The 71,694-nt window shown below is 42.9% G+C and overlaps 6 protein-coding genes across 7 annotated transcripts in view; 3 read left to right on the top strand and 3 right to left on the bottom strand.

Annotated features, from left to right (window-relative positions):
* Positions 1–13,112: 13,112 nt before the first annotated feature.
* On the top strand, positions 13,113–19,545 carry wnt7ba (wingless-type MMTV integration site family, member 7Ba; the record flags this gene model as incomplete). Its single annotated transcript, XM_079235804.1, is given in 6 exon segments — positions 13,113–13,157; positions 13,161–13,175; positions 13,177–13,403; positions 14,527–14,757; positions 17,776–18,043; positions 19,066–19,545. Coding segments are annotated over 6 exon segments (1,266 nt in total).
* Positions 19,546–21,426: 1,881 nt separating this feature from the next.
* atxn10 (ataxin 10) lies at positions 21,427–30,688 on the bottom strand (the record flags this gene model as incomplete). Its single annotated transcript, XM_079235777.1, has 11 exons — positions 21,427–23,506; positions 25,067–25,130; positions 27,434–27,615; positions 28,021–28,138; positions 28,336–28,492; positions 28,740–28,820; positions 28,973–29,137; positions 29,373–29,469; positions 29,558–29,640; positions 29,860–30,051; positions 30,558–30,688. 11 exons carry the CDS (start codon positions 30,686–30,688, stop codon positions 23,322–23,324), a joined length of 1,455 nt encoding a protein of 484 aa, XP_079091903.1. The 3' UTR covers positions 21,427–23,321.
* A 1,938-nt stretch (positions 30,689–32,626) lies between these two features.
* LOC306752323 (fibulin-1-like) lies at positions 32,627–51,459 on the bottom strand (the record flags this gene model as incomplete). The annotated part of the gene is made up of 19 exons (XM_079236073.1): positions 32,627–32,766; positions 32,867–32,920; positions 33,601–33,743; positions 35,680–36,018; positions 36,337–36,460; positions 36,557–36,688; positions 36,808–36,927; positions 37,012–37,137; positions 37,318–37,440; positions 37,545–37,688; positions 37,768–37,905; positions 38,042–38,179; positions 44,542–44,631; positions 45,966–46,032; positions 46,232–46,313; positions 47,068–47,176; positions 50,085–50,238; positions 50,452–50,533; positions 51,395–51,459. 19 exons carry the CDS (start codon positions 51,457–51,459, stop codon positions 32,627–32,629), a joined length of 2,370 nt encoding a protein of 789 aa, XP_079092199.1.
* Positions 51,460–52,854: 1,395 nt separating this feature from the next.
* Positions 52,855–63,899, bottom strand: trim24 (tripartite motif containing 24; the record flags this gene model as incomplete). Its single annotated transcript, XM_079235872.1, has 19 exons — positions 52,855–54,650; positions 54,787–54,948; positions 55,404–55,478; positions 55,645–55,756; positions 56,904–57,220; positions 57,815–57,941; positions 58,479–58,536; positions 58,642–58,789; positions 58,916–59,038; positions 59,595–59,840; positions 60,052–60,191; positions 61,322–61,436; positions 61,588–61,734; positions 61,819–61,933; positions 62,142–62,258; positions 62,539–62,671; positions 62,972–63,119; positions 63,244–63,362; positions 63,629–63,899. The coding sequence occupies 19 exons, from the start codon at positions 63,897–63,899 to the stop codon at positions 53,871–53,873; spliced, it is 3,453 nt and encodes a 1,150-aa protein (XP_079091998.1). The 3' UTR covers positions 52,855–53,870.
* Positions 63,900–64,766: 867 nt separating this feature from the next.
* On the top strand, positions 64,767–67,267 carry LOC306752162 (aldo-keto reductase family 1 member D1-like; the record flags this gene model as incomplete). Of its 2 annotated transcripts, XM_079235876.1 has the most annotated exons (9): positions 64,767–64,859; positions 64,995–65,162; positions 65,295–65,411; positions 65,530–65,607; positions 65,897–66,019; positions 66,417–66,526; positions 66,676–66,841; positions 66,961–67,043; positions 67,137–67,267. In XM_079235876.1, 9 exons carry the CDS (start codon positions 64,767–64,769, stop codon positions 67,177–67,179), a joined length of 981 nt encoding a protein of 326 aa, XP_079092002.1. In that variant the 3' UTR covers positions 67,180–67,267. The 2 variants fall into 2 exon arrangements, with proteins under 2 accessions (XP_079092002.1, XP_079092003.1); XM_079235877.1 differs by lacking the exon at positions 65,897–66,019.
* A 1,816-nt stretch (positions 67,268–69,083) lies between these two features.
* Positions 69,084–71,694, top strand: part of kdm5a (lysine demethylase 5A) — a gene marked incomplete at its 5' end in the record, with an annotated part of 12,860 nt that continues 10,249 nt past the window's right edge. Inside the window, 6 exons of the mRNA XM_079235871.1 lie at positions 69,084–69,230; positions 69,923–70,000; positions 70,504–70,626; positions 70,818–70,988; positions 71,230–71,409; positions 71,675–71,694. The exon at positions 71,675–71,694 is cut by the window's right edge and continues 59 nt beyond it. Coding sequence (XP_079091997.1) covers positions 69,084–69,230; positions 69,923–70,000; positions 70,504–70,626; positions 70,818–70,988; positions 71,230–71,409; positions 71,675–71,694 — 719 coding nt within the window. The remainder of the gene's footprint in view (positions 69,231–69,922; positions 70,001–70,503; positions 70,627–70,817; positions 70,989–71,229; positions 71,410–71,674) is intronic.

The raw sequence follows: 71,694 nt of genomic DNA, 5'->3' as shown, positions 1-71,694 counted from the left end.
GAAGCCCCGTTACACAACCGGGCTGGGTGTGCAGCAGGCTGCTGGCTCCGTGTCTCCTATCGGAGAAGAAAAAGAAAATAAGGCACATCGCATCGAAGTATCTCCAAAAACCAGGCTGAGTTGAGAGGACCATTAAGGGCTGCCTCACTCCCCACCCCCTCTCCAGCCCCCTCCGCGGATCTAAAAAGCACTATTTGTTTTAGTGAATTTACCTGATGTCAGCCTTATGAAAAAGACATTTGCATTGTGTCACTCACGTCACTTTTTGCTGAAAACAGCCAAAACTACCGGCGCTAAATTATAAACTACACTTAATTATCACGTGAGACTATTAAGAATGAAAGGCTGTTGTTTTATGGCTTTACAGTTTCACTTAAGCGCGACAATGTCACTATAAAAATTACAGTATTAGCGTCGTGCGCAGACTTCAACTCTATCTTGGGTTATTTTTAAAAACAAAATGCTTTTCCCCCTGGTTTGTATCGTCCCCCAACAACATGTTTAAAAGCAAGCTTCCCACATGCTTTAGCTATACAGTCTTATTCATAATAATATATATATATTTCAAACAAGCAACAGGCGAAATTAGAAAACTAGCAATAACCAAGTAATACTTAATACCTTAAATATGCCTGTGACGGTGTTATCTCCCTCCAACATTGCTAAAAGAGCACTGATAACAGCAAACCCCCTCAAAAAAACACATTTAAACACAGCTAAATCCATCTCTCAAGCTACCTTCAGGTTCAGCTCCACAGCTAATTATTTTCTTTTTTATGCAAGCTAACAAAAGGCAGTCATGCAAGATTTCAAGGTGCCTTTCTCACACCTGTTTGGCTGCGTTAATTAGCTGGTAGCTTAATGCAGGTCTAGTTATCCAGTCAGACGCCACAGGTGACTTGAAGACAGGTCCGGACTTGTTTCCCGATCTGCATGCAGACACTTCATTGATTAATCGGCCGTGGACACCAGGAGCTGTTAAAGGACCAGTCTGTAATTCTAAAAATTATTTAAAAAAATATCCCCAATATCAAAACCCGGCAACAGCTATTTCATTTATTATGCTACTTTATATGAGTCTTCATTTAAGTGCATGGTTGTATGAGCTTGAACTTGAACAATATTGTATTTGTTTGTAAAGGAATGAAGGCATTATAAGACATATCAGAGCAGATTATTCTCATATTCTTTATACACACACACACACACATATATATATATATATATATATATATATATATATATATATATATATATATATATATATATATATATATATATATATATATATATATATACACACACACACACATATGCTCTCTGAAAATGTATCTACTTTTGAAAACACATAAATATCAAACACACACAGACCCACAGATATACAAATATATAGATTCTCAGCAGAATAAAGACATCAAACTATAACTGATGTAGACCCCATGCAGGGTCAGTATTTAAAAATGCAGAGGCATGAATTAAAGTGCATGTTAAATAAAGTGCATACATTTTCTGATGCAGCCCTAAACAGCATTTACAACTGTGATGTAAATTAGTAAATAAGAAACTGAGTCAAGTTAATTAAAATGACTTTTTGGTGCATTTCAGTTCAATCCATTTTTTTTATCATCCCGTAAAATTAAATTGGTTTGAAGAAAATGTTTTACATAAAACAAATGCTAATAAACACCTGTAAGTGATTTGCTATTACAATGTGTGAACAAAACAGAAATGCTTTACTGAAAATTACTACTTTACAAACAAAAAGCTATTATTCATTCTCAAATCACTGCGTGTGTTTTGTTTGTTTTTGCATCAGAGTCAAAACAGCAGCACTGTGAATCTGCACAGAGACGAGTGTATCGAGTGGTGGCAAATCTGTATTGTCAAGTGATATTACAGTTACACTCTGTGACCAAACTCTGGGTACAGCACGCCTATCCATCAGCACAGAAAGGTAGCATAGGATAGGTGTGTGTGTGTGTGTGTGTGTGTGTGTGTGTGTGTGTGTGTGTGTGTGTGTGTGTGTGTGTGTGTGTGTGTGTGTGTGTGTGTGTGTCTGTGTGTGTGTGTGTGTCTGTGTGTGTGTGTTCCTCCAGCTCAGCTGCATGACTGAGCATGTCGTCTATAGCTTGGATTAGGATTAAAAAGTGACATAAATTCTTCACCTGATGTGACTCAAGAAAAACACACACACACATCAAATTCAGTGTTTAAAAGTAAAAATAATGCTGAGTCCTAACAAGTATTAAAACATGGGTGGTCCAAAAAATAGAAAGCTGTGTGTGCACTTTTATTATCATTGACTAATTCGCAGCTGATTCCTTTTAGCCAATTCTAAACAAATACTTTAACCTTAGAGTGGCATAATTAGTATGTAATTAATTTACAGAAAAAAATAAGTATTTATCACAGTGTAAAACCAATTTGATTTTTTCTCTAACATAATAATAATACATGTATAATTACTTTTTTAAACAGTAAACAAAGTAACTTTTATGCAGCTGTGTATTTGTTCCAAACAGACACACAGCCTGTTGTTGGAGCTTCTTACAGCCTTTAAATTATTACTGTATTATTTTATATGATATATCACACAGTTTTGGCCTTAAACTGTATGGACCGTATTTCTTTATTTAAATTACATAACAAAGCTATATTAATTTAAATGTTTGAATTTAACTGATTTTCTTCAACTGTGAAAGTAAAATTTCTTCCGCATCGAAGATATTTATAGTTTTTGAAGGTGTAAATTAATATACTAATGAAGAGATAATAAGGAGAGAGAAAAAATGTCATACTCAAGTGGTCTTAACAAAATGAATATCCTCAGTGAGACATTCCTGAACAGCCGCTGTCAAATGTATAATACAATAGAAAATGTAATTATTCTAAATATATATCAAGTATGATATCAAGAGATGTTTGTAATGGACACACGGTATATACATGCACTTATCATCCAAAACCTTACACCTAAATGCACTTCAGCACTCAACACTCATCAATCTTTCATTTTATACAACTTGTACATTTGTATGCCAATTAAGCATAGAGTGCTGACAAAGGGAAAGTATTGACTCCACCATTAATCATCTTTAATAAGACGTTTTCCAGAATTTCAATCAAAAACATGTTCGAGAAGGAGAGGAGAGAAGAGGAGATGAGAGGAGAGGAGAAGAGAGGAGAGGAGAGGAGAAAGGGGTATCTTGTGGAGGTGACCAGGGCGCTCTGTTTGGCGCTGCTAATTTGCAATCAGAGACTCTCTTTGAGCCCGACCATGTCTCCAGACAGTGTGGATGGCAGTTGAGACAAAGCTAGCATTCTCCGCCGACCAAGGCCCCTCTTAGTTTTATTTCAGGCCACTGCTCTCAGACACAGACCATTCTGCATGGAGCACTGAGAGGGTACGTCATCGAGAGAGAGAGAGAGAGAGAGAGGAAGGCGCAAGTTTGGAGGACGAAGAGGAAGAGAGACCGACGGGAGGTGTGGACAAAAACGTGGGAGGAGGCTTTGTTGAGGACCAAACTGCTGTCTCTGCCCTCACCGCCCACCCCACTCCTGCTGCTCCTTCCTCTCCTTGGACGGGACCCCGGCCTGTTCCCCCCGTAACGTGCTGCAGTGCAGTGCCACGCCCCACCTGGTATGAAACCATTGCAGATTTGCTCGATAGCACTGCTCAGACCCGGGGAGCTGATCGTGACCTTTTCCCCTTCGACATCGAAAGTTACTCCCTCAAAAGAAATTAGATTCTAGATAAGTACGAGGATGAAGTTCAGTAAACTCTTGAGCAGCTAACTTTGCCTGCTGCCTATGCACCAAATAAAGCCTATACAAGGTATATATCATCCACATTAAATACAGTTTCTTTGTCACAAATTTGAGGGCCACAGCAATGAAATCCAACCCTCATAATAATTTACAGACATGACTTCCACATAGAGAGGTACAGATTAACATTTTAGGAATAAAAGAACACTGGAATCAGATTGGTACAAAGTACTTAGGATAGAACACCGAAAGCTTCTGGTTGTACATCTCCTCCATTGTGATGGGCGTGCACACAATATTTTTGATTCAAGTTGTCTTAGTGTAGGTTGGCTAAGCATGCATGTTTTTACATGAAATAATGAAAATGAGTGAAGGATAATTAGCTTTTACGGGGGCACATACAAAAAAAAGCACATATGTATACCTTTGTATCTAATTTCCTCTTTTAGAAATCAATAAAGTGTGAGCACACGCGGGCGTTATAATTTTATTATCAGCCGCCCCGTGGCTGTACAGTATGTTGTGGCTTGGTTGCCACAGGTAACAGGTCAATGATTACCCAGAGGGCCTAGGGTGTCCTCAAGCTCAGGTCAGAAGCACTTCCCCATGAGAGAGCGGGACAACAGTGGGCTGCAGCTGCCATCTGTAACTCGAGGCCCGCGCAGTTATCAGAGCCTTATCTGCTTGAAAAAGCTGCATTGTTTTCACCCCGTGTGTGCGGCTGTGATATGGGCCGGGCCACGCTTCAGGAGTCTGTGCTGCATTTTGTAAAGTAATGACATGACCCTTTGTTTTTTTCTTCCTAGTGGCTACATTTCTTCACAGTATTCATGTGATTGTCATGCGTTCGCTTTAAGTACAGGGCTGCCACCTGTTCAGCAACGATTGACTCAATGACTGTCGTCTTTCATTGCACATCAATAATGTTTAAAAGCAGGCTCAGAAAAACTAAAGCTAACACAAACACAGAAGGGGGAAAAAACTGCCTCAGTCCACTTTTGGTTTGGGCCGATTCCCACAGGTTGCCTCACTTGTTAGCTGCTTTCTTACGCCGGACCGAAAAGCACAATCCCCCTCAGTCTCACTCGAACACATAACAATGCCAGGAATGGCTGCATTTGTGCAGTGCGACCATTAGGCAACATCCGACGGCCTAATTCATTCAATTTCTCCCTCCGCCATGCCAGCACAATTGGCCTGAAAGGGCGCAGGTGGGGGGCAGAGGAGGCAGAGGAGGCTGAAAATGCGAGGAAGCTAAAGTCGGTCACACGGTTGTGACCGCTTGAGAGCCGGATGGGTTAAAGAACGGGACATGGGGCAGACAGTTGAGAAAGTGGTGTCCTTCAGGCGATCCCAGCAGGACCCCCCCCCCCCACACACCCCCAGACACACACACACACACACACATACACCCCACACACACACACTCTGAGCTGGACTATATCTTTAGCAGTGAGCGGTACAAATGACCGGATCCAATGGCTCGACTTTCTCCCACTCTGCAATCCCTTTCTCTTTCTCACTTTCTTTTTCTCTGGATGACCACAAACAGTCATTGTCACTGCAGACCACGAGAACAATTGGGTTCTTATGCTGCGGGCCGGTCAGGGGATGGGAGGGTAAACTTTAAGTAAATTATAGCTCCAATGGCCTGTGTGGTTCAGAGAGGCTGCGCTTTGTGAGAGGTCCTGCAACTAAAAACCACCAGTTCAGCACTTGTGTTGCCTCTGCGAGTGCAAATGTCCACAACTCTACGGCAAATGTAGACTTTCTTTCTTTTTTTTCCTTTCTTTTTCTCGACTGCAAACACTTTCGGCTGACAGAGAGGGCTGTTGAGAAGCACAAGTAGCTCCTTTTGGAAAGCACTCACACATTCTCAACTATACTGAGTCACATCTTAGGAAAACTGAAAAGGTGCTAAATGCGTGAATGCAGGGCAAAGCAGTGCTCTCTCTCTCTCTCTCTCTCTCTCTCTCTCCCTCCTTCCCTCTCTAAGATCGAGGCCCCGCCTGTCCGCTGTCCTCCCGCGCTCCGATCACTCCACCCTCCCGCCCTATCCCCTTTCTACATGACATCATCTGCACATCTGTCGTCCCAACAGGGTGCTGGTGACACAGACAGCCCACAAAATTAGGAGAGTTCTTTCCCTCTGCCTTTGTCACCATCTCTTTCTTTGCTTCTGGCTCTCAGTCTCTTGATCTTGATCTTTCTCTCCATCTCCCTCTGAACTCCTCATTCTTTCTCCCCTTTTCTCTATAGGTTCTTTTCTTACTTCATTCTTTCTTTCTTCCCCTTCTCCCCTGCCGCATTATGTCCTGTAATACGGTTGCATTTGACCATTTCCTACAACGTGACACGCACATTTGAGCAGGAAGGAAACAGCCATTAAACTAAATGATACATTGGCCTGACCTCAGTCTTGACCCGTGTGATTGTGCGCAAACTCAATCAGCAAGGTCAGCACTAACATGATGTGACTCTTACGGAGGTTTTTTTTCTTCTTTTCTTTCTCGACTCTCTCTGATTTGAGCTATTAGAGACTGCTAAAAGAGTTAAGAGGTTGTGGTTATATCAATTTGTGTGTTTGTGTGTGAGAGAGAGTGAGAGGAAGAGAAAGAGAGGAAGAGAAAGAGAGTGGGAGCGATTTTTGTGTGTGTTTCGGCAGTAAGGCCCAACCCATAAAGGGCCAAGTATCTTCAAGGGAATAGAAACTTACAGAAGTGTAACACATGTTTGACTCCCAAAGCCCCAGTGCAATAATTCTCCACATATGAATTACTAACAGATCAAATCAAGTCGAGCTGGATCAAGCCGGCTGCAGTGGAGTCACAATCCTTGGTGATGCAAATTAACAAATACAATTAATTCTCCAATTAACAAAGTTTCCTTTAAAATAAAAAGGAACTTCATTTACTCTTTTTCTTTATCTAAAAGGGTAAAAAAGGGGAGAAATAGCAGCTCCCAACCGGTTTCAAACACTTTTTTTTCTTGAAATAATGCACGTTTACAAGTAAAAAGATAAATAAAATACATATTAAAATTAAAATAACCACAACTAAGAAAATAATTTGCTGCTGGTGGTGGACTTTACGTTTTAGTTTTGGGGTCCTGATCTGACCCGAAGCAACTCACAGAATCACAGTTTGCAGCAGATGGAATTTGAACCCAGGATTACACAGGAGGGATGGGGTCATGATGACCAACACACGCAAACACAATTACAATTATATTGTCAATTTACATTTATTTTTATCTGGATTATCACCCGTAAGTAATTCTTACTAATAGGCATTTTTGTGATGGAAACAGCATGTTGCAAAATGACAAAATGTGGCACTTTATGTTAGAAATAAGCACATTATCTAGATGTGTTATTGTGGACAATGAAGCAGCTCTGATGGCTTTTTAATCTCTTTGTCAAATACTAATTAACATCTGGCTCGCATGTATATCTGTACGTTTAGATACTTTACATTACTGTAAATGAAATTTATGTCAGTACAGGGAAGTAAACACGCTGCCTTTTTTACATGTGGATGATCAGTTTGCACTAATTCTGAGCAACAAGTTGATGGAGGAATAAAGTGTAGGAATATCTTTTTTAAACTCTGTAGTTTAAACTGATTCATGAAAAGCAATAGAGAACACTATTATCTTTGATCACTAAAAGCGTAGCGATTGTAACGCAACATCTTTGGTGTCCCGTGTTTACATGAACAAACATGGACGGTTAGGTTTCGAAATTTCGATGATAGGAACCAAGATGGTGGAACCTCTGTTGGGTGGTGGGAACGACAGGCTGCTGTACACAGCTTCTCCTGTACTTTGGAACACAGGAGTAAAGAGCCCCCTTGAGGATCTCAACATTACTCACTTCATTAACTTGGGCCTCTGAATACTCAGACGGGACAAAGCCAAAGTCACCTCAGGATTAACACTAAATATCTGAACAGAGTCTGAAATAAGTGGAAAGAGAAAGAAGCAAGAGAGATTATCTGTACTTTAAATATGACTCTGAATGAATGTGTTTCTTCCATTTGATACTAAATGATAAAAATGGAACGTGAGGATGAAACCTATAGTAACATATGGATAATGTAATGCTAGCATCTGTTGTAATAAAGCATGTAATAGCTGCTATTCTAATGTCAGAAAAGACAAAAAGCTGGCGTCAAAGGGAATCAAACCAGAGGACTGGACTGAAGGAAGACCTTCTCTGGGGCTTTGTCTCCCTCTACAGGTACAACTGAGTAAAGACAGTTTGACGACAGAAAGACTGAGCTGCAAAAAGGCTGGAAGTGGAAAGAAAATAGCAAAGCACTGCATGCATACAACATTTGAATCCAACAGTCTGCTTGTTTTGATTCCTTTTAATCACAAAGGGTGATCTTTTCCTTTGTTGGGAGCGTGTCCTGTACAATATTTATGTTTTGGGGATTTGGAATGTGCAGAGCAAATTGTGCATTAATGATTTCCTTTAGATAAATGTGAAAAATGAAAATATCACACAGACAAGCAGCAGTTTTGACCTGCTTGTCTGAGTGTGAGGACTTGTAAATTCTCCTTTTTTAGTTAGTTGCTCATGGTGTTGACTTCAAAACCCACCTCTGGTGATGCAGTGTAGCCATATTCTCAACATCTGCAACATGTTTACAACGCCAAATCTGTACTTCCACACCAAAAAGATGAATCCTGTTTACGTAATAATAAAAAAAAAGAATAATTTCTGCAGACTTTTAAATGCCTCGTGGCATTGTTCATCTGCTCTCCAAAAAGGTTCAAGATGCTTCAAAGGCAATAATTGCTCAAAAGTGGAATTGTTGTTCCTCAACATGGAAACAATTTCCCGCTGTCAGCTCTGTCGGGTCCCATGAACGCTCCAAACAGTTGGAATTAGATTTGATTACAAAGTAGTTGCTTTTAGTTGTGTCATAAATACTCTCTTGCCCGTTAACCCCCGGGGTAGTTTTGTTTTTTATCTGTCACACTCCATAATCCCCCACAGTGCAAGGGGCGATATCCAACCACACTCGCATTCCAGCATGTGTTTTATCCCATTACACATATAGGCACCATGTGTTTGTCTTGCCACATTACAGTCTAAACAATGCCTCTGACATTGCGGTACAGCTTGAAAGCCACTTGAGATGCATGTAGCTGCGTGCCCATGTGCACTTGTCTGACCTAAGCGAATGAAACCCATCAGTGTGTGTTGGGGGATCAGAGACACACGATATATGAGGCCGAGGCCTTTGATGCGAGTCCTTTCCCATCTAATTAAAACTCAAATGCCATACGTAAAGAATAACGCTGGCGTTATTTGATATTTTCCTTTTTGTCAACAGTCTCAACACTGTCAGGCAGGCACTCAGCCCCGTGCCCATCGGTTTCTATGCATGCCTTTAAAAACAGGTCGCACGCGTAGAGTTTTGTTTTTAAAAAGGTGAACTCATTTCCTGAAAAGAAACTGAGGAATTTAGCAAACATCACTGAAACAGGAGTAAACAGTCTGGTGAGCGCGTTCAGAGAATTGACAGCCGTCGTAATTAAAGGAACATGCCACCCACACAAAGTGTTTTCACAACGGTAACAACGGCAACAACGGAGCCCGATTGAGTTTAAAAATAACTTTAAGGCACAATATGATCACAATATTTCAGATCACTTGCATAACCTTGATATGTCTAGTGCTAAAGAGGTGTTCACTGACTTCCACAGGAGGGAAGTAAATGTATTTAGAGCTAATCTTGGATGATTTTATCTGTGAACAAAACCAGGATTATCTATATTTGTATATATATTTTCATGTCAGGTGTAACACCACATTGTGTTGGTTTCATTTGTCAGCTGTTGCCTTTTTTAATGTGGTGTAATTGTGTAGTGACAGCGAACAGTGTGTCCTCACACGGCCTTGTTAATATGCCGATCATATACACTACACTGTGTTCTTTAATTTATTATTCCTCTTTGACTACTGTCTCAAAACTAAATGGACATTTATCTTATCTGGTCCACAAAATGTCTACTGATTGTAATATGCTGAGTGGGATTATAATATACAACATTAGTTGATTTTGTGTATTTTTGTCGAAAACACTTTGCTAAAATCAGTTCTACTGTTTTCTTACTGAAGGCATTTTTCTTCTCAAGTAAACATCGTGGACACTTTCAAAAAGGACATTAAAGTACCGTACAGACTGACTGTGTGTGCACTACAGCAGCTTAGTCGCTTACATTAGAGGACTGACCTTTGTACGGTTAGAAGTGTCAAGTAACAAAGGCTGCTGCGCTTTATGCCTGCATGAATATGAGGGTTATCGGTCAGCTGGTAGCCAGTGATTGTGAATCAGGAATGAAGCTTTGCCTGAACTAACTCTCTGCTCCATATATTCTAAACAAGATCCATGTGCATTCCCAAGTATTTCTAGTTTTGACACACAAAATATCACATTACTACGCTGTTATTTTTCTCCCAGCCCAGTTGATGGGCGTGCGAGCGAGTGCCTTCCTCTCCACTTCCAACTGCGTGTTCATGGGATTGTTACGTTTCACACGTTCACCTATGAGCCTGGCTATTCTGCAGAAAAATGTCACTTATGATGAATTATCAGATGTTTACTATTATGTGCAACAACACCGTTTCCTCGACAACCGCTCAGGGACCCGGTTGTGGATTCTGGGCTCGAGGACAAGATAGGCCCAAAAGCCCACAGAGTCACAAGACACCATTATTAATCTGGACTTTTTTAGGCCTGCGTCCAGCTCGGGGGCCCCTCTGCGTCACCGCTCCAGTTTCTCCCCGCCCGTCTCCAGGCCCGTCACTCATCATCGTGATGTGGATACGCAATCGAAACCTTTTCTGTCAAAACTCTGACGGCTGTCCCAATGGATAAATGAAAAACCCCAAGTCGAGTTGGTTTTACAGCCACTTTCATCACTGACATTACATCTTGTTCAGTGGCAACAAGAATTCCCCACGCGGCCCACAAACGTCCCAAGTCTCCATGTTCGCCTCGCCTTCTGGGTCGAAAATATGAAAAGAAACAGATATCACGGTGCGAGCGCCAGGACAGTGAGTGCACGCTGCTTAAGTGCTGTCTTGGCTTTGGATATTGTGGTTTAGGAGGATTATTTGGAAAGAAAGAGAGAGGTAGAGGGAGTGAGAGTAAGAGGCATACAAAATATATACACACATATATACACAAAGGGTTCTACCTCCGCTGACCACCAGATATTATCTGCGAGTTGTCCACTGGAATAGCCGTCGATTGAGGCCCTGCGACGAGGTTTCAGCAGCCAAGAGGGGCCAGTAAACGACACTACTGCTCATATCTGACTGCAGCTACAGTTTGATTGGGCATAACGATCAGGCCAATCTCATAACAGCCAAAGTATGAGAAGTATTCTATTATTTTATACTTTTCATACATCACTGCAATCTCTCAAAACTGCTTGGTTGGCAGCCGGAGGGAATTTAAATAAAAAATGTTCATTTCCACATTCTGCCCTCAATCGTTTTCTAACACCAGGGTCTCACTTTTGTTCAGATTTTTATCTCACTGGGGAACGAATCTTATTAATATTATCTCCTCGTGGTTATTTGTTCTGCTCAAAGTGAAGCTCAGAATGTCTCACATTTCGGTCTCCAAAATGTCAACAACAAGCGGAGAAGACGTGTACTTTGTCCCCTGTCCACTCCGTGAAGTAGGCCTATAAAACTCCTCGTGCTTTGAAGGAGCCGTGGAACTGAACAGGATGGCCCCCTCCCGTTCTACTTAAAAGTTCCACAGCAAACAGGGCGCTGTTTGCGAGGAACATCTTTAAAAGGACGGATCGGCACACATTCCTTTTGTGCCGCCCTTGCTGGCTTTTCCCTCCGCTCACACCTCAACGCTTCACTTCAAAGACGCCGGGTTTAACAAGAAAAGTCACCATGCAGAGGAAAAGTCACGTCTATATGCCACACATGCGTAATCAAAAACTTCTCCTCCTTCCCCAAATTCTCACAACTATGCCGCCTTGTTCATTACCAAGTCGAACTTGATAAACTTAATCTTGCTGATACTCTGCTATCCGCCGGGCACTCCAGCATCAATGTCGAGCCAGATGTTTTGGGGTGATGACATTTCCTTCATGCTGCCACATGAGGGCGTATTGTTGGTGATGCACCAGCAGAACATGGGAGCTGAAAGACCACAGACTCATCAACTGACTGACTGAAGCTCTTCAGCGAGCATAACAAACTGAAACTACTAAACCCGCACTTTGAGACTTCTCAAAGTGCACGGATTTATAATGCATACCAGGTGATGCATGTCATACCAGTTTATCCATCCACACAGGCTTCTACCCACAGTTATTATTATCATCCTTCTTTGGTAACTATTTTCTCGGTTCATCAATTAATTGTTTTGCCTAATAAATGTCAGAAAAAGTCTCCACATACACATTCTACATTCCCAAAGTCCAGCAGTCCACATATATGTTTAGTTCCCTATCATACGAGACAAAGAAAAGCATCAAACGATCACAAACATTCACAATATTTCAAATAGTTGCTGAATACTGTTTTTAATCGAATGAAGGTTTCAACTTAGTTGTCCTTTCCCGTCCTCTTTGACCCACTTTCCAACATAAACACACTATTTGGTAACATCATGGTCAAGGTAAAACATGATTCCATGTTTCTTTAATACATATATAAAAAAAGAAAACAACCAGGAGCTGTGTAAGACATGATGCGATAAGTCCTGTGGGGTTATTTGGGAAAATGCCATCTCTTGTTCAGAGATAAGGATGAAGACGTGAATTTATGATGGTTGGCAATATAACAGAAAACAGTAGCGCTTTTTATCGTTACAGAAACCTAATTTCACACGTAAAATGCATTCAAGATTCATTTTGGGTGGCATGGTGGAATGATTGCACCCAGAGAGAGGGTCACCTGGTGAGAAAGAGGTTCAGAGATAGAGAGAGAGAGAGAGAGAGAGAGAGAGAGAGAGAGAGAGAGAGAGAGAGAGAGAGAGAGAGAGAGAGAGAGGAGGTGTGTTGGGGGTGGGGGATACGCTGGGATGCGGGGTGCAGACTCATCCCGGGGGTTGGTGCACCGGGAGAAGCCACTGTGTCACGCGCCCTTCCAAAGTCACAATAGTCTCACTTTTGGAGACGTGAGCAGCTCGTATACAACATCCGGAACTCAATCTGGCCCCCCACCACCCCTCACTCTGTCTCTCTCTCTCTCTCTCTCTCTCTCTCTCTCTCTCTCTCTCTCCAACCCAGTCCTCTATCGGTCCAGGTGGCAGAGCGCACTTCGGCCGTGGGATGCAGCCTCTCATCTCCAGCACATGGACAGCGGAGCTTGGAGCTGCCGCAGCGCGCCACGGCTCCACTAGCTGAAGACGGCCACCTCTCCAACAGCGGACAGAAGAGACGACGCTCCCTACGAGTTCAACTTTTGGACAGCAAATAAATAAGGATACAACTTTCTACTTTTTTTTCTCTTTCATTTTCAAACCGCGAGCGAGCAGAACCAGTTGTGTTCAATGCGCAACCATGCTCATCATCTCGTCCCGCAGTGCGCTGCTGTCCGTCTACTACCCGCAGATCTTCCTCATCCTCAGCAGCGGTAGCTACCTGTAGGTTTTCTTATCAATGCACTTCGTTACCTTCCAAACACACGTATAAGTTTGCTCGCAAGTAGTTGCGCCTTACGCGCAAAATGGCCAATTTACGCACGGGGAAATTCGATCGCACCTGGAGAGCATTAGCTAGTTGTTGCAGGTGTTTTGTTAAAATCACTTTTTGATGTTGCTAAATGTTGTTCAGCCATTGCAGAGAGATTGTTATAGAAATGGGAAAAAACGTGGTATGTTCAGTCAACCGAAATTTAGAAAACATTGTGTCTGTAATTCCACAATGGAATCACAGGCTACCACGTATTTCCCCCTCATAACATGAGCAGTTATGTCATTTTCATTCAGACATTTTGTCATAAATCGACTCGTTATTAAGAGTCAATGATGACTTGACTGAATGAAGCCAATGTTTAATCCACCTGATTCGTACATGTGCACGCGGCTGATGAGATAACCTGCTCTTATGGATTTACACATTACATCAGAATGACTTTGTCGTAGGAGCACCTCGTCAGACAAGAGCCATAATTGGAAAGCAGCATATGGAAAAGAGAGATATTGGACTACTTCATGCTCTGCCTATAGGCGCGGGCCTATGGAATGAGCTCTTTCTTATGGCATTAAAAGACCCAGGCCCTCACAAAGAGAATGATTGCTGCACCATACATGCCTCTCATTCATAACAAGGGCAGGCCCTGAAACTTAAAAATAGCTGTGGTGGTTCATGTTTTCTGTTACACGGAGAGAAAGAGAGAGGCAGACAGAAATGAAGTGGATTTGGACCCAAATTAACTATTGTTCTCTTTCATGTCTTTATGAAGGTCCATTAGATTATACAGAGACTGCTCCTATCTTGATTATTTGGTTTTGTCTTTACGATTTGTAGACTGGCAACTGTAATAAAAACTTTAGAAAAGGAAGGAAAAAAAACATACTGCTTATTGGAAACAAATCTCATAAATCTTGTCCCAAAAAGTCATGTTCAACCATGTTTGAATGTTCAACCGGTTTGAATTCAGGGCCCAGAATGCAAACAATATGCCGCGTATGTTTTCAGGTATAGTTCTGTTTCTCCGTCTCTCAATTTCCCTTCTCATTAATCCCCGTTTCTCTCCGGCTCCAGGGCGCTGTCCTCTGTGGTGGCTCTAGGTGCCAACATCATCTGCAACAAGATACCGGGACTGGCCCCCCGTCAGAGAGCCCTCTGTCAGAGTCGGCCCGACGCCATCATCATCATCGGCGAGGGCGCCCAGCTGGGCATCAACGAGTGTCAGTACCAGTTCCGCTACGGCCGGTGGAACTGCTCGGCCCTGGGACAGAGGACTGTCTTTGGACAAGAGCTGAGAGTAGGTCAGTCTGTTTGAAACGCAGCTTCTTTACGTTGTTTTAAACGTGTCTTTCTCAATGTAGTCAATGGCAAAGGAGGCTGAGTGTGGGGGGAGAACGTTTGCTCAGAAGGTTTTTGGACATTTCTCTGCTGTTATTAGAGATTTTAACGTCCTTGCCTGGACAACTTTCTAAGGAGACTAAGGTTCAAGGTCGGCGCTTTAAACCCCAGGGGCAAAACTGGTTTTACCTATGTTACACTCCAGCTAAAATAAATCCCTGCACTGTTTTCACAACAGTCACTCTAGACGCAGCAAATCTCCGCTTCGAGGCATGAGTGTGGACTGACTGAATATTAATGTTAGCTATATGTTGATTGGCCAAACCAAACCACAACTGAGCCGTGTGGTCGTGTTTTCTTTTCCGTAGAAGCAAACCAGACTGTGCTACGTGTGTGTGTGGATGAGCAAGGTTCAGCCCTGGACGTGTTCTCAGTGGCATTAGAAAAAGCTGCAGCACAGCTCAACTAAGTGGCACGAAAGCCTTAAAGATGGGCGATGAAGCTTTGACAAAAGCATTTCTGTTTGGAATACCACATGTAGCGACCGCAATACATTTTCTGCCTCTCAAAACTCTAAACACAAAAACCCGCAATTCAAAGTCCTTGCAAGTGTCCCTGAAGGACATTAAATCTGTAGCTCATGTGTGTGACATCACTGTGCTTGCAACACATATTGTCACAGCGAAGCAGTCCTAAATGGAATGTGAAGACTACCTTATAAAGCAGGGTCTAACGCCTATCTGGGTGTGCCATCTCCTGCAAGCATTCATACATCAAACCTACTCAATCTATAAACACACAAGCCAACACATCTCCCTGCTTATAGTCAACATTCCTCCCAGTTTTATTTCTCACAGAAGCCTGTTCCTGCTCCTAATGTGAACCTCTTATATAAATTGTATTTCAGTCCGAAATGTTTTGTTGCGGTCCTGCTGTGGGTTTGGATCCATGTTTAATCTAGCAGCCCTGGGAGCAATCACTTTCTTCTACATGGGACACAGGCAGACAGACGTCTGGATCCCTTTATTTCTTTTGTCAGAGGAAATGTCTCTTTTCTCTTGTGGTGCGTAAACGAGTTCGGAGAGACGCTTTGGACCCAGCTTATAGGCCCTCATGTGCTCTCCTCGCAGACACTCCAACCAAATAAGTACTTTGTGGAAGATTAAATCCTATTACATCTGTATAAAATATAATTAAAAACTGTTAATTATTTTACAAACCCATAAAAGCTGATTTCCTTTCATCTCCATGGAGTGAGATTGGTTTTCCCTTCGCCATCTCCGTATCCATTGCAACCCGGAGCCGTCCCCGCCTCTCGTGTCACTAACGTACCATCCACCACTCCATTTGATGGACCTGCCGGGCCTGTGAACTCATCTAGCATTGAGAAAGAGCAGAGAGATTTCGTGCTAACCACTAAATGAAGTCAGCTCCAGCAGCTGGATGGCAACAATGGAGCCCAGCATGCACTGCCGTACAATCAAAACAAATCACAGTGCGAGGAGATGGCTGTTTGGCTATCGCATGCGGCTGATGCCTTGAGAAATGCTCACCATACAATATATCTGAATGGGTCGCGGATCTAGCCTGATGAGAGAAGACTTCAGGGTTTGTTATGAGTTATGGACCAGGGGAACCGCAGGCGCGATGGTTTCTGCAAGTGAGTTTGTCAGGTTGGAAGGGAGCCATTAGAATCGCCTCTACCAGAGACACCATGCATTAATACTCTGGGCTGTTCGGAGGAGCGGAGGCCCAGCATTATCCTGATTGGAGAGGGAGGATATCCTATACCCACTTGTTTTGCCAATGAATTAATTTCCCCCGCCATGCAATAAATATAAATGTGTTTATTCTGAAGTTCAAATGGTGACACACAAAAGCTCAGAAATGGAGGGGCACATCTCAGTCAAGCCCGGCCACAGATTATTTCAACATGCAACACAGCGAGTATCATTTGCTATAATAATGTGGACCACTGAAGACAGGCACAGAATGACATGTAAGCCGCGTGAGAAATTCCATTGATGAATAACATTAAGACAGCAATGCTATAAGGGGCCGAACCAGAAGAAGAAAAAGCTCCTCTAGTCAACCAGTAGATGTCACTTTTGTTGTCTTCACTGTTCGGATTACTGTTCTGATACAGTGACATGAGATTTGATTTGCCATTCATTCAATGCCAAATAATTACATCTCTCGATTGTAGAAAGCTCTGTTTTATGCAAAAAATGTAAACACCGTGTAAAACAAACAGAAGCAGGAATGAGGCTGTGAGAGAAGGTTTCTATGATCCTAGAAAAAAAGTCTGCTAGAAAAATATTTGAATATATTTAAAAAACACCACACCAGAAAAAAATACAAGAATATGAATTTGATGCATTGGCGACAAGAAAGGCAAATTATTTCCATATATTTTTGGATTGTCACGAACTATGATATTGGAATGGCCTTCATGAAACATTAAGCACGGCATTTAAGGCTAAAATATCCTTGAACTCTTTATAACTTTTTATATGGGCCACGTCTTGGTTTGAAACGGGCTTCTCTCTACACCTCCCAAATGTTCGGATGGAAGATTTACACCTTCATCGATTCAGTTCAAGTTCAAGTTGAAATAACCCTGATGACATCATCAGGGTTATTTCACAGAAGACAATATACAAATGTGTTCATGGACCGAGTAGTACTTCTCATAACAAGTACGATGAAATTCATGTGTAAAATTGGTGCCGTGTTCCTTTAATTTAATATTCTTTTATAAAGGAGGAAGGTCAGACAAACCTGAATCCTCCTGCTGGTGCCACAACTGTATGGGCATGCAACTTTTGCCATTCTAGGTAAAGTACTGCAAGCACTGATTGTAGCATTACTACAAAGAAGTACACGGAAAGCCGACTCAAATCAAAGTACTTGTAGTTTGCTTGCTGAGAGTACTTCTTCTTCTTTCCATATTCACTCAGATTCTGCTTGTTTCTCTTCAGGCAGCAGGGAGGCAGCATTCACTTACGCCGTCACTGCAGCCGGAGTTGCCCACGCAGTGACCACGGCCTGCAGCCAGGGCAACCTCAGCCAGTGCGGCTGCGACCGCGAGAAGCAGGGCTACCACGACCAAGAGGAGGGCTGGAAGTGGGGCGGCTGCTCGGCCGACGTCAAGTACGGCGTGGAGTTCTCGCGCCGCTTTGTAGACGCCCGTGAGATCAAGAAAAACGCCCGTCGGCTGATGAACCTGCACAACAATGAGGCAGGGCGAAAGGTACTGAGGAGGAAACAAACTATAATCCATCTAATCTATGTTTGGGGTTCACTGATGAAAACATCATATGACACCATATTCCAGTTAAATATGTGTCAGATATGTAGACAGAAGGCAATGCCGGATTCTGAAACACGACATTAAGTTATCTGTTGTGTATTGGCATAATTAACTATAATTATATCAGCCCTAAACTCAATGCATAAGTGATTTAACTCAGCTCCTGTGCACTAGTGAGAGTGTGTATGTGTGCAAAGTGCAAAACGTGTCCGTTGTAGCTGCCAAAATGGAGTTGTGCCACAGCCTTACAGTCCATTCACTGAATTACTCCGCATTAAGTGAGGATAGAGGATATTATTGCATCTCTCTCCCCCGTTCTCTGGTGCTTCCGCTCACTAATGCTGCCAAGGTCAGAGGACAAATGACCCCCAGAATGCGAGCTCCACGAAGGGGAAGTCACTGATCTGACAAACAAGTTACTCAGCGTTCTAATGACTCGATAATCATACCGTCCTATAATGAGAAATGTGAAGGTAATCTTTTTCACATTAACATCAAGCTCAGTCACGAGGGCAAACAGTCACCTGTCAATTTTGTCATCTAAAATATTTGTCTGGTATTATAATATAAATCTGGCTCAAACCGCGATGTAATTCTATACGTGTATGGTTGCACAACAGCTCTGGTCACTTCTCTCGGGCTGTCACGCCATTATGTGGTCTGAAGAAAGGTAAAGTTAATTAGAGACTACAGTTTTGGCCTATGAGTTATTTTCCCCAGGTTTTTTGACATAAATTTGGCATACTGGTTGGAGTGCTGAAAGCTGAAGTGTCCGCAGAAAGCCCGGCTCACCAAAGGAGACGGATGTGAAGGCCATGCGATGGCTATTAACCATTTCAAAGTCAAGCTATGGACGTGTGTAAAATTACCATTTATGTATTAACCGCATAGAATATATTTTCCGCTCTTAACCATCTCTTTAAAAATTATACAGACCTAATTTCCACTCTCTGTGTGATCAGATCCTGGAGGAGAGGATGAAGCTGGAGTGTAAGTGTCACGGCGTGTCTGGTTCCTGCACCACTAAGACCTGCTGGATCACCCTGCCAAAGTTCAGAGAGATTGGTTACCTGCTGAAGGACCGCTACAGTGGAGCAGTTCAAGTGGAGCCGGTCCGGGCCTCGCGCCTCCGCCAGCCCTCCTTCCTACGACTCAAGGAGGCCCGGGGCTACCAGAAGCCCACGGACACGGACCTGGTGTACCTGGAGCGTTCGCCCAACTACTGTGAGGAGGACACGGCCACAGGAAGCACGGGAACGCGGGGGAGACTGTGCAACGGCACCTCGAGCCACACAGACGGTTGTAATTTGATGTGCTGCGGCCGCGGTTACGACACGCACCACTACACGCGCATCTGGCAGTGCAACTGCAAGTTCCACTGGTGTTGTTTCGTCAAGTGCAACACGTGCAGTGAGAAATCGGAAGTCTTCACATGCAAGTAGGGGGAACGAGGAAGTCGGGCACCGGGAGCAAGGGAGAGGCTGGTGGAAATGGACAATGGTTGAAGGTAAGAGGGTTATGGCAAAGTGGGAAATGAAATGAAGGACTTGGAAGTATTTATTCAACAATTTGCACATTTTTACATCCTATTTTGGAATTTGTTAAACAGAGAAGAAAAAAAAACAGACTTGAGGGTTAGAGAGGACTGAAAAAACACTTCCTTTGCGCGCTGGTATACTAAACTGTGACATGATGCAAACGCGTTGCAGTTGAGAGGATTTTCTCTTTTTGCCTCCAGCGAATCAATATTTGGAAGAAAACATCTTGCAAAGATGTAGGTCGCCGATGTCTCACACGAGAGGAAAAACCAACAAGGACTATTGTTGGATCTTGAGAAGACTTTCGTAACACGCCAGTTGGAAATGCTACAGCAGCAAAGCGCTTCAGACGGCCGCGACAGAAGACGGAAAATTGAAAGATGGCAGTGGAATACTTTTAACTGTACGCTCACACTGTATTCTGTTTGAACACTGAAGATAAAACACAAATTATTTATGTAAAACAAATAGCTTTCAAACTTAGTCTGATAGGATGGATAACAAACGTAATTGCTGTTTAACATTTCCCATCTCTTTTATGATCTTAAATTGCTACTGAAAGACTTCAAGCTGGGACTAACTGATTTTAGATTCACATTTACAGCCACTAAAGTAACTCTCTGCCAATTCCTTTTTATTAATTTTCAGTTGTCTGTGACGTATGTTGCTAAAGATTAGCTTTTTTCCTTTGGCGCTCACAGTCACATCTCTTTCTGTTTTTCATGGAACATCAGTACGTTGTGCGCTGTGCTGACATCTCTCTCATGGACACATTCCCCTCAGACCCCTTTGTTACGCCAAGAGCCAAAGAGGCAGAAAATACTCCCAAACTATTTTAAGCATCCAACTTGTCAGTTTGAGCGGCACAATCCATCCCGACCGTGTTCATTGTTTTGTTTTCGGAGGCCTCTCTTGACTTCTGAGAAAAGCATGTAAGCCTCGTTGGAACGCCATAGAGGTGCAATCAGGTTCAGATACATCCAACATTCCCATGAACGGCAGAGACGTGGAATTCCACATGATGGCCTCTGCTTACACAAGGCCTTCCAGTGCGGTTTAGGCCGGGCCGGTGGACGGCATGTGCCCCAACCACACAGAAGGGGGTATGAGAGGATCAAAGGCCTCAAAGCTATTTTTGGAACGCACCCTTAATGTATTCAGAAATGTTTATTTAGGCTTTATATAACTTACAAAACAATTTGAAGAGTTTATTTTTATATGAGGAACGTGGCACTTTAAGTCATTTATAGATGGAACAGAAAGTCACTATTTACAAGTGTTTTCTAATGTCATTGTATTCAGATTTGAGAGCTATAACTTATTTGGGATTTCATGTTTTTGATCAAAGTTGCTAAATTGTAAATACTCCACAGATTGTCCATCTCGATACGATCCTTCACAATTCAACGTAGCTCATAAAAGCTGAGTGACTCATCAAGTGTTGGAAAGTCCAGGATATTTTGTGGAAACCGCTGTTGAGTATCTGAGTAAATGCATAGAATTGCGAGTAGATAATACATTATCAACTAGTTGTGCATCTTTAGAACGAAGAGATTTCTGTGTTTCAGTAACTAGCAACAACTCATCGCTTCCTAAAAGCAGAGTTGTGACTTCAGATTCAGCTTGTTTAGGTTTATTTGTTCTGTGGAAAAAGCAAAGTCTGCATCACTTACAAACTTCGGACAGTTGTATTTTTTTCTTTTTTTACCAATAAAATTTCAGCATCCTTTTATTGCTTCTTGAGTTTTATATAACGAAAAGAAAAAAAACATTCCCAAAAAAATCTGTTTGTCACACACACACACACAATACTTTATTAAGCATTATATAAACATATTGTTTGACCCAAGCATCAATAATACTTAACACCCTGACAAAGTGTTTTTCGCTTCAGACGAATATCAAACCAGAAGGCGCCAATACAATATAGTAGAGGCCTGCGGTATAAAACGCTGATATGGGAAACACAAGAACTTCTGGCCTTGACTGATGTGTACTAATGTGTTCGGAGGTGAACAGGCGGCCATGCCACCTCATTCAGCCCGGCTGACTCGCACAGCCTCTTTCCTGTGGGGCTGAAAAGCATTGCAGCCAGCCAGTCGAGCGCAAGTAACAGCTGTTTTGTTAGCTGTCTGAAATCCTGGGGACCGGAACCGCATAAGCTCCCTTCACTATGCCGACGGATTGAGGGGAGAGTCCAGCCGATTGTTTCAATACATTTTGTCATTAAAAATCAGAGGCAGAGCAAACAGGGTGGAGCAGGGTGTGAGCAGGCCAGTAAAGCGCTGCATTGTTGAGGTGTCAGGACTGTTCAGCTTATCCAGCAACGGGAGGAGCAGGGAGCGATGTCATTCTGCAAACTAATGGCTCTGGTCCGATACAATCACTCACTCATTCATTCATTAATTCACTCACTGACTCACTCACTCTTTGGACGTACACTATAAGTATGATCTCATCCATTGGCTACGGAAACACTATCACGATATCTTATCAAAAGAAGAAGCACACACACAAACACAGCTACCGCTAGATAAGAAGTACAGTATTCACTACAAATAAGAAAGTCTATGGAGTCTGGTAAAACTTGAATACAGCGAGCTCAAAGCAAAGAGAAGCAGTTGAAGAAGTAAAACAAACTCAAAGTTGTGAGTCTAAAGATGGTTAATGATCTATGATGCATGCCATCAGCCCTTATGTATCTAGTACTATGGAATAGGATGGAAATAGATGATTAAGAATAAGATGATGAGGAATACAATTAAATTAACGACACTATGTTTGAGTATAAAACTCATTACCGTTATAGCCTTAATACAAGAAGCAGAGATACAGTGACAAGCTCATGTTGTATATGGAGCAGTTCTTAAATTACAAAACATGCATAGCTTTATTTATTATCAGTATTGCATTTTGCACGCAGATGTTTTAAGATTATACTATTAATGTCATGCCTGTTTAGAGAAATAGTTTTAAGCGTTGGAATGTTCCTCTGGCAACGAAACCACTATTTAAGTAGCTAAGGCAGTGAGGGGGTTGATTACATCATGTTTTGGTCATTCTCTGTTTTTGCGGTTACTGCAGAAGTCACTATGGGCCTGGGATTAAACCCCAACCCCTGCTGGTAACATCAGTGTCTGTGAGAAGTGAAAAGTCCGGACACTGTGGTGCTCTTTGTCTTTGGATTAAACCACAAAGCATCAGCCCGGCCAAAGGAACCAGCATGTGCTCGCCTCTCCCAAACTCTTCACTTCCCAGACTCTGGTCAAGACAAAACAAGAGCTCCTGATGTCTTGACCTCTGCTTTTACACCAGGGGGACCCCATGGGCCTTTTGTGTATCCAGAATACCTCAAAACCCATCTGGGCATGAGTGGAGGCATCGCTAAGGTAGTAAAGTCATGTATGCATACTTCCCTGATGAAATTAAATTCTAAAGCGTTGTTCTTCTGAAACTAAAGGCAGTGTGGCCATCAGTTATTCTGGACAGGCACAACATTATTGTGTTTAGTAGTGGAGAGGTAATTCACCCGCATATGAAGCTCAAGTATTAGGTAACATTAATGAGGCTTGTAGCATAACAAGAGTACTGTACTGTATTCCTTTCTAAACAAATACTTCACATGGAAACCTGCTTGTGGGTTGAGGGCCTCCTCGCTCCTGGCTGCTCATCTAAGGCCTTCAAGAGTCTTTCCTCACAGTTTTGAGCAGCAAGCTTCCATCTCGCTCCTCCACCAGGAAACCCAACTCCCTGAGTGCCGAGTAGTCGGCGGTGCCACGGCGTTCCAGGACGGCGACCTGCTCCTGGTTCTGCGTGTTGTGTTCTAGGAGGTTCCTGATGGTGAAGATGGCCCACTGGCTGATAACTAGAGGTCCCTGGTTAAGGACCGCAACGTCAGCAGTTGACGTACAGAATCAAACACTTTAGTTTGTTCTGGTATTTTTTTGCATTTTCTTAAAGCATGTTCATGAGCTAGTTTTCTAAATGAGGAAAACATCAATGTGAAAAATTAACAAGTAGTGTTAAAAACACACTAAAATAGCCTAATTTCATAACACTCATGAATTGGTTTCTTATGTCCCAATCGTAGATATTGGTACATGACAAAAAAATATAACATCTCAAATACATTAATAGTTAATGAGCAAGCAGATGCATTTACAGAACCAATTGCAGAAATAAATGCAGACGTGAAAAGAAAGGTAGATGTATAAAAGGTAGAATGGTGAAGAGGTTAACAATGTAACATGCAACACAGGCCAAACTCAAACTCATAAGTGCCTGGTATTCGCCGTGGGTCGCCAAGTACGCAGACAACGCCAACAAACAAAAGAGTTAAGTTTTGTGATACAAAACATTCTCAGCTCAGCCCTCTCAAGTTTCCCGCATAAATCTATAAACATTGTTTTTTCTTTGACAGTCTTTTTCTGAACAGAAACAAATGCTGACACCTAAATAAAAAAGGTGGACGAAGTGGATTGCATGTGCGTGTATGTGTGGAAGTGGGAGAGGGGCACAGGGACAAAGGATGGGCTCAAACTATTGCCGTGGTTAAATGACAGTCTGGCACGATGCCCTAGCTTCAGCCAGCTAATACCAACTAGTAGCAGGATGTCCAGCAGGAGCTGGAGATGAGAGCGACTCAGTAAAACAGAATTTGGCTTGTTGTCATCTCAAAGCCTGTCAAACTGTTGTGGAAAAGGGCACTAACAGCAGATTATATACACACTCCCTTTGCTTCAGTGTGGACCACCAAGTTACAGCACAGAAGTATCACTGTGTTAGATAGACCAGTACAATCTCATGCAAACCAATACAAACAACCTTGAAGAAAAGAAAATTAATAAATTCTATCTTTGTGAAGCTTACTGTGACAATATGTCCGTGCTGCTAGTGATGTAGTTGTATTGTATCAGACGGCCACTTGCCTCCCTCGTGTATGTAAAGGGACACTGGAGACATTTTAGAAACCCATAAAAATGCACAAAAGCAAAATCCACAAAAAGCACAAATAAAGTCTTAATGGTTACCATAGACCGACTTAAGTTTCTGATTCAGTGACAGACTTGACATGATTGCTCCTCGAAACAAATAGTAGCATTTACAAGCTTCAGTAATGAATGCAGTCAATCAGTTAATGCTGTTAACCAGTTGCTGGCAGAGATCTATTGAGCTGGTGACTGCTCTGTGACAGACTGTTGTAATCAAAGCTTTAATACAACACTTATGTTTGGTTGCAAACCCACCAGCCTGCAAGCGTGCCAAATTCAATTCTTAAAGTGACAGGATAAGATACACAAGGACTAAAGTAACTTCTGGACATAAGTATGGAACATGATTTAGATAATAAACTTGAAATATATGTACATAAACACAGATGGGTCACCATTTCCAGACCATCAACTTGTGTTAACACAAAGGATACATGGGTTGTTGCTGTCCATGTTGCAGTTGTCCAGGATGAGGGGGATGCCTTCCAGGTCTCTCACCTGAGGACACATTCAATTTCAATGTTTGGCATCAATGAACATCCTTCAAATAGTTTTCACAATTTAATACCAGTTCTGTAACAATGCTTTTTGCGGACAATTTGCATAGCTCAATAATAAATCATTTCAATACTATCTGTATATACTATTTGCTGTGATTGTATTACACTATTAAAAAAAGATACAAAACCAGAAATGACATAGATGAAAAAACAGAATGTGGGGTTTGACAGCCCCTCATAGCATTATCAAATCAATAGGTAATTTATTACCTATTGATTTGATTTCACCAATAGTTATTTTTTTCAGCTAAGCAACTCTGATGTCCAAGATTTCTATGAAGTGAAAAACAAGCATAGTAGCAGAGAAAATAAGTGTGCCTGTCCTTAGCAGAGCCTCACATCCATGAAAAGCAGCAGTGTGGTTATGGGCTAGTCTAAGGCCGTCACAACAGGGTGCTCTGCTTTGTATCATGTGTCGGATTCTATAGGCTTAATTGTTGTCTGTGCTTGCTGTTGCCTTTTCCTTGCTGTTGAATTGCCGTTGTGGTTAGCCTCCAAACACACTGGTGGGAGCTCCAGAACGAGACAAAGTGCTGAGTTTCAGAAATGTCATTTAAACTGTCAAGGAAACAAAGTCGCTGACCATTACAAGCAACCAGGTCTGATTTTCCACTCTTCAAAATGATTGTCTGAAGTTGCTTATATTATGTCCAAACCCATAAAGAGATGAATAACAAGCGACTGGGCCCCGACTTCTGTCCGGTGCATGCCGTAAAACGCTTTGCATGCATCTTAAATTACAATCTCTCCCAAAGGTGAACAGAATGACATTTGGTTTACTGGAAGAGACCTTACTGAAAACAGATATGGGGTGATTCCAGACCAATGACAGACCACAGATCAGCAACCATAAATAATTTGGAGAGGCCAACTGAGGGTGGCCATCCCACAAGCATTCCACTAATCTGTTTCTATTAAGTAGAACTGAATCATAATGTGTGACAGATAGAGGCCAACTCCTCCCCACCCGCTTTATTATCTGTCTGTGCTTTATGTTAATAGTGAGATGATGACAGATGGCGATGGAGGGAAACCGATAACATCACCAAAGCGAGGGAGGAAATGTTTCACATTTCAGTCAAAAACCCAAGTAATTGTGTTGAAAGAACTCATAAGCTTGCAGTCATTACACTGACTTTCAGTCATCAGTTGTTCTTGGTCTTCAAGAGATCGTGTGGTTTCACACAGCAGCCCATTAGTAGAACCTGTCTTTCAAATATGCCCATTTAGTGAAGATAGGTCTGCTAAAGTAATACCAGGCCTCCTAGACCTCTTACTCTCTCTTTGACCGATGACCCCATTGTGTTAAGACTGATCAAGGGTGCTCACCCAGGTCAGGGACTGTTCATCTTTCTAAACCCCTTACTCTCTCCAGACCGTAACTTCTTGAGGACCATCATTTGGTTAAATGTTACAATGTCAGTCATTTTGAAGAAGCAGATATCAATACTGTAATTATAGTATGGCATATTGTAGAACTGGGAACTGTGCATTTCAACACCAGCCTTACAGCATGTGAAAGGGCAGATGCGCTGTTTTTGTGCATGTTTGTAGACCAAAGAACTGAAAACCTGCCGACAGTGCATTTGAACTACAGTAAATAGTGGTAGTAAAATATGGTCAATGTCCAGTGTGTATATGACTGCACAAATATCTATTATTCAACCCATTCGCAGGTTGACAATTACAAGTTTTTGGTGTATTTTAAGTTGACTAATTATTTGCAAAAAAATAAAAAGTCAGCCATCACTTTATTAGATTGCTTTCAGACCTAATCGCTTTGGTTTAGTTAAAAAAACGTTTTGTTCAGTTTGTTTTAAGTTGATGGAACTCTGTTGTGCACTGAACTGCAGTCTAAATATATGAGAGTCTCGTTCTGCTTACAGACAAACTTTGGCTCGATTTGTTTCTGGTGTGAAAGCAAACGGACCATTAATTTAATTATTTTAACTGACCTACTGATTGTGAACTGTCAAGGATGCTATGTGCAATATTATTTGATAGCCACTCATGTCTGCACATTAACAGAAGTGTAGGGGTTTTCCCTGATCTGATCTGTCAGTCGCTGGGATTTTATTTCTCCATGTGACGCTCATGGTGCAGAATAACATAATCACAACTGTCCTATACAGCTACATGAGTTACCCGTTACTCCATATTACTTTGTGTTTATAGCTCTTGGTTTGTTTGTAATAAATTAGTGTGAAAGAAAATTGATCCAGAACCTTGTTCATTCCAAACCTTGTTCTGGTTGTCGGTATTGCTGTAACAGAGGTTTCCTATCAGCCTGATGAGGTGGGCCTTGAAGCTGGTGACAGGAGATTGGGAGGAAAGGTCTGCATCTGCACTGAAGGAGAAGTTCTGAGCAGGACTGAAAATGTTCTTACTGGCCTTCCCTACAGCGTGCACCTGCCGCAGGAGCTCTGCAGAGAAAACGTAAAGAGCAAAAAGAAAGACAACACATGAGAGTTCGATGTAAAAGAAAAGACATTTAATCCAACCCAATCTTAGATTCAAGCTGTTACAGTTTATTATTCAATTTATGGTTTTACATTTTTCAATAAATGTAAATAGGATGTGTTTTTTTAGTAACCAATAAAGGGGATTTGTGTCAGTCTTATTTGCTTTGTTTTTATTGCTTGTCAACATAAGGCAGAGATGCATGTTGATTTGTTTTCTGTGGGTGACTTGAGAGATCTGGATCTTTCACTATCTACGTGTCCACGTTGTACAGATGACATATTTAAACTAAGACGACCAAAATGGACTCACAAACTCATGTTGTGGATCCGATCAGGGAGGTTTTGTGTGTGTATGTTTTCATTTACCAACAGTAGTCACTAGAAGGTCAGGATGGTCCTGGAGGAACATGAACTGCCTGTGGTCTGAGGTCATCTCACACAGCACGTCCAGCAGGCTAATCACTGTCAGTGCCTCCTGCAGGACCTACAGGGGATTGCAACCAAGGTGTTGGTCACATGGGGAAAGGATATTGGATGTGAGATAACGTTAGGGTGGGGACTTGTCAGTTAGAAAACAGAAAACTAAAACTGCAAAAAGCTCTGAAATGTTACACACGTTTCAGGCACTTCATGAGGCACTTCTCTGTGTTTACATACATCAGTCAGGTTTACTATCTGTACCTCATCACTGGAAGCGGAGCCAGTAGCGAGTGTCAGCACAGCCCCACAACCTTCCTGGAAGGAAGTAGCCACGAAGCGAGCCACATTGGGAGGGATGCCACACTCCTCCGAGTCCTCCTCTTGTAGCTGGGCAGAGAGCAGCTCTAAAAGAGTAACTCTGAAAGACACACACATCTACATGAAACATCTATTTAATTTTAGTACATTAGTATTCTCTCTGTGTACTAGGTAGTATTAGCTTTTCATCAACTTTAAACAACATGTTATTCTGCAGTATCAGACAAGTCTTTTATTAGAGATTTGATGAGGTGGTGTTTATTATACAAATCTGTTTCTGTGTAATTTAAATAGGTTTATAGGTCTATTGTGACATGTATTGCCTGTCACTATATCAAGTAAAGTACCTTTCACGGTGAGACATCCCAGAGTACATGCTCTCCACCAGAGCTGAAGACTTGAGGAAATACTGGGTAGCAATGATAACCCTGTAAATGAATAAATACCAAATAAAAATGTTACCAACAAGCAGAGATAATAGTTGATACTGTATTGATATGATACATACACTGTTAACTCTTAAAACATATAAACTAACTATTGCTTTACAAACACCAACAGAAACACAACACACTCTTACGTCCAGTCCAGTTCAGGTTGCGTCCTACAGAGCTCCATCACCTTTAGTGCCAGGTGGATGTTCTGTGGATCAGAAAGTTCTTCTACCTTGGCTTCATCCAGACATGTGTGGAGTACCATAGAGGCATAGTTTACCGCCTTCTCGTCATCAACACTGAGCAGCTGCCTGTTCACACATGTTTGGGTTGACTCAATGAAAGGACAAAAATTCTGTTTACTATTTATATAATAATACAAATACTGATACAGAATGTGTATTAGTGTAAAAAGTGAAGGGCTTAATGTGGTAAAAGGATGCCCCTCAATAAACAGTGTGAATTATAACAATTGCAGTATTAGTGTTAGTGCAATAGTGTTGCTTAGTGTGGGCAATGAACATAACTGTGGCACACAAAACTTACTGGAGAAGATTTGGAAAGCTCAGCTGCCAAATTTCATCTTTACATGTTTGGTTTCCAACCGACATGTTACCGAGGAACTGGATCCCGCAACGAAGAGCTGGGGCATTGAGAATGATTAGATTGTTTTTTTAAAGTTCAGTATCAAAAGTTTTGCCGAATAAAAATCCAATAATGTTTAGACTTACGTTCAAAAATGCCATCTCTGCGCTCCACATGTGTCTGAAAGAAGCTCAGGTGTTTAAGGGATACATCAATGAAGCCAAGCTCCCTTGAGGAAAAAGATAATGATATACCCGTGTGAATTTGCTGTATATTTCGTAGTTTCCTTGCAGGTTTATTTAGTCAAAGAAGACACACATGAACACACAGTATAAACATACAATGCAGAATTATTGTTGAGCCCATGTCTCAAAGAGGTGTTGATTCATCCAAACAGTTTGCAATCTCCCCTTATATGTGTCTCTGTCCAGAATACTAATCCCATTACCTGAGCAGACTCTGGTTGCGAGTACTCTGGACACAGGCGTTCCTCTGTGCCCTGAAGCACTCAGCAGTCAACTGCAGCTGCAGGGCAACGGACTGCAGGTCCTGGTCGTCACAGCTGACCGCCAGAAGCTCATCCTGCAGCCGGGACAAGACCTTCAGGAGGCTGGAGAACGCCTCCTCCTCCACAGCATCCCTGGGATGCAGAAAGTTGACCAACAGAAACAGGAGGGACAGTTACTTTATTGAAGTGGTACCCAAGTCTGGGGGCCAATAGGGGTGGGGGGAGTGAAACTTAGGAGGAATAGTTCTTCTTCGTTGGTCTAACACAGTTCTAAGTAATAATAACGTTATAATTGGATGTTGCTGGTTGCATTGTAACACTTGCACGTATTGCGCCATCACCAGTAATTAGTTGCACCTGTGCTTTTTCTGTGATGACAACTCGAAAGTTGCAAGTCACAGCTGAAGTGAATACGTCAGTACAGTGACCAAAGCTATATTGCAGGATTGGTAGCTTAATGCATTTCCATCTTTCTGTTTATTACCACAGGGAGGACAAGAACCAGGCAAGTAATAGTAGCCATTGGACCCGCAAAGTGACGCCCGACGACCGTATTAACTGCACGTCAGGCTAGTTTAGCCGGTAAGCTAACGCCTCAGTTTCCTTTCGAAGAAGGCATAACATGGCTTTGTCCGCACCTGTATTCCTTGTCCCGTAACGCAGCCGTGAATTTTTTTAAAACCTGCAAGTGCTCGGGGCAGTGCTCTTCACTCAAAATGCCAGCGATAGACGCCAAGATGTCCAAGTTTCTGTCGGTGGTAGCTGCCATGTTTCCCCGTCTGCTTAATTCAGTTGGGGAAGACTTCCGGGTTAATATCGACACGCTATTGGTTCAATCCAGGAAGGGGGCGGAGTCAGAGCATGTGCTGCTGTTTGCACACACAAGCCGCTTCTATCACGGTGACACATGTCATGTGTCTGTCAAAAGTACATAAACAGACTAAAGAGACTCTGATAGTGACATTAAAATCTTGGTCAGTATTGGAGATATAGTAATTTATTAAGAGAAACTAGGGTGATCAGAAGCGTATTGCTTCCTCTATGTATCTAGCAGTACACTTTTTTTAGTTATTACCCTTAATAAATGAAATGGTGTAAATTAATAATGAAATATGCTCTATTGCCTTCTGGTGTTACTGGCAACTTCAACTTTAATTTCCTCAAATTAGATTATTTATTAGCTGGGTCAAAAATGAAAACAGGACAACTTTCTATGAGATTTATCCTCATGCACAGACTACATCCAAGATAAAGTGTTTGATAGTGTTATTTGGGCAAGTGGGCAGCACCCGTTACATGTATTAGTGTGCACCTATACTTAGACATACCCACAATATAACATCCAATCATTTCTGAGATAGAAGTTCTGTACAGGCTGTAAGCTGCAGCTGCACTCTCATATGAAATCTATCCACGGAAAGCAATGATTAAATGATTAAAGGTCAGAAGATCAATTCATTGAGACCAGACAAGTTATGGGACAAAGGTTGCAGCTGTAACAGCAAAGCCACAGTACAAGCCTTTGGGATTTTCATGTAAAGTGGCAAATTTTAGATTACAGGATTTACCTCCGTGTGGTTGTGCCCTGTGTTTTCACTGGCCAGGCACAGCTCAGCAGTGGTGAAAGGCAGATCAATGTGGAAAGAGGGTTGATTGTGGATAGTGATAGCTATCCACCTCAAGCAATTTGTCAGCTTTAAGATGATGTATTCGAAGATCCAAACATTCCCAGTAAAGGTTTCCCATAATTTAGTTGAATAATTGTAAATATCCTCGCAAACTGCATGGGAATGGTATGTTGTGATGGGAAATCAGACCATACCAGAGTTGAATTACAGGAAAAACAGGACATACTATCATTTTTTTGTTATTCTGGGAACCTCAGTTATGCTAAGTAACTAGAGGACAGTTGGATTAGTCTGCAGTGGGAGAGGATCCAGCTCTTTTCAGTGAAAAACATGAACACAATTAACCGCACAGAGTATTATTATCCACAGATGGTCGGATAGTCTGATGGTACACAATCAATGTTGAAAACAAGTTCATAGATGAAGCTTTTTATTATCAAATGAAGCAGGTCACATCTGGTCTCTCAATGCAGATGAAGTGCAACAAAATTTAAACAGTGCCATACAGGTCAGCCAATGGTGTGTCATAATGGCACTCGTGACAACAACGTCTGAATGCAAGTTATACTGGAACAGTGGTGACGGAGATGAAAGCACTGTGTTTATCTATAACATCAATTTATTGCACTCTTATAAAAGGCATGTGACTTTCAACACATATGGGATAGAGGTATTAAGTGAGAGACATGTTTGTTTTATTGCATAAATATCCTAATGCTTTGGAGGCATTTTATTTAATGCCACCATCGGGTAAAATTTTCTTTTTGTCCACTACTTTGGTTTGTAAACCAAACACTGATGATAATTATGTTTGCAGTCCTGCAGACATTTAGTCCAGTTTCATTTGATAACGTGTTTGTGTTTCATCTGTATATTATTGTGTTGAAATTATAAATACCTGAAATTACTTGAATGGGTTGCAAACTGAATATGTAACTTTTTTCAATAACTTTATCACTAAAAATCTACTGATTTGTCTAATCTTGCACACAGAGTGGTTTTAAATGTCCAGCTCCAGATATTCAAAACGTTTGCCAATTGTGCTGTATAGCTAACGCTGTATCGTTCAATTCCTTCACTCAGAACCAGAACTCTGGGATGAAGACACTGATGACGGCGATGTCTCGATGGGAAACATGCCTTGACTTGACATAGTTCATCGCCACCTCCAACATAAGGTCCTTGGGGCCATAGATATATTTTACCTGACGAACCAGTCCTGAGGGATGACAAAGAGGAGACATATTACATTTTTGGAAAATTATGAGTAAATGCAATGGCTGCTTGGTTCCAAGTACTAGTCTACTTTCTCCACTTACCCACAACCTTGCCCTGTTCGTAACGCTTAACCACATCAAAAGAGAACTGGTCATCTGCAAGCAGGATGTCAAAGAAAACGTCGGTGGCATGGTAAGTCGCTGCAACTGTCTGCAGGGAAACTATTTCTGTTGGAAGATTTGGTTTAAAGTTTGTATTATTCTAATAGTAGCAAACCACAGAATGTGTTTGGTCCTTCAAATAATATTTCACATATATTTATGATACAATTGGGTTGAAATAAGTAATTGAATTGTATGTGATGTGGCAGACTGGTGAATGGAAAGTTGAATTTCAATGAGGCTGCAAATAACTTTAGAATTTGAAACTACCAAGTTAACCCTTTCAGCCCCTGGCCAAAACATGTGATCAGAATAAACACTGAAAATGAATATGTTGTGTAAATAATTGCATTCAAGATTCATGGTGGATTTCCTTCAGATGTGGAATTTACCTCGACACAAAATACATTTTAATCGACCAACTGTGTCATATGTGTTGGCTCACAACGGAAACAGTAATCTAACTAACCGGTTGAATCTGCCAGGTCCACACACTTTTGCTCAAAATAACTTTTACTTGATATGGGAATGCAAATCATATGATACAGGCTACTACAACATATATCTGCACCATAGATAGTCACACACATCATGTGCAGTTGCAAATGCCGGTGAACGAGGCCATTGAGGAAGCACACGTACAAAGACCTTGCTGTACGTCCACCTTGTCTTACCGCGTGGTTCACTGAAGTGTCTGAAGAGCGGCGGGGAGATGGAGATGTGGGTGATGACGTGGACGGGATCAAGATTGCAGCTCCTGTCGTTATGTTGGCAGGCCTTAACACAACGCCCAATGACTAAAGCATGTCTTGTGGATCTGAAAAGGAAAAACAGAAGTGATGGTAAGTAGGCAAGATGAAGAAAATGAGGAGGAGATAGAGATGTATATATGTTCCAAGGAAAGAGGAATACACACAAAAGGAGATTTTACCTACACAGGAGACAACTGTATTTATAAGAAACACGTTGACCACAGCAAACTGGCAACACCTGAATAGCTACCATAGACCTCCATGGTTAACCAACGAAAGTGTGCCTTAACAAGAGGCCAAACCCTGATTCCTCAACCTAAAATCAAGTTTGTGGAGCTCCCCGACATGAAGACAGCAGCACTTTCAATGTGAACTCAAAAAGTGCAAAGGGAGCAGAGCCATGTAATCAGCAGCAAGCAGGTGAGTCCAAGTTGTTCACCCAAAGCCACAGAGATGATGGTGTGGTATTCATGCCACAAAGGAGAGATGGGATGGTAGACAACCAGGAGAGGGTTAGATTAAATGACATTTGATGCTATCAATGACATCATACTCAAGTGCATGGTGGACAAAACTCCCACCATCTTGACAGAATTCGCAACAGAATTCGCATTATTGCATTTCCAAACGATTGTATAGTCCCTCTCCAAAATAAGACAGAAACTATTACATAGAGCATTTCCCTATTTTCACATATTTGAAATAATCAACTTAGCATTTGGAAAATGGGTGGTTATATGATACAAAGATTTAAGAGAATAATTACCTCATATATTTAATTTCAATCAGCGTTATGCATTAAACCCCCAAAACCACCAGGAGGGAAATGGAACGGTGGAAAAATTGTCTGGCTGCATTTATCCAGCTGACCAACACAGCTACTGGCCTTTTGGTATCATTTACAGCAAATCAACTGATAACCACCCAATACCAACACTAAAAGCACTATTCATCATGTGAGCTGTAATGCTACTTCACCACTAATTGAGCCCCCATGCTGGCTGAGTCCCAGGTGCCCATAAATAAGTGCCACGCTTATTTTTCTTTCTATCCGCTAAGGCGAGGTCTGTTTGATCCGATGCTGAGGCCGCTTGGAACAGATCATAGGAAAACATTAGAAATTACCACAGCGGAGGAAGCGCGAGAGTAGCGGCAGAAACCATTGCCGGTATGTGTGTTTGTGCTTGAATATTAAAGAGTAAAAAGTCATTTTTATCCGTCACTTTTTAATTCCAAAGACATAGAAAGCACACATAAAGGGAAGCTGCTGCACAGACACGAGGTAAAATGAGCTGCCATCATGCAAATGAATGCACATGAACAATCCTGTCATAGCCCTCAAAAGCTAATGAGCCCCATCTAGTGGTATGTCCTCATATTATGTGTATACTGCTCCATCGTATGCTGGAACAAATATGGGGAAAAAAGCATTGAGTGTTTAAAACAGCTGAAAAACAAGGGAATGTTTGAAAGAAATGCATACCAAGACCACATTGCAAATGCAAATGCAATTCAATTAGCAATTTCGACTTGTTGCTTTGATAACCAATCATTCACTGTAAAGTTAATAATTTTAACACAATGTTTGAGGAATATTGTTTTGTTCTTTTGGGGGAAATGTATTACAATTATAATGTTAAGTTAGATGAGAAGAGAAATACTAATATTCTCAGATGAATACTGAGAATAATTTAATTTAACTTTATTTCGACTGCTGGATTGGCATTTTAGTTTGGGGTGAATCAGTGTTTTTCCACTCAAAAAGAATTATAGATTTGCCCCTTGTTAACTACGCCAAGGGGTAGATGGAAAGCTGGAGCTCTGACTCCTGTATTAAGAAAAGTATGGATGAAAATGAAAACCATATGTATAATACATGGGGGTGAGTGAAAAATAGGGATACACTTGAAACACTCAAAACTATTCCTTTAAATTTCACAATCTTCCAATATCTAAATGTTATTGAAGGCTGGATGGGCTGCTAGTGTGTGTGTGACAAACACAGAAAGCTTGGCCATGTACAGATGTGCTGTCCCGTAGCGAACCAGCCTCATCTCCACGGTCAGAAAGAAGTCCCGCGGCTGGGATAATGAACGCCGCAGTGCGATCTCTCCTCCTTGAGCGTACTGCTTCACGACAAAGTACCCCTCCTCGTCTCCAGAGACTATGTCGAGCAGCAGTTTGTCTCCCGGCACGGAATTGGAGAGTCCCATCCGGAAAACATCAGTGGGGATGAGAGCGTTGGTTGGAAAGCTGATGTTGTGGAAGGAGATTCTCAGCGGGAGCAAGAAACACGACGCAGGATCCCGCGTGAACTCACAAGTTACTCGCTCGCAACGGCTGAAAGGGAGAAAAAAACGAGACACTCATTGGATGGAGGGCAGAAACGGCTGCAGGCACGGGTATAAAAAGAGGGAAAGGACAGAGAGAGGGAGTAAATGACGGAAGTAGGAGAGTGAGAAAAAAGTTTGTGACCGTAAAACCGCAGGCAAATGTCAACAGCAGCCCAAATCTGCATGACAGGAAATGAGTACCAAATGAGAAGGACGGAGTCTTAATACTAAACTACAGAGGAGTACAATGCATCATGCTCAGCTGGGGACAATCAACCCTTTCATTCCAACAGCTCGTCATTAACAAGTAGCCATAAGCACTCACCCCTGCCCTGCCTCCTGGAAGTTTTGAGGACATGTGAAGGACAGACAGCGAAATCCTCCCTGGATGTTGATGCAGCTTTCAGAGATATAACAGGTATGGCTCCCGACTGCACATTCATCAATGTCTAGAAACACGGGTGGGGGGAGCAAAGGTTAGACACACCGGTAATTTACAATTCTGTTTTTTTAATGACAAGGGTATTGATGGTTTGTCTACTGACCCTGGCATGTGTGTCCATTGTATGCGAGTGTGTAGCCCGTGGGTGGGCAGGTACAGTAATAACTTCCTGGGACATTGGAGCAGCGGTAGGAACACACGTGGCCTCCAATCTGCACAGCGCACTCATCAATATCTGAGAGTGGCCGACAGTAAAAGATAGTTAGAGATACTCTGTGACATTTTTACGTGACACGTGATCACATCTGGGGTTCATTTGCAACATCACCAAACACCACAAAGTCCAACAAGCACCTTCACATGATGTCTCATCGATGTGACTCAGCTGGTAACCATGGCGACAGTAGCACTGGTACGAGCCAAAGAGATTTGCACACTCCTGGCTGCAAGGGTTGGCATCACACTCGTTGACATCTGTCAGCACACAGGCACAGATGCAGAACTCAAGACGTGACAAAGCAGTACTTCAGTAATTCATGAAATGAAGAGTGATCTTACCTTCACATTGTCTGTTGTTAGGGGATAGTTTGAAGCCAGTGGAGCAGCTGCACTGGTAGGACCCCTTTGTGTTCGCACACTTGTGGCTGCAGAGTCGTCCAGAGTAAAGCTTGCACTCATTGACATCTTAATCACACAGGGACAGACTATGAATTGACTTCCACTTTGCACTTGTCTTGTGCCACTTCTTTCTCCTCTACTCACGTGAATTTGCTCACCTTGGAAAATATTTTATGTCATAGCTGATGTGCACAAAATATCATAGATGATGCAAAAAAAAACAGTTGTGAGGAGTTTGTACTGCACCTTCACACAGTTTGTTGATACTGTTGAAGGTATAGCCAGTTTTGCATTCACAGCGGTACGTGCCCACCAGGTTGACACAGCCATGGCCGACACACACATTCCCTGTACGACACTCATCCACATCTGTAAACATGAACGGGAGAAGTTACATGTCTGAAGAAGGGATATCAAGGTGACTTTAAAGAAATTCTTGCACCAAATAAAATATTTTTTGTGACAGTATCCACCTTCACAACGCGATCCATCCTCAGTTAGACGATAGCCTCGTCCACAGGTTACTGTGTTCCTGCGACAAGTGTAGGAGCCCAATGTGTTGATACAAGTCTGGCGAAGCGAGCATGGACTAGTATGGGCCACACACTCGTTTACGTCTAATGAGGAAAGACATGAAGCAAAGCCAGCTTAACTTTTTCCCAGGGAATGTTTACCTGAGTGTGACACTAAACTTACCGATGCAGCTGCCGACGGCGTCCCGAATGAAACCGCCTGAGCACTCCGCGTTTGGGGCGCAGCGGAACGAGCCTTCGGTGTTGGTGCACAAAAAGGCTGCTTCACAGTTATGTGTCTCCAAAGCACATTCATCTATGTCTGGAACCGGTAAGGAGGAAAATATGAAGAAAGCATGGATATGCTATGCATAAATATTTTTATTTATATGAAATACTGTAAGGTGTAGGACATTTGGTGGCTATTTTACCTCGGACTAAAATTGCAGTTTTGTTACCTTGGCAAGTGTTGTCGTCTTTGAGTTCATACCCGGTGCCACAGCTGATTTCCCTCTGACAGCGGAAGGAACCCTCTGTGTTAATGCAAACTTGGCCTAAGACGCAGTTGTGACTGTCAGTCAGGCACTCGTTAACATCTGAGGAGAGAGACATCCATCAAAAATAAGAAAAACAGTCGATCCTTATTGTAAAGCATTGTCAGTGGTTGGGATGTAGCAGAATATCCTGGAATTTATTTTTTGGATAATGAATTTGACATGTTACGTATTATGACTGTGCCTTCAAACACCCATATTACCACTACCTAGTATGCCAGAAAAGGTTTTAGGATGCCCCAATACATGACAAAAGCAGTATGCCAAAAGTACCAGAATGTTTTACTACATTCGATCACATTCTGCAGTATGGGAGCCAGTATGATTTTTTTGGTTATAATATATACATTCATATATATACAAATTCAAAAGAAAAAGTATGCACACAGATTATGCTAATGTCCGCATGCTAACATGCTCACAATGACAAAGCCAACATGCTCACGTTAAGCAGGTATGATGTTGTAGAAGGAGATTCTCATGCTAACATTTACAGTGGCTGATGGGAACTTGCTTAGTTTCGAGGGTATTTTGTCAAAGTATTGAACCAATTTAATTCCTATCATGCTGCCGGCACGAAATGAAAAAGGAAGGGATCACATTCCATCCTGTAGGGGGCTATCCATCTAACCCATCTAATAGTTGTTTAGATATTTCAGTCTGGGCCGACCAACAGACTGGCACACTGACAATAGGCCCATTCGAAAGAACTGCGCCTCGACTGGGATGTAGAAGAGAGCAGACGGCAGCAGCAGGGGGGGTGTTTGTAAATATATATTTATATAGAAATGTGCGTGTAGCTGCAGCCTTTGTTCTTTTTATGTCTGCTTGTGAAATACATTACTACTCGTTTTGATATGTGTTACATAAATAAGCTCTATTATTATCAACCACACAATATAGGTTTTTTGATTAAACGTGAGACTAATAGTCAACTACACATACAACACCTGGTGTTTGCTGTCAATTCTAAGAGCCAATCAGCTCTCTAATGTGGCGACAGACAGGCGTTTCCCATCATGCACTGGGCCACGCAGTCGGTGGAGAGCTACTGCGGCACCTGAATCTTAAAATCTGCGGCCGCCTCGCTCTCGTGAGATAATCGTTGACCACGTGTGAGTGCCGTCAGAGCAAGTCGGTATCAAGTCGGACACAAATCTAACCGGTGATCGATTCTGCGCAGAACTGGCTCATCTCGAATGAACCTATTGTCCTCCCCAAAGCCATGCTACTTAGAAGGAATCATTTAGGAAGTAAGTAGTTACAGCAACACTTTAATTTATATTACTCACCTTCACAATTCCCTCCATCCTTTTTCAGTTGATATCCACCTTCACACAACTGGGAGCAGAGGGAGCCTGAAAGCAGCAGAAACACACGTGAAGAAGTAGACATCCCTATATCCAGTGTGAGTCCTACATCACAGGAATCATGTCACTGGCTGAAGAATAATTATAACAAAGGAGATCACATTCAGAAATGAAGGTGACAAACCTATACAGGGTTCCAATCCCTCTGTAGGCTTGGCGGTAACGCTGGTTTGAGGCTTTTCTGTCACTGGTGCTATGGAAGAAAAGGCCTCATGAAAAAGAAATACCCTGAATGACAAGCACAGGGGTCAAACCCTTCAGCACCTCGTCACACATTGGAGCTCCACAAAGCTCTGTGGGCTTCCCGTTGGCATGCTCACATTGCTTTGGCCTTCAATTTCGATCAGCAAGACACTTTTGCTTGAAACTCAAATCAAGTATTTTTGAAGCTCTGTCCTTGGCAACATGTTTGTTTTTTTCCACCTGAAGCCAGCTAGGCGACAAAAGCTACAAGCCACAACACCATTTGGCCCTGAGTTACCATTTGGCAAGGTGTCTACAGATTAGCCCAGTGAATAGCCCTGTTACCCAGTCTGCCTGACACTCTACTAGTGATCTACTCCACATCTGCCACATCAAGGCCAGTTGTCCAGTGTATTTCACAACATGGCCGCAGTCTGTGCTTCTAGTAACGCTGCCTGGATTGATGTGACGCACTCCTTCTGAAAATTGGCTCTTTTTACCAGAACAAATCTCTGCAAATGTCATGGTTTTGGCTCTGAGGGCTAATACAATCAGAGCTAACACTTTCAAATAAGGTTCCCTTAAGACAGGGCTTGTCACTAAAGGAGAGAAGTCCAGGTCTTGAGGAGTACTACTGCATGTGTGGAAAAAGTTGTACATAAGCTTTTGTGGCTCCAGAGGGACCTGTATGAAATTTGACGAATTGCGTCGAATGACGTCAGATCAGTCAACATTTGTTGAAGCTTTTTGTTTTAAAATTTTAAAAGATTCTTGGGGCGTAGCATAGCACATTGGAATATCCAACCTAACGGTCATGGGTTGTGTTGAACATATTCTGGGTCACCAGGTTTTTAAAACATCTCTTTGACTTGCGTTTATCCTTTCTATTTAGCAATACTGTAATTATAAATGTTGGTAATCCACTAACAAATGGTAATAGTTGCGTATTTAAAAAAGAAAAGAAAAAAACTTCATAAAGTCTGTGGTTGATAAGAGTGTAACAAGTGGTGGAAGGACCCAAACGCAATAAGACGGAATGGAGTGGAGAATTATCGGGGTCGGGTGCTATGCAGACCGGGCGGCGGGCCAGGCAGGAGACCTGGGCGAGCCGATCGCCGGCAGCATAGACTAGCTCTAGGGACGTGGAACGTCACCTCGCTAGCGGGGAAAGAGCCGGAGCTGGTGCGGGAGGTGGAGCGGTACCAGCTAGATTTAGTTGGGCTCACCTCCACGCACAGCATGGGCTCTGGAACCAAGCTCCTGGAGAAGGGTTGGACTTTGTCCTTTTCTGGAGTTGCCCAGGGTGAGAGGCGCCGGGCGGGAGTGGGGATACTCACGAGCCCCCGGCTGAGCGCCGCTATGTTGGAGTTTTCCCCGGAGAACGAGAGGGTCGCCTCCCTGCGCCTACGGGTTGCAGGGAGTAAAGCTCTGACTGTTGTTTGTGCTTATGCACCGAACAGCAGTTCGGAGTATCCGGCCTTCTTGGAGTCGGTGGGAGGGGTCCTGGAAAGGGCGCCGCCTGCCGACTCCATAGTTCTCCTGGGAGACTTCAACGCTCACGTGGGCAATGACAGAGAAACCTGGCGGGGCGTGATTGGGAGGAACGGCTTGCCCGATCTGAACCCGAATGGTGTTTTGTTGTTGGACTTCTGCGCTAGCCACAGTTTGTCCATAACGAACACCATGTTCGAGCATAAGGTGGCTCATAAGTGTACCTGGTACCAGAACACCTTAGGCCGGAGATCAATGATCGACTTTGTAGTCGTATCATCTGATCTGCGGCCGTATGTCTTGGACACTCGGGTGAAGAGAGGAGCAGAGCTGTCAACTGATCACCACCTGGTGGTGAGTTGGATCAGATGGCGGGGGAGTCGGCTAGAAAGACCTGGCAAGCCCAAACGTGTAGTGAGGGTGAACTGGGAACGTCTGGCGGAGGACCCTGTCCGGGAGGTCTTCAACTCCCACCTCCGGAAGAACTTCTCACAAATCCCGAGGGAGGCTGGGGACATGGAACCCGAGTGGACCATGTTCAAAGCCTCTATTGTGGACGCGGCTGCTCGGAGCTGTGGCCAGAAGGTCATCGGTGCCTGTCGTGGCGGCAACCCGAGAACCCGGTGGTGGACACCGGGGGTGAGGGAAGCCGTCAAACTGAAGAAGGAGGCCTTTCGGGCCTGGCTGGCCCAGGGGTCTCCTGAAGCAGCTGACGGGTACCGGCAGGCCAGAAGGGCTGCAGCTGCGATGGTCGCGGATGCTAAAACTCGGGCATGGGAGGAGTTCGGGGAGGCCATGGAGAAGGACTTTCGGTTGGCCTCAAGGAAGTTCTGGCAAACCATCCGACGGCTCAGGAAGGGAAAGCAGGGCCTACCCCAGGCTGTTCTCAGCAGGGGGGGGGGAACTGCTGACCCGGACTGGGGACATCGTCGGGCGGTGGAAAGAGCACTTTGAGGAACTCCTAAACCCGGCTAACATGTCCCTCGGAGAGGGGGCAGCGCCGGAAGACTTTGGGGTGGTTTCTCCCATATCCCTGGCAGAGGTCGCTAAGGTAGTCAAAAAGCTCCTTGGTGGCAAGGCGCCAGGGGTGGATGAGATCCGCCCTGAGATGCTGAAAGCGCTGGACATTGTTGGGCTGTCTTGGTTGACACGCCTTTTCAGTGTTGCATGGGGGTCGGGAACAGTGCCCATGGACTGGCAGACCGGGGTGGTGCTTCCCATCTACAAGAAGGGGGACCGGAGAGTGTGCTCAAACTATCGTGGCATCACACTGCTCAGCCTCCCGGGAAAAGCTTATGCCAGGGTGCTGGAAGGGAGGCTCCGACCGCTTGTCGAACCTCAGATTCAAGACGAGCAGTGCGGATTCCGTCCCGGTCGTGGAACAGTGGACCAGCTCTTTACCCTTGCAAGACTACTGGAGGGGTCCTGGGAGTTTGCCCAACCAGTCTACATGTGCTTTGTGGACTTGGAGAAGGCTTTCGACCGGGTCCCTCGGGGGGTTTTGTGGGGGGTGCTGCGGGAGTATGGGGTGCCGGACCCGTTGGCTCGGGCTATCCGGTCTTTGTACGCCTGCAGTAGGAGCTGTGTTCGTATCCTCGGTAGTAAGTCAGACGCGTTCCCGGTGGGTGTTGGCCTCCGCCAGGGCTGCCCTTTATCACCGGTCCTGTTCGTGACTTTCATGGACAGGATATCTAGGCGCAGCCAGGGGGCGGAGAGGATCCGGTTCGGGAGTCTCGGGATCGCCTCTCTGCTGTTCGCGGATGATGTGGTCCTGTTTGCCTCCTCGGATTGTGACCTCCAGCATTCACTGGGGCGTTTTGCAGCCGAGTGTGAAGCGGCAGGGATGAGAGTTAGCGCCTCCAAATCTGAGGCCATGGTGCTCTGCCGGAAACCGGTGGATTGCTCCCTCCAGGTGGGGACAAACTGCCTACCCCAAGCGAAGGAGTTCAAGTATCTCGGGGTCTTGTTCACGAGTGAGGGTAAGGTGGAGCGGGAGATCGACAGACGGATCGGTGCGGCTGCAGCAATAAAACAGGCGCTTTACCGGTCCGTCCTGGTGAAGGGGGAGCTGAGCCGGAAGGCGAAGCTCTCTATTTACTGGTCGGTCTATGTTCCAACCCTCACCTATGGTCACGAACTCTGGGTCGTGACCGAAAGAACGAGATCTCGAATACAAGCGGCCGAAATGAGCTTCCTCCGCAGGGTGGCCGGGCTCACCCTTAGAGATAGGGTAAGGAGCTCGGACATCAGGAGGGAGCTTGGAGTCGAGTCGCTGCTCCTTCGTGTCGAAAGGAGTCAGCTGAGGTGGTTCGGGCATCTAGTCAGGATGCCTCCTGGACGCCTCCCATTAGAGGTTTTCCAGGCACGTCCAACTGGTAGGAGACCCCGGGGAAGACCGAGGACACGCTGGAGGGATTATATCTCCCGGCTGGCCTTGGAACGCCTCGGGATCCCCCAGAATGAGCTGGAAAGTGTTACGGGTGAGAGGGAAGCCTGGGTCGGCTTGCTGAACCTGCTGCCACCGCGACCCGACCCCGGATAAGCGGCTGATAATGGATGGATGGATGGAGTGGAGAGGTTTATTTCGGCAGAACACACAAGGGAAACGGACCAAGAAGAAGGCAGGACCGTATCGGGCGGGAGAAGTGGATGGTCTGGCATAACACGGAGAATGATCTGGCCGTGACTGTGATTGAAGCTGGGGATTATATACTAGAGGGAGGCGGCGCAGGTGAGTGTGATATAGCTGACGAGGTGGGTGTAACTAACAGGTGCACAGATTGAGCTGACGAGGTAATACAGAAGGGAGTGAGTGCAGTAGGGTGGCAGGTAAGTGTGTATGAGCTGAAGAGGTGTGACCAACAGGTGTACAGAATAAGATGATGAGATTGGTGTGACTAACAGGTGCACTGAATGAACTGATTAGGTGTGTGAGCGACAGACTGGCAAGAGAAAATGAAGGCTGAACTGTGACAAAGAGGGGTAAATAATTGGAATTTGGTCCAGATCATCTGCAGCTTTTTTTTTTTGCTCACAATGATAATGCCAACATGCTCATGTTAAGCAGGTATGATGTTGTAGAAGGAGATTCTCATGCTAACATTTACAGTGGCTGATGGGAACTTCCTTAGTTTTGCAGGTATTTTGTCAAAGTATTGAGCCAATTTAATTCCTATCATGCTGCCGGCACGAAATAAAAAAGGAAGGGATCACATTCCATCCTGTAGGGGGCTAACCATCAAACCCATCTAATAGTTGTTTAGATATTTCAGTCTCGGCCGACCAACAGACTGGCACACTGACATTGCCGTCCCCAAAGCCATGCTGCTTAGAAGGAATACTTCAATTTATATTACTCACCTTCACAATTCACTCCATCCTTATTCAGTTGATATCCACCAAGGCACGAACACATACCGTTACCTTCACACAACTGGGAGCAGAGGGAGTCTGAAAGCAGCAGAAACACACGTGAAGAAGTAAACATCCCTATATCCAGTGTGAGTTCGACATCACAGGAATCATGTCACTGGCTGAAGAATAATTATAACAAAGGAGATCACATTCAGAAATGAAGGTGACAAACCTATACAGGGTTCCAATTCCTCTGTAGGCTTGGCGGTAACACTGGTTTGAGGCTTTTCTGTCACTGGTGCTATGGAAGAAAAGGCCTCATGAAAAATGAATTCCCTGAATAACAAGCACAGGGGTCAAACCCTTCAGCACCTCGTCACACATTGGAGCTCCACAAAGCTCTCTGGGCTTCCCGTTGGCATGCTCACATTGCTTTGGCCTTCAATTTCGATCAGCAAGACACTTTTGCTTGAAACTCAAATCGAGTGTTTTTGCAGCTCTGTCCTTGCCAACATGTTTGGGTTTTTCCACCTGAAGCCAGCTAGGCGACAAAAGCTACAAGCCACAACACCAGTTGGTCCTGAGTTACCATTTGGCAAGATTAGCCCGGTGACCTGTTACCCCCTCTGCCTGACACTCTGCTAGTGATCCGCTCCACATTTGCCACATCACCTCCGGTTGTCCAGTTTATTTCACAACATGGCCGCTGTCTGTACTTCTAGTAACGCTGCCTGGATTGATGTGACACACTACATCTGAAAACTGGCTTTGAAATGTAAAGAATATTCTGGGGGCGTAGCATAGCACATCGGTATATCCAATCAAACAGTCAGTGGTTGTGTTGAACACATTTTGGGTCACCAGGTTTTTAATTTAAAACATCTTTTTGGCTGTTTTGGTGTTTTCCTTTCTATTTAGCAATACTGCAGTTATAAGTGTTGGTAACCCACTAACAAATTGTCATTGGTTCCCAATTTCTAAAAAGCCTTCATAAAGTCTGTAGTTGATAAGAGGGCTAAATAATTAGACTTTGGTCCAGATCATCTGCAGCCTGTTTTCTAGAAATAAATGGTCTCATAAGTCAATATTAGATTTGACATTCGACCTATACAAATATTGTTCTTATTATTGGATTATATATCTGTTCTATGAAGTTAGGGAACTTTATTAACCATTAATAAAACCAAATCATATTGTGCTGCAAATCACTTGGCACCTAATGTGTGCAAAAGGCCAAGTACGCTGATTGTTTTGAGTCTCACACACAGCCAGTAGCCATTCGGTAGATAAGAGTGGAGCCATTTAAGACACAACAGACTGAAAGCACAACATTAATTTCTTACCAGTTGCAGCCTGTTTGATTTCTGCTGTTGTGTTTTTGTTACAGCAGTCTTTAGCTGTGTGCAAACACCTTTTTCCCAGCAACAAACCCTGGAGCTCGCAGCTCAAGCCCCGGCTCGCTGTCACCAGGCCGAGCATACAGCAGTCACAGCACAGCTGTACGGGAGACAGGGAGGGTGAAACAGCTGGAAGAGATGCTGAACAAGAAGGAATCTGATCTCTGATGTGATATAGTGTGTTTCTGCGCACAATAATGGAGAGACGTGCAAAGATTGAATATTAACATTAGGAAGGAGATAACCTTAGACATTTTAGTTTCCCAGGGTTCTCCTTGGAAGAAGGGCCTCTCACAGACCCATTGCTCCTTGGACATCTGGATGCCTTTGTCACAGAGTCCATCTTCTACTGCTGCCGCACAGCACTGCTCCTGGGCGATTCTGGGAATAAACAGCAGACATTCCCGTCATCCAGAAGAGAAACTGCATCCTTTGTTCCATGAGACAATAGCTGGATACGGAGCATGTGATGAAATGATCGAAGATACAGTCGGTCTCCTGACTGCAAGTGGATTTATTTAAGATGGGATACGTTACGATACATATCTAATTGCAACAATAAGTTATCCACCTTAGCTTAAAAGACATTGTAACGGTCAGCAGCTACTCTAATTTTAGCTAATTTAAATAATCTCTCCCCCGGCCTCTCCTCTGCAAATGTTCCCTCCACTGACCTCCATGTGTTGATCAGGTGTTTCTCTATTTCATCAATCACAGCCTCCATGTTCTTACAGTCAAACAGGGCCCTTTAGTGTGTAAAATGCTCCAGGGGGACACTTAACGCCATGTCTTCACTGTGTAGTTACTATGTGGCAATCCTCTCCTGTAGCAGGATGGATGGTTGAGTGGCGCGGAGATGATTTAAGGCTTGCAACCTTTGAGCTATTTCCTGCTTTTTAACAAACCGTCAGAAACGCTGGCTTACAGCACACACACACATTTCCCTCAGGAAAATTACACACAGTCTCATTTAAAGAGTCCAATGGGATACATGTTTAACCCTGCTCATCCGCTGTACCCTGAGGAACGTTTTTGATGCATAAACACACAAGACTTCATGCATTCCCTCTGTACTGCCCCGCCCCCATGGTCGCATCCTGAGACCTTCTCCTTTTTTAAACCAGGTGTTGCTTACCTGCAGGTGGGGGAGGAAGATATGAGGTTGAGATTTGCACAGGATTGTCCTCCCTGGGCCCAATCCCTCCCACCCTGACAGCACTCCTGTTCCGTAGAAAGCTGAATCTCTGTGGATTAAATATAAAGCAAAGACATGATGTAAGAATAGCATGGCTGCCCCTTAAAAGTGCAATGACTGAATCAGATTTAAATAAATTGGGCTCACACACTCAGATAAGACAGATAGTACTTGGGAGATATCACCAAGCAGTACCTCATATAAGGATACAACTTGCCCCCAAAATTAATAGTGTATTTAAAGTTGTTCAAACCACTAACACAGACTACAATTGGGCATTTCAATGCCAACATTGAGCAATGTGTCTTACCTTGTCCATGCAGAACTCCGTATAAAGAAAACAGAAGTATTGTCCACTGTGCCATCGCGCTCACTTCCAGATGTTTCCGTCTAAATGTCACGGTTATTGTAAATTACCGGGATGATCAGCGGCTGAACGACAGCAGACGGTGTGTGTCTGTGCATGTGTGTGTGCGTCAGTCTCCTCTGTGAAAGTGTCCCGTCAAGAAGGGGAACATCTCAGTCAGAGCGGCGACTCAGGCCTCGACTCGCGGGGTTTGAGTTTCGAGGGCGGGGTGGACGGCCCCGTGTTTAACCGTCAGGGCTCCTGAATTATTCAAACGTGGCCGATAATTAGATTTATTTGATGACACTTCCAAAGTGGATGTTGCCAGAATAAAAATTAAATAAAAGAGATGGATCTTAAGAAAAGTCGGTTAAAACAAGAAAAACGTCCACAGACTGGTAAAAGAAAAAAGAAAAGTAAGTCATAAAAAATTGTCCTACAAAGTGTCCCAAATTCCTTTTGTGAACGTTTTTTTTTAAAAGAGGTTTGGTTTACATTTGCAGTGGTTTCTTATTTAGAATTCATAACATGCAAAAGTATCAAGTAGTTTATTAAGTTAAAAAAAAGCTGAAGTTAGCAAGTTGGTATAAAAATAAAATGAGCATTACTTCTATATTTTAAATGTTTTTTTTCTATTTTCGTCTTCTGTTATTGAGTTTGTGGTTTTTTTTTAAGTAATCTTGCGACCCCTTGTGGGGATTCAGACCACTGTTTGAGAACCTCAGGTTTTGTTTAGGGTGCAGCATTTTACATCATCTCAAAGAATAAAATAAAGAAAACTGAATAAAGATGACAGTGGGAGCAAAGACCAAGTATATGATCTACATTTAAAGGTCAACAAACAAACATAAAGTTCCTGACACTTAAACGTGGGAAACAATTTGAATTATAATCCTTTTATGGAGGTTTAAATAGTCGGGGTCAAATTGACCCCAAGGATAAAAAAGAAAAAGTAAATTTGAAGGTAACCGGAGGGTTAACCCATGTTTATTACAAATATTGTAAATGCATGTAGTAACATTGTTTGCAGAGTTCATTTACAGGTCATGTTTCTCCTCAAATAATAAAAGTGATAATATTGGACAAAGTTGTCTAAACTGAAGTTGAATTGTCAGTTTGACGCCATGTGAGTTCCAGGAAGGTTTAGTTAACTGAAGCCTCCGTTCTGTGGGTCTAACTGCACACTTCCATTGCTTTCAGTGAGGGAAACCAGCTAAAATAACAAGGCTTAGGCCTAATCTTACATAAAAGTAATCATGCTGCAGAAGGGCAAGGACACAATTTGGAGAACACACACTTGTCAGAGGCTGATGTTGAGGTCATATTTAGGTCTCTGAATTATCCCAGAGTGCTAACAGTAAAGTCTAAAGAATTGTTCTGCTGATAAAAACCAACAAGGCTGCTTTATGACAAAACATTGTTGAGATTTGGCCTTCAATATAGATCAGCAATTTACTTTTGCTTTAAAATCAAATCAAGTATTGTTGCAGCTCTGTCCTTGCCAACATGTTTTTTTTGTTTTACCTGAAGCCAGCTAATCGACAGCTAATCGAGCCACAACACCGGTTGGCCCTGAGTTTTTGCTTCTAAGGCTAATAAAATCAGAGCTAACACTTTCAAATAAGGTTCCCTTAAGACAGGGCTTGCCACTAAAGGAGAGAACTCCAGTCTATGGGAGTGCCACTGCATGTGTGAAAAAGTTGTGCTTTTGTGGCTCCAGAGGCACCTGCATGAAATCTGATGAATTGCCTTGAGTGATGTCACATGAGTCAATGTCTTTTGGAGCTTTTTGTTTTAAATTTCAAATTGAAAAAAGATTTTCAATTTGACTGTCAGTGGTTGTGTTGAACACATTTTGGGTCACCAGGTTTATAAAACATCTCTTTTGCTCGTGTTTATCCTTTCTATTTAGCAATACTGCAGTTATAAATGTTGGTAATCCACTAGCAAATGGTCATAGGTTCCCGAATTTCTAAAAAGGCCTTCATAAAGTCTGTAGTTGATAAAAGGATTAAATAATTTGGTTGAATAGTCAAAAGAATTACCTCCTAACCCTAACCACTTTTCCTTGACCTCTGTGGAAAACGTCACAGGGTCAAGGAAAGATGGGAAGGAGAATCCATGAGGAGTTTAGGACAAGACAACCGCGGTGTTTAGTGAATTCAACTCCACTTTCCCTGAGCTACGTAGTTATGATGCGACGGCAGGCGATGTCAGTGACGTTGGTCTGCAGCGGTGAAACTACAATGTTCAGGAGATGGACTACAAAAAAGCGCATCTTAGATACTTCGTCTGTGTTCTTACAGTGTTGCGTCATGCAGACGACATGAAAGACCCGGTTCAATGTATTACTTTATTAACAAGGATGGAATAGAAATGAAAGAAGAATATAAAAGTGAAACCAAGGGTTGCTATATTTGATGAAGTATTTGGGAACTATATAAACTATTTAAGTTTGTGCTGTAAATCACTTGGCACCTAATGTGTGCAAAAGGTTGAGTACACTGATTGTTTTGAGTCTCACACACAGCCAGTAGCCATTCGGTTGATAAGATAGAGTGGAGCCATTTAAGACACAACAACAGACTAAAGAACAGCATTAATGTCTTACCAGTTGCATCCTGTTGGATTGCTGCTGTTGTGTTTTTGTCACAGCAGTCTTTAGCTGTGTGCAAACACGTTTTCCCCAGTAACAAACCCTGGAGCTCGCAGCTCGAGCCCCGGCTCGCTGTCACCAGGCCGAGCTTACAGCAGTCACAGCACATCTGTACGGGAGACAGGGAGGGTGAAACAGCTGGAAGAGATGCTGAACAAGAAGGAATCTGATCTCTGATGTGATATTGTCAGAAAAACTAGGTGTGTTTGTGCGCACAATGATGGAGAGACGTGCAAAGATTGAATATTGATATTAGGGAGGAGATAACCTTAGACATTTTAGTTTCCCAGGGTTCTCCTTGGAAGAAGGACTCCTCACAGACCAATGGCTCCTTGGACATCTGGATGCCAGTTCCACAGAGTCCATCTTCTACTGCTGCCGCACAGCACTGCTCCTGGGCGATCCTGGAAATAAACAGCAGACATTCACGTCATCCAGAAGAGAAACTGCATCCTTTGTTAGCTGGATACTGAGCATGTGAAAACATGATCTCTATTTGAGTAAGATACAGTCAGTCTGCTGACTGCAAGTGGATTTATTTAAGATGGGATACATTGCATATTTAATTGCAACAATAAGTAACCCACCTTAGCTTAAAGACATTGCAACGGTCAGCAGTTTTGTGGTAAATCTCTTATGGTATCAGGACAGGAAGCCAAACTTGAACTTAAATAATGAAAATCAATAAAATCCTGTTGGAATCAGTCGTCTTTGTCTTTGTTTATTTCTTGCAAGGGAAGAGTTACATCAGCTGCAAAGTATTGTATCACACAAGCTTCTTTATACACACAGCAACGAGTTAACTTCTACCTGCTCGCACCCATGGGTGGCCTTGGACAGTTTCAATAACAACCTGGAGGAGACAGACAGTACAATCCACAAGTTTCGGTTAACCGCAGTTTGCACTTTCTTTACTCCATATAAGGTAAAGGGAGGACGTGTAGGCCCAGTAGCCTTCTCTTAGTGAATGACACATATGTTTAGGGTCAACATAAGGACACATAGTTATACATAATATGGTTATACATATTTTACCATTACTGCGGCTACTCTGAGACGTTGGTTTACAGACACACACATTTCCCTCAGCAGAATTGCACACCCTCATTTAAAGAGCCCAATGGGATCAATGTTGAACCCACGCTACAACCGCTGTACCCAGGAACGTTTTTGATGGATAAAGACAACACACGTCATGCATTCCCTCTGTACTGCCTTGGTCGCATTCTGAGACCCTCTTCTTTGTGAAAGCAGGTGTTGCTTACCTGCAGGTGTAGGAGTGAGATCTATTTGGGAGGATACAGTATGGTCCTCGCTGGGCCCAATCCATCCCATCCTGACAGCACTCCGGCTCAGTAAGAATCGTAATCTCTGAGAATTAAATACAAAGCAGAGACATGATGTATGAATAGCATGCTCACCCAAGTGCCAGTGACTGAATCAGATTTAATTAAAACCAAGCAGTACCTCACATAAGGATACAACTTGCCCCCAAAATGAAGTGTTTTTAAAGTTGTTCAAACCACTAACAAAGACTTAAATTGGGCATTTCAATGCCGACATTGATCAATGTGTCTTACCTTGTCCATGCAGAACTCCGTATAAAAAAAACAGAAGTATTGTCCACTGTGCCATCGCGCTCACTTCCAGATGTTTCCGTCTAAATGTCACGGTTATTGTAAATTACCGGGATGATCAGCGGCTGAACGGCAGCAGTGGACGGTGTGTGCGTGCGCATGTGTGTGTATGTGTGTGTGTGTGTGTGTGTGTGTGTGTGTGTGTGTGTGTGTGTGTGTGTGTGTGTGTGAGTCCTCTGTGAAAGTGTCCCGTTATAGACGAGATCATCTCAGTCAGAGGCGACTCCGGCCTCGACTTGCAGGGTTTGATATGAGAGGGCGGACCCGTGGGTGCATCCCAAATCTCCCTCCCCACGCGAGGAGAGAGGGAAACGAGGAAATGTGTTTCAAGAGAAAGGAGACGTCCTTTCCTCAGCAGCGTCACGTGAAGGCTGCTGATCAGCTGTCAGTCGGATTCAACAACTGGAGAGACTTTTGACCGAGTTTGCACACATGATCTATATAATATGCTAATAATATTATCATCACTGCCAGAGCTGAGGTGTTTTCTCTCTGCAGCCTGTTACCTGTTTAACTAAACTGATTTGAATTCATTCTGATTGTGAAGATAACTAATGATATGATTAAGGTTGCTTTTGAACACTGGAATTAATTTATAAATGGAGAAAAAAAAAGTGTTTCATCCCTTTAGCGCCCTCTGACTTTAATTGTATCCATAATAAAAGTGATTGAGGGAAATAACAGATCATGAAAATACAAATATTTTTCTAAATTAACAAATGTGTTCAGACCAAGTGAACATATATTTAAACGAGAAGGTGAATCAGAAAACAAATCAAATATAAAACTAGAGTTTAATCTGTGATCTGTCAGATCAGCTGCAGCATTCAATCAAAGTACTGATGAACAATTAAGGGGGCGGTCATGGCTCCTCCCTCGTGGCTCCTCAGAGATCCCTCCTCTCTCCTCTCCTGTTTATCAGCTCCTGGCCCTTCAAAGTAATCTTGCAACCCCTTGTGGGGATTCAGACCACTGTTTGAGAACCTCGTCTTTTTCAGGGTGCAGCATCTTACATCATCTCAAAGAACAAAATAAAGAAAACAGAATAAAGATGACAGTGGGAACAAAGACCAAGTACGATCTACATTTGACCCCGTTTATTACAAATATTGTAAATGCAGGTAATAACATTGTGTGCAGAGTTCATTTACAGGTCCTTTCTCTTCTCAATAAATAAAAGTGATAATATTGGACAAAGTTGTCTAAACTGAAGTTGAAGTGTCCGTTTGACGCCATGTGAGTTCCAGAAAGGTTTAGTTAACTGAAGCCTCCGTTCTGTGGGTCTAACTGCACACTTTCATTGCTTTCAGTGAGGGAAACCAGCTAAAACAACAATGCTTAGGCCTAATCTTACATAAAAGTAATCATGCTGCAGAAGGGCAAGGACACAATTTGGAGAACACACACTTGTCAGAGGCTGATGAGGTCATAATTATGTCTCTGAATTATCTCAGAGTGCTAACAGTAAAGTCTAAAGAATTGTTCTCCTGATAAAAACCAACAAGGCTGCTTTATGACAAAACATTGTTGAGATTTGAAATATTGTTTTGCTCCAAAATATCTAAGCAGCACCATTAAAAAAAAAAAAAACAATTTATTTTTACATAGAGCTGTCATTTAATAGAATACTAACAAAATAAAAAAAATACTATTGCAATTAAACATAATTTGTTCATGAGCCAAATGGCTAGTGCAAGATAGCCAAAGCTTATAAAGAGGAAAATGGAGTCATTACTATTTACATCAAGACATCTTGCATGCACTACTAATCCCAGACATTTTTTTCTTATTTTCACAATGTTGACTTAGAAATGTTTCGTGTGCTTTTCAGTTTTGTCATTACAGAAAATAACAATCTTTGTTACAGTAAAATTATAACCTCCGTCCAGCGAAAAAAAATCTTATTTACTCCCTTTCTTGTGAATGTACTGCATGACTGCTACTAAATAAGTCTATTTAGCTCCGCAGTACCCTTTTCCTATTGCAAATATAACATATTACCCAAAAAAGATGTCTGATTGCCGCAAATGTCGGTCCCCACTGGGGCCACTTCTGTGGAAGACTGGAATCATCCATCTTGTCTACAGTTTCTGTCTGCTGTGATCTATCCCTGCTCCTCTTTGACCGTGTCTGCAGGAGCGGACTCCTCCTGGGTTTCAGGCGGATCCACAGGCGTGTCTGTGGGGAGCTCAGGGCTCTCCTCTTCTGGGGATTTGGGAGGTGGTTCTTCTTTTGTTTTAACATCAGTGGCCGGAGAGCTTTCCGCCTCCTTTGCAGGAATCTCCTCGTCCCGCTCTGCCTCCTCGGCAGGAAGCGCATCTCCCTCATCAGGAGGCGCATCTCCCTCGGCAAGAGGCGCATCTCCTTCATCAGGAGGCGCATCTCCCTCGGCAGGAGGCACATCTCCTTCATCAGGAGGCGCATCTCCTTCATCAGGAGGCGCATCTCCTTCATCAGGAGGCGCATCTCCTTCATCAGGAGGCGCATCTCCTTCATCAGGAGGCGCATCTTTCTCGGCAGGAGGCGCATCTCCCTCATCAGGAGGCGCATCTCCCTCATCAGGAGGCGCATCTCTATCGGCGGTGGCAGCAGCTGCTACCTCCGTCACCTTTTCACTCGCATCGACCACCTTCTCCTCCGTTTCTGGCATTTCCTCCTCTGCAGGGGCTGTTGCTGTTGTGGCGGGACTTAGTGGTTTATCGTCTTCAATGGGAGCCATGCCCTCCGCCGGCATCTCTTCCTCTTCATCGATCTCCTCCTCGAGGGGAGGGATCATCTGTTCTTCCCTCCCTCCGGGGAACACCTTATCCGGGTAGACTAGTTTCAACTGCTCCTCGAAGTAGTCCTCCAAGTACAAGCCTGCACTCCCCACTTCAGAGGTCCCCTATATGACCAATGCACAGAAATGGTGGAAATTAAAGAGTGTTTACTTTAACATTCTTCATCTTTGAAAAAAAAAAAAAAAAAAAAAAAAAAAAGGCACAACGAATAAGACATATTTCATATAAAGTGATGATTACCTTGTAGTACTTTGCACAGTTGAAAAATATGAGCCGGACGTCTGTGACAAACCCCTCTGGACCGTTATAACATTCACCTTCCTGCGACTTCAACTCCAGTTTCTTTTTGACAATTGACAAATCCATCGGGTTCTTAATCAGCTCTTTGTACCGTCTCGTCTCCTACGTTAAGAAAAGCAAAGTTATTTCAACCATCTGATGTAACGACAATCATATTTTCTCTCTACAAGTAGTATTCACTTTCAGACATATCGTTTACACGAAACACAGCTACGACTCAATTTCACACATGGAAGCAATTGAACCCTCAATTATGATTTAAAAATTAAAAGTAAAATGACACATTGGTGGCGTTACAAATTATTTTTATATAGAAAAAATAATTTGATCTTTACTGAAAAAGGCAACTTTACTATTGTTGAAATCCCATCAATTAGCGAACACATTCACTCACCTCAAATGGTAGTCTCTTTTCTTAAGTCATAAAAATGACATCCACCAATGTTTTTCCTTTACAAAAATTGAAAGCTTTCACTTCATTTGTTACGCATCTACCTACTTACTACAGTATCAGCGAGAAACAGCGCAGCCTTTCATTGATCGACAAAATAACTTACGGATGGAGTAGCAGGCTGCTGGAAGTCAGTGCTGAAGTCATTGCAGAACAGACGGAGCAGCAGCCTCTCACACTTCTGCAGGTTATAAAAAGAGGACGCATTAGAGCAAACATTTCAGTGATCAGGTTATGAGACAAAATGCTCTCCTTCATATGAAGGAGGAGTATAAAAACAGAACGACAAAGCTCAAGTAACGAAGAACATCATGCACAGAGTCTAAAGAAAAGCTGGGTGAGCATACCCTTCTTTCATTAGGGGGGAACCCTTCAGAGACGGGGTCGCCATTCCTGTCACAGTCGTACTCCATCTCAGGGGAGGCGAGGTCTCGGCAGAGCGAACAGAACCACTCCCCGCTGTAGAGACACATCGGGACAGGAGAAGCCGTTAGGGCGGATGCATGGGTTGGTGAACTGCTGCTGAATCTGATCACATATGGTCCTATACAGCTTCTCTCAGAGCAGTCGGCACAGACCATCCAAGGTCACAAACGACCTGGAGAACCGGTTTATCAGTCCCCATCATCAATGTACATTTTGAAAATTGGAAGTTAAGACTTTTTTTTTATTAAGAAAACCTTACAAAAAAATGCAAGAATTTCAAAATATCAAGTTAAATATTGTCCTTCATGTTTTTTACTGTGCTTTTCAGCTGTACGACCACTTAGTAACAAGACCTTCAATAGCGCAAACTAATATTGCAGCTGTAAAAATATATATTTTAAAGTCATGCTCACACTATTACAAACCAATGAAGACCTCTATAATAACTATCTGCAAGAAATTTAAATAATTGTTAAAAGGGCTGTACCAAATGTCCCTTTCAAAGCTTTTATTGAGGTTTTTCGAAAGAAGCTTTGAATGTCTGTCATTATGTTTTGTGAAGTTATCACAATAAAACAATGGATTGCTGATAGACCGCCTTGTATTAATTATATTAATAATACTATTATTATTATTATTAGTGTAGCTGGATCTTTATCTGCCTCTGTGCAGAAATACCTTGTTTTAACAGATTAGATCACAACAACAAAAAGCTACGCTGAATTCAAATGTTGATTTAGAAAACAAATGTCAATCTTATAAAGCTTATCAAAATGCTGTTGAACACATTTGTCAACTATGTCAACATGGTATCTTTGAAATAGATAAGATCACATACCAACCTTGAAGATTATAGTCATAACTATTGTAATAATGCCTCTTTAATATTGCCTATAATTACATTAATTAGTTAATTCTATTATTCTTACATTAATTGTAGAGATTATTGTGACGGTGGAATTACAAGACCTGTCACTTGGGTTCACTCTCACTTTGCCTTGAACCTTTTGATCCCAACCTCGAAAGCATAACTATTGTCTGTGTTGCCAATTATCTCCTAGTCTTGTCTAATCTGAGATGTGTGAATGAAAAATAAAGTTCTTTGGAACAAATAGTTTCATTTATTTTGATGGTCCTTTCATTGTGCATTAACAGCCCTCAGAGACAATCTGTCTCTCACCTGGGGGACTCATTCAGAGCGGGAATGTGGCAGGCCAGATGAAAGACTTTGGGGCACTTGTCGCAACAGAGCAGTTCCCCCCCGTTCTGACAGACGGCGCACCAGTCCTCATTCGGGTCTTCTTCCGGCTCCGCTCTCTTTTCAGACTCGGGCTGCGCCGCGGGCTGCGGTCGCTGCTCGTCGACTACTTTGCTCGACTCGGCTGCAGACTCCAATCTAGGCACAGGGACCGGTACAAGTATCTTTAGCTGCGGCCGAGGATTTGGCTGAGCCCCGGTGCTGCTGTCCGGCAGGCTGGAGCCGACGCTGGACTGCACCTGGAGGCAAATAACATGTAGCAAACATGCAATTAGATACAATCAGTGCGGCCTGGCGTGTTGCTGAGCACAGCTTTCTCGACTACTACTACTACTCAAGGGACGAAACACCAGTGAAATACGGTTCACGGGGAGAAAAACACCAGACTTGAACATTAATCAAGGTAGCAACCTGGGACTAGGGCCCAAACTAAAAAGGGCCCCAGTCCCATATATTTAATATGTTGATCTATAAAACATTTTGAAATATGTTACTGTTCTAAGTCTTTGTCCTTACGAAAGGCCCTCAAAGCAAAAAAAAGCAACTCAAGTGTAAACTATTTACTGTGTACTTCTACTTCAGTATACATATATTTACTTGACGGAGAACTATTAGTTTCACTAATAGTTAATAGTTTTAATTTACATAAAAACTGTTTGAGTAGGCCTTCTTCCAACATTCACAGTTACAGAAAGGGTGTAAAGTAAAGCAAGGCGGCATTTTACTGGGGCCTTAAAATCACTAAACCGCCCCTGAAAAACACACAAGCCCCTGTTACTCGTGCTCAGATGGTGGGACATTCTGGATTTGTGTAACAACAGTAGTTCTCTTACAAATCGAACATCATCCTCGTCCTCTGGTTCGTCCTTGATGACGATGATGGGCCCTGGGGACGACCTTCTTCGTCGCTTGGATGGTGGGGCAGATGGAGGCTCAGAGCTCTGCCTCCAGGAAGTCGTCCTTCAACAAAGAGAGACAGAGAGATGGAAGATTGTGACCATGATATGGTTGGGGGATAAAGACGCACTGTCCTTGCTTACATGAATTGGTTTGGAAGATCAGAGATTGTGTTTTTAAAGTTAGTCATCCGTCACTTGTTACAGATTTAACAGCTTCGTGGAAACATAAGTGTGATGCAAGAGGGACATAGTGTACGTACAAGTAGTAAATGAATAAAAACTGATATTTCAGGGAAGTAATTCAAGTGCAGGCAAGAACAACGGAGTGCAGTGTCAGACTGAAGGCTGATAACAGACAGCTGCTGTCAAAGCATAACACCATCTCAAGTAATTTCAGGGTTGTGCGCAGACTTGTAATCAAATATCAAAAGCAGCAAGTAGCACTTCCCACGTGTCTATCTAGTTAACGAGCACAGATTCAAAACAACATGAAGGAAAAAGATTAGCCATAAACTGTGTCAGAGACAAGGAATACATATTTAACAAGTCAATCAATGTAGGAATTGTGATGAGGACAGATTTTAGGATCTTTTCTTACCCTGTGCCTCTGTCTGAGGACGATGGTTTGGCCATTGGGGAGTTCTGCCTTGCTTGAACTTGAGAGAAGAGGAAAATACATAAAAGTGGTCCTTAATTAAGACTAATTTCCACACAGGATAAGATCTTTAGGGCTGTTGTTAAATCAGAGCCGTGATAATGACCTGCTGTGTGATTGTATGCGCTCGTTTTATCTGTGGTCGCTGAAGCTAGACTTGGAGCGAAGCTGGGTTTGGGAATAGAGATGGTGATGGAGGGGACAGATCCACCAGCCTCACTCCTCTTCAGGAAGGAGGGCTCCGTGAGGCCCCGCTTTAGGGAATAAGAACAAAACAGGTTGTAGTTACCGCTTCATAAATGAGAGTTAATAAAAACTAAACAGCACTTTCTCATGCGAGACTTGAGACGTCGTCGGTCCCTCTCCATTCTCCTACCAACCTGCTGTAGTGACATCTGTGTCGCTGCTCCTACAGACATAGGCTGTGGGTAGCGGGACGTACCCTGCAACATATCAATGGGTTTGGGAGGGAAGCTGGAAATATGGAGCAGATCTTTCAGAGACTAGATGTAGAAAAAAGAAAGAAGGTTGAAAGAAATAGTTTAAAAGTAGGCAGGTTTTTAAAAACACTAAGTTTAGAATTCACTTTAAGTGAATTAAGACACTTTGCCTGATTGAAGATGGCAAACAGTAGGGGTCAAAATGCTGGGAAGACACCTTAAAACATTAACAGTAATAAATAGCATTCTGACATTATTTCACAGGGTCAATGAAATAAATAAAAAAGATTGTTTCTCAAGAATGCAATCCTGATACAAGAGAATTATCAAGAAGCTAGATAAATATAATCTAATAGATTAAACAACTTGATTCACCCACTTTTTGAAGCAGAAGATAACGTTTTATCAAAACTGTTCTTGCAACATTCACGTCATTGAAACTCATGCGATTACAGAACATGAAGTGGGCTGAAGATAACACCAGTGACGGGAATGTCCTGTTTTTTTTTTTTAAAGTTGGCTGTCCACCATGAAACGTTCCATGTGACGAGCCCAACACATGTTTGGCATTCCTCACAAACATTTGCACATTCTTATCTTTCTACCGCCACTAACCTACCTGAGCGGGGGGGAATCCTGTGCTGTGAAGCATGGAGGATGTGGGGCTTCTAGGGTTGGGGTAGGAGCTCCCGTATCTGCGCCCCGGCTGTCCCAAGCTTGGAGGGCCTTGGGAGGGGGAGGACCCTCCGTGGATGGGTCTGGTTTGGGGTGGAGGCCCGGGGGGTCCTGGGAGCCTGACATTTTGGTACCAGGACCAGTGGTTAGGGGGTGGCTGTCGGTTGGGCTGCTGGGCAAGCTTATCCACCTTGGACAGAGGAATAACATTCAATACTATTCTCTTCAACAGAGAGATGAAAAATGAAATGATGAATAAACGCATAGTATTTAGTATGTGACAAATTTGACGAGTGCAATGACTTTGTGTTTTTACATTTCACTTAAGTTAACGTGTCACGGTGCCAAAACTACTGACTGTGATGAATATGTATATGTATATAAATATATATTATACATACATGCATCTGCAGCTGAGCCAACGTGCTCTGTCGCTGCTGAGCTGAGACCGAAAGACCTCCAGTGGGCGCTTCTGGTCTGGGGCCCGGCTGTTGGTTGGTGATGGGTGGCCGGCCCTGTCCTCTTTCTACAACCAAAGAACCTGGAGGAGATAAGCAAACAATCAAAAAGAAAATCATGTATGACATCATCTACCCAAGGTCCTTTGCCTCTTTCTGGCGGGGGGCCTTTACTCGCCCATGTCCCTCAGCTCATCTCAAAAGAGAACCGGTCGAGTTGCAGTTTACATCCATTGTTGCTCAGAAGTAGAGCGAGCCGACCTCTGATCCAAAGATCGGCTCGGAGGTTCGATCCCCTGTTTCTCGAGTCCGAATGTCGAAGAGCCCCTAATTCAACCGTGTGGACGAGATCCAAGTGGACATTAGGGAGAAATTTAATGAAATTCCTCCCAATGGGCAGATAAACGAACAAGTACGTACACAAAAACATAATTCAAAAAGAAAAGGACTAAAATTGAAGAATCCACTCCATTCTTCGTGGCTATAGCATTAAGTAACCCTTACTTCCTTCGAACATTATTTTTCATAACTTGAAGTCTTCAGCGCCAACGCCGACGCAAGCATCATCACTGAGGGCAATTTATCAACGACATTAAGAAATGATAAAGGTGTTTCCAGCCTCTGGTGAACTTAACGCTGCCGTTTAAGACGACTGTCGGCAACTTGACATTCTCTGTCAAAAAAAAATAATTGGTGCATTCGTGTGGTAAAGAGATAGCAGAGAGGAGAAGATTATGTTAACTGAAAAAATAAAGATTAAAAAAGATGAGATTAATACACTACACTGAGATGCAAACCTATCTTGTTTACGAGATTCAAGACCACACTGACACAGGATTACTTCAAAGTAGGATGACGTCACCCATAGAAGTCTTTCTGAGGAAGTCTCCATCAAACTGCTGTGCACCCATTACTGTGAGCCATCTTATTGAAAATACTTTTTTATTTTCCGTTCTGCCGATGTAATTATTCTATCACTCATAGATCAACAGTAATTTAGCATTTTTCTAACTTTTATTCACAGTGAGTGGCGATAATTTAAGTGTAAATAAAAAGTTAATAAAATAAAAACTATGTGTAGCTTGTAATTATTTCTTTGGAATATGTTTTCTTTTTAAAAAGACAATCCTTCTACAAATCAGTGGGAAACATGTTTTTTTAAATCAGTGCGCAATGAATAACTGCTGGTGGTTCACTCCTCATAAAGTCTTACCAAGGTCGACATTCGTGGCCCAGAAACCGGAGCGACACTGAAAGCGAACAGTACTCTGAGGGACGATGGAGGGATTACAACTTGCTCTCATCAGGTAATGGATCTGGAAAAGGATCTAGGAGACAAAAAGGTTATAAGCAAGGTTATATAACTATTGGAAAATGTTGTCAAACTACTGTTTGACAACAACAACAAAACAGCAACAGAAACTGCATGTAAGGATTACACTGTAAAGTAAATTGGTGTTGGATGTTAAAGTCCCTCACCAGCCTCTTGCAGTACAGCAGGGCTGTTCCACTATGGCTGGCTGTGGCCCATTTAGTGAAGCTGATGACGTGGTCGAGGTGCCGGCACAGAGAGTTGACGTCATCTTGCTGCTTTTTCAAACCCACCTCATGGTCTTTAGTCAGAGCCTATGAGTAAATGTTGGCACGAATTGTCAGAAAGAAATGTATTTCACATGTCTTGACTGCCTTTGAAAAGTCATTAGAATATACCTCAAGCTGGTTCACCAAAATCTTTCCCTTCCTGTTGATCTCCATAATCAAGCTACAGATGGACTTCTTTATTTCATTGGTGACAGACTTTCGGTTTTCCTCGACATGCTGGAGTCTGTGAAAATGAATTGTAATGTCATACATCACAATAATCCATCATCCGTTTTAATATGCAGATGATTTCGAAGGTGATTCAATTATTATTATTATTATACATATTAACCCTTACATGTCAACATTATAATGTAACAAATATGTTCATATGTGCACACAAACAAATATATAAACTCTAATCAAGTTCCAGCTGTCAAAGAGAGCTTTACCCAGTGCTGATACAGCTGGACACGTCCTCGATGGCCTTTCTTTTCTCTTGCAACTGCTGCGTCATGTTCTCCAGATGCTGCTTGTGGTTCCTGTATGCATCATCCAAAAACTGGTAGCTGGACAAAAACAATATGTGCGTCAAATATTGGAAGTTTATTTCTTTCAAACAGCTGTTCTTGTTCATTTGGTCCAGTTCAATGTATTCTATCGCCAATGATGATTCATACAACATGACTGATCGAACTGGTTTGGATACTAACAAGGTTTTGACATAAACACACACAGAGCCATATCAAACCTTGCAGTTGCGATCATAAAACAAAAATTGTTTGGTTAAAAGCAGGAGCTGCTACCGACAACGCTGTAACAAGCTGTAAAAAAAAAAAATCTGCCTACTTGTGATCCTTGTGCTTAAGCAGCTGACAGTCCCGACAGGTGAGTCGGTCACATGTCTCACAAAACAGCTTCAGGGGCTCCTGCTTGTGGACGTCACAAAACACAGGCTTCTGTGTGGACATACCTACTGCTTCTGTGACACATACAGAGTGGGGGAGGGGATTAGGAACACATAGAAATGAGAATACACTTCATGTGACATTAAATGTTTGCTCACAATCATTGCATTTAGCCAGAAACATTTGTCGCCATCACCAAAACACATCTGGTTGGTAGTCTGCAGTGATTAACAGTGGCCTATCACTAAAGTGCAGAATGTAGCATGCATAATCACGGAAGTAGAGCATGCAACATTTAACTTGTTTTAGGTTCATCTAATTACAGACTAATCATTCTCTTTCTGCCGTGTACCACACACACACACACACACTACCTGGAGACATCTCCTCCTTCTGCCGTATGGTGTGATCCCTGGTGAACTTGACCCTTTGGTGCGCCTCAATACATGTCACACACAGAAACTCCACACACTCCACGCAGTAACCTGTCGCCTCGGTGTTGTCATCACAGCTGATACACAACTATTGAAGAGAAAAGTAAAGAACAAACGAAAGGAAGACTGAGCCAAATACAAAAATGGAATCACCAATGCAGTCCAGAGAGACAGGTGTCATAAAAACTGGACAGGACAGTTAGGGGGCCAACCTGGCTGCTTTTCTCCACGGTGCTGCTCGGCACCTCAACAGAGTCTTTGACAAAGAAATTGTCCAGCATGTCCATCTCCCAGCATTCCTGTCTGCATACTGGACATCGAACGGCACCCACTGGAGCAGGAGAGACGAGATCCACTATTAGGAGTGTCACTCACAACCACGTTCACGACTTTAATGTTTAGAACAAACACACGGATCTGGGTGACATGAGACTAGGAATTACCAAGAAGATAAATATAGTATATACATAGATATATAAGTATTTGTGTGGTCATTTGAGACTAGGGTGTTAGTGACAGAAAACATATAGAGTTGTACTTTGTTAGAGTTCAAATAAGCACTTTTATCTGAGTGATATGAACAGGAGCTATTCTCACATGATTTGGTGTCGACTTGACCTAGTGAATCACGCCTCGGGTCAGCACTTCTGAAGGGGGCAGGGAGACACCTTTTGCAGAAGGAGTGAAGACACGGCAGGAGTTTGGGCTCTCTGTTGTGGAAGCTCAACTTGCAGATGGGACAGGTGTCCATGAGCCGGAAGGTGCCTGGCGGTTTCAGCCTCTCCTCCTCGGCTGGCAAACTTTCCGCCTCGTTCTCCACAATAATGACAATGTCGTCGTTGTCAACATTTTCAGCACTTTCATCCATTTTGTTTCCCCCCCCTGCTGCTTCCCGATGCTTTCCTTTCGACCAATCAATACAGAGTTACGATTGGAAACAAAGGATAGTCTATTCCTGATTCACCGAGCCAGATAGCGAATGTACATTCTGCTGATATACATTACAACATTACAGACGTAGACATTTCATCCTACAAGGTGGTTCTTTAAACTGTGCGATAACAGTTTTAAGCTAGTTGAAGTGCAACTATTGATTATTTCCGTTTTGGAAGCTAAATTAGCAACGTAGGCTATTTTAACTGCACCTTTTACCAAGGACCATTAATAATCAAGTCCCCGGTTTGAGGCGTTTCTTACTCAAACACAAAAAAGATAGTGGCGCATAGTCACTTAGGGCTTAAATTCACGCTACATACATAGTATTTTGAAGCTCATATGTCCATGGGAAAGGCGGCCATCTGTGCACTCTTAGCAGAAGGCAAAAACACATACCACATATTACCCAGGCGGCACCACGGTACTTTAAAGCTACAGTGCCCGGTTAGGGCCAAACTACATTCTATGGTGAGGCAACTTGAAATTCATCATTTTCAACCAGTGGTCACTAATGTGTAGATATAATGAGCCCCGTATTTATTTAGTATGGTAAATATTGACTGTTAACGTGTTAGATACGGGTTATCTGCTTTTTATCACTCTAAGTTATTTGCCAGTTAAGGTGGGCGTATCTTATAGGGGAGGATAGTCTTTCTATTAGGGAGGAGTCTTTGCTGTGGTCAAAGAGCAGCAAGACAGGCTTAATTATTGACTGTGGTTAATATGTCCCATTTCATAAAGATACATATATAGCAGAACTGGGCAAGTTTGCCCTTAAACGACTCACACTTTGAAAAACATGGACTTGACTGCTGAGAGTCACTCCATTCCTCTGAGTGATGGACACAGCATACCTTTAATGGGACTAGGGACTTATGGGGATCCCCGCACGGTAAGACACACTATTTAACCAGATTGCTTATAGGACATTCATTAATAACTTACATGTAAGTCACACAATCAAAATCACTTTTCACTCTGAGTGATCTTCTAAGATATTATTCAATGTCTTTTCTTTTTTTTTTAGACCCTGAAAGGAACTACATACGAATCAGTCAAATTGGCAATTGAAACAGGGTACAGACACTTTGATGGGGCCTTGGTCTATTTCAATGAACATGAGGTGGGACAAGCTATAAGGGACAAAATTGCAGATGGAACTGTGAAGAGAGAGGACATCTTCTACTGTGGGAAGGTTTGAAAAGTTTGCTTGTTTCTGTTCCTGTTTTGGCATGACCAGTACACTTTTGCCCACAACAAACGTCATGACTGCAAAGTAACTGCTACACAGCAACAACTAATACATTTTCCGTCTGCACTGATGCAGTTGTGGAACACCTTCCATTCCCCAGATCTGGTTCGACCAGCTTTGGAGAAAACTTTGAAGGCATTACAGCTGGAATATGTCGACCTCTACATTGTAGAAATGCCCACAGCCTTTAAGGTATATGCATGTATTTAATGTCACATTCTAAAAAGAGTTTATTTTTCTTTATTACATTTGATTGATACTTATTGCTGGGATCATTTCCACTCGCTGAATTTGTATTTATTTTCTGAAGCCAGGAGATACATTTTACCCCAAAGATGAGAACGGGGAATGGATTTATTGCAAAACAGATCTCTGTGCAACATGGGAGGTGAGACTTGTTTGTAAATAATATAAGGAGAACAGGGAATATAATTTGAAAATGAAATATGATAATCAGCTCTTCCTTTTCTCTCTGCTAAATTTTACAAATACATTCATTCACATCCATATTAGTTTCAGACGCTCGAGGTTAATGATACAGAAAAAGATACACAGCACTGAACTATTGACAATGTGCTGACATTCAGTGCCTTGTGGTCTTGTGTGCCTGTGCAATATATCTATTCAAAGTCTAATGTGTTGCTTCGTGACTGTGCCCTTTATTACGGTGTGGACAGGCTTTGGAAGCTTGCAAAGATGCCGGACTGATAAAGTCTCTTGGAGTATCCAACTTCAACAAGAGACAACTTGAGTTGATCCTAAACAAACCGGGGCTGAAACACAAGCCTGTGTCAAACCAGGTAAAGACAGGATCATAGCATATTATCTGGTGATAAGGCCAATCAAACAAATACATTCAATTTTGGATCACATAGAAAAGAAACCAGACAAACACAAGAAAATTCCCCAAGTCAGTGACTTAATAGAATGCTAAACAAGTAGAATAAAACAAACTGTAGCAATGTCCTCAGAAAACTTGCTTTGCAAATTATATTATATAATATATTCCTTCATATTTAGTCCTTTAGTGGGGAAATTTGCAAACAGGGTAAAGTGCACGCAAGAGACATAGTAAAAAATAAAAACAAGTAATATAAATAATTAACGGTATAAATATAACGGTATTTATATATTAACATGAAAAATAAGGTTTTTCTTCAGCAACTCATATTTGTGCTTCCACCTTTTTTAATACAGGTTGAATGCCATCCCTACTTCACTCAGCCAAAGTTGCTTGAGTACTGCCAGCAGCACGATATTATCATTGTGGGATACAGCCCTCTGGGCACATGTAGAGATGCATCGTGGTATGGGAGAGAAAAGCTTTTTATCCCATTCAGTTAACGTGACACTTATAAAAGTCACTGTCTTCAAGGATACAACTGAATCATTACCATTCACGTGACCTGAAAATGTTATTTGCAGTGTCATCATAAAATACCAATACTTTCAACAGGGTAAACCTAAAATGTCCCCCACTGTTGGAAGATGAGCTGCTGGCATCAATTGCTAAAAAGTACAACAAGAACACAGCCCAGGTGGCCTTGAGGTTCAATGTGCAGCGAGGAGTGGTGGTCATCCCAAAGAGCTTCAACCCGGCTCGCATTAAGGAGAACTTTCAGGTTGGTTTGCATGGCTTCAGTTTAGACAACCAGCATACCGGGTACTGAGCCTGCAACAGATCCTCTAGAAAAACAGGAAATAAACTAAATGTGTTTTTTTTATTTTATAAATACTGTAGATATTCAACTTATCTCTTTCTGATGCTGAGATGAAGGCAATTGAGGGATTGAACAAGAACATTCGTTTTGTGGAGCTTCTCATGTGAGTATGGCAGGCTACAATACTGTGAGTTATGTTGTGTTCCTGTAAGAAATAAACAAATAAATATACTATTTATCTTTATTGACTCAACAGGTGGTCTGATCACCCAGAGTATCCATTTCACGACGACTACTAGCTACCACAGATATCAAGACTTCAATTACATGTGATCAAATATGCAGGCTTTCACATTGTGTGCCTTTATACCAAATGATTTCGATAGTACTTTTATCGTGCATTCCATGAACTATTTCTGATGTATACTTTACTTTAATGATGAAATTGATTGTATTAAAGACCATATTGTTTTCATTTGCAATTTTCATTGCAAACCTTTGTGGTTGATTTAAAGACATATGGAAAACACATCATCGACGGAAGTGGAGGATGGCTCCTGCTGTTTGTAAGCTGTTCTAGAAACCGCAGTCGGTCATTGTAGTTGTATTTTCACAATAACGGCTATTTACGAGTGTGATATTTTAGATTGAGCAGTAAAATAGTAAATTAGATCACGTATTCGGCTGAAATGTAACGCGAACCTTTATAAAAAAATAATGCTACCTTCAGGTGCCGTAGGACATTTTCAATAATGCCCATTGACGTGTCCAGAAATGTGGTTACAAAGGGCTGTCAGAATCTCTTGAAAGGTAAACAGCTACTCGACGTCTGGCGTCTAGATAGCAGCCATGCCATGTAGGGTTGTAACAAGTAATGCGACCACATTTACAAACAGAGTGTCGTTGTTTCCAATCGTTTTACTGATTCAACACACAATAGCAGCAATTATTCGCCGTTTCTGGTCCAAAGTTGTTGCAGATTTCAATTTCCAGGCAAAACGCTGACTGCCACCTGCGAACTCGGAAGTAGTAAGACGTTTCCGAGTGTTATTGAAGGCACCACAACAGCTATCCAACCTTGCTAGCTGTAGCTAGCACGTTGGCTAACGCGGATACACTACCTGTGGACGACGTTATATTACACGGGAAGAGACACCCGACAGAACAAAGCAACAGGATTAGATCCCCATTTTCTACGTGATTCCGATTCACCCACTGAATCCACGGCGGACTGTCCCGCTCAGCCGACTTCCTCAGCTCACGTCAATGTTAGCTGCGCAATGAGCAGCGGCAGCTAAACTGATTTAAGCGACACCAGATTAGCTGCGTGCTAGTTTCTTCATCGCCTCCGACGCTTCAATGAATGAAGGCTCTCGCGCGGACAGGAAGCAGTGGGTAAACAGTGTACGCCCGCTGCTAGCCTCCTCCTTGTTGTGGTCCAGTCCCGGTTCTTAGCTATCGGATGCTCGAAGAAGCGGACGTGGAGGCGAGAGATTATTTTTTTGGGGGGACGCCCGCAAAGCGAGCGTGATTACGTTAGCTGATGGACATCAACAGCAGCAGCTAGCCGCAGGACTAATCCAGCCGTGGACAACTTTGTTGGAAATGCATCATCGCGAAGAAACCACGGATCGCACAGGTACATAGACGGAGCGATGCTAGCTCGCGCAACGTAATATCGCAAGCCAGCGGTGTAATGACAAAGCCGGAGTGCTTTGGTTTCCAAACTTCTTTTCTAATCCCGTGATCGGATCCCCGGTCCACGGTCCTCGCCGCGGAGTGGATTTATTTGGGAAGTTGTCGTTTGTCAAGAAGGAACGATGGCGCCCCGGACAAACCGTGCCCTCCGTCCCAGGTAGGGGAGTGGTGGTTGGTGGTGGCGAACCCCGGCCCCCGGCCCGCAGTTTACGCACGATGGCAAGCCGCTGATCATTAGCGGCTCTTGTTGTTGTATTCATGCATCCAACCTTCAAACCAGATTTAAGATTCGCGACTGGGATGCCATGTCATTGGAGTGAATAGTTATTCGAGATATTTGAAGGATCATGACGGACGCGGAGGAAGTTCCCCAAGACGACAATTATTGGAAATAATCATGGACGGTTGAGCTCAACTCGGTGCATTTGTCATTTTTTTTAATCACAAACTATTTTTGTTTAGTTTTTTTAATAAAGTGTGTTTCACTTGCACCAACCACACCAACATGTCGACATTTGCTGAGTTCGTCCCCCCTCCTGAATGCCCGGTTTTTGAGCCGAGCTGGGAGGATTTCTCGGACCCTTTAGGGTACATCAACAAGATCCGACCCATCGCAGAGAAAACGGGTATCTGCAAGATCCGACCCCCCGAGGTAAACTCTCATCTTATCATCCAACATTGAAATAAAACGTAACGATTTGCCTGTTATGCTCCTGCGTAGACGGAGGCCCGTGTGGGTCCTGCGATCGGCAGCGACGTTAATAGTTCCCATTACTCCATTAGAGGTCAAATACGGGTTCTTTTCTTTGCACGCAAACGGTGCGCATTGTGTACTTCGGTGTACCTCTTTTTTTGGGATTCCCTTTTTTAAATATCCAGAAAAGTTTTGGACAGGCGAAATGTGTTCAACAGTTCCGGTCACAATTCCTTTGTTTTTGTTTGTCCTCGCACTGTGATTGTGACGTTAGCTGCGAAGATGCGACACTGCAGGCCTGTCAGATTATAAACCAATAATGATGTTGTTATAGAGACTCACAAGCAATCACTTATAGTATATTTACATTTGATATGCGTCTGTGTGGCCAGCAAAACATTAAAACTCTTCCAGGATAGACAACATTATATATACATAATTGCTTTAAATTGGCATTATTTATGCAGAGGTGATCCTGTAAAAATAGTCTACAAACTGCACTTTGTAGACTATGAGTATTACGTCATAAATAGTGTTGCTCTTCTTTAGAGAAACACTGATTTGTTCCATTTGTGTTTTTGTTGTTGTTGCTGCTGTCATTTCCTAATTGATTGGGCATGCGTTGATGATTTTAATTTCTCGTCTATCAGGACTGGCAGCCTCCCTTTGCCTGCGATGTGCGCAACTTCCACTTCACTCCTCGAGTACAAAGACTGAATGAACTTGAGGTGAGTTTTGTGAATAAGTTGCATCCAGCCAGGACAGCGATAATAACACTTGAGCGAGGGCACGTCACAGGTGCTGCTTTATGAATAGCAGCCAGAGGGTCAAGTGTTTGGACGTTATTTTAACTGCAACTGCAGAGCATTTTGATCGACACATTTGGGAGAAACCAGGAAACGCTGCTTCGAGATGTGCTGAACTCATTATGCAACAAACTCCCTGGATAGAACTATGCAGACTCCACCTACAATGTCTTCCGCCTTGCACCTGTTGAGCCGTGTGTTTTTTCAAGCCTTCTATTCTCCTTTTATGTTGTTTAACGTGTGCAGAGTGTAGAGCGAGAGCAGCGGGACGGCTCCTTTGTGGGGGTTTTACGGTTTTCACAGTATGGTGGTGTATCAGTGTGCAGCCATTCAAATGTAATTTTGCCTGAGGTGTCCAGTGTTCATACGAGCAGAACAGTGGGCTGCATTTAGAGTTCTCTCTCCTGTCTCTCCCGCATGCCCAGGCCCTCACTCGGGTGAAGCTCAACTTTCTTGATCAAATCGCAAAGTTCTGGGAGCTGCAGGGATCCAAGACCCGATTTCCTCATGTGGAGAGAAAAGTGCTGGACCTCTATCAGCTCAGCAAGGTACAATAAGATGCATTTCTTCTTCTTTTGACTGCACTGTTGGTTTCTGACTAATATATATACATATACATATACATAGTTTAAGCCAGTTTCCTATATCTTTAACTCTGGTTTTGCACGTGGCTGTTAAGTGGTGTTGTTGTCCTTAAAGCTATAAATAAATGCTCACATCGGACACCTGTGTGTTTCAGATCGTGTCCTCGGAGGGCGGTTTTGAGACTGCGTGTAAGGAGAAGAGATGGTCCAAGGTGGCCAGCAGGATGGGCTTCCCAGCTGGGAAAGGCACCGGCTCGCTGCTGCGCTCCCACTATGAGAGGATCCTTTATCCATATGAACTCTTCCAGTCTGGGGCCACGCTGACTGTGAGTGCTGCTCATTTAACAGAAGCTAACACAATCTGAGTGGGTGATTTTATTCTGCTATTTTATTTTTATTGAGTATTTTTGTTTCCCTCTGAATTTTCCGTCTAGAATTGTTTTACACTGCCATATTAACCAAACTTGTCGAACCGACTTGCACACATAATGTCAAAACCTTCAATGGACCGATTTCAAAAGGCTTGAAAGCCCAACTTGTTTTCAGTCCATTCTTTTCTCCAACCAGGGCATTCAGCGGCTATACGAGGAAGGAGACGACGAAGAAGAGGTGGATGAGGGAGTCGGCGACGAGGCAGAGGAGGAAGAGGAGCAAGATGAGGAGGAGGAAAAAGATGGAGAGGGTGATACAATGCAGACTAAAGAGCGGCTTCTGCCTGAGAGACGCTCCAGACGCCTTAAGTCTGAGGTAAATGGGGAAAAATACTTTTGTGGTATATATACTTGGGTAGGAGATCATTACGACCGCATGAACGTTTTGCGAAGCTGATCTCAAAAGTGTAATAAGCTGTTATTATATTTAACAAAATGTGTAGTTAAATATCATTTAAAGTAATTTACATAGTGTTATGCATTCCTTTTTTATTTGAGCATCCCTTTTTCAGCTGTGCAGGCTTGCTCCCCAGAGCAAGGGTTCCTTTGTTTCAGTGTCTGCTGTTGTTGTGTTTCTCTAGCGGGAAAACAAGGAGCCAAA

This window comes from Taurulus bubalis, assembly GCF_910589615.1.
Source record: "Taurulus bubalis genome assembly, chromosome: 20".
In the NCBI taxonomy this organism is placed as follows: domain Eukaryota; kingdom Metazoa; phylum Chordata; class Actinopteri; order Perciformes; family Cottidae; genus Taurulus; species Taurulus bubalis.
Note: the sequence above shows the minus strand (reverse complement) of the source record. Positions and strands in the feature narration are given on the sequence as shown.